Here is a 55525-nt window from a genome sequence, read left to right as displayed (position 1 = left end):
TAATTAATTTATCTGTTTCACTAAGATGTGTTTTCAGTATTTTCCTTTTTAGATTTAACAATTTTCCTTTCAGTATTTTCCTTTTTAGGTTTAACAATTACTTATAAAAATTTTTAGTATCTATGTTGTTTTAATCAACTGTACATTATATTTTATACCAAAAATTAGTTGTAATAACTCAATCCAGAAGAATTTCTAAAAAACTCTTAGAATCTTTGGTCACAGGAAATTATTTCAATTCCGATTTCTAAATATATATTTGTGGCAGAGAAGTATGATAAGGTGAGCGATAAAAAACTTGCAACCGTAAAAAATGCTGCATTAGCAAAAACAATTCTGTAGGGGGAATGGAATGAAAATATAGGCTCAAAGAGAAAAGGAACAACCTAAAATTTCCAACTGTTAAAGAGTAGGTTGTGGGTTTTGTTTTTTTGTTTTTAAATAGATGAGAGTATTAAATCACTGCTGTGTCTGGATTTCATAAGATGTACTTTAAAGGGTCATGGCAGTTTTATTTTAAAATGTAAATATTTACCAAATGCCAGAAATCACATCCCTCACAAGTCTTAAAACTTATGTGAAAAATATTAGATGTCAACTTAAAAATGTGCAAGATGGGATACATAATTTTTTAAAAATGGGGGAGGCGGCATACCTAGAGCAAAAGCCCTTTTGAACCCCAGCCTGAGGGCCCCTCCGGCCCCCTGCCTCCCACCTTCTCCTGGAGGGAAGGGTGGATGGAGGCCAAGATGGAGATGGCCCTGGTTGTGGCTCCCGGAGACTGCAGTGGGGGGGCGGGGAGCTGCTCTACATTTCCCTCCAGATTCCAGAACAGGAACGGGCCATGGCCTGCTGGGGGAGCTGGGCCTTTCCTTCACGCTGAATTTAAACTGCCTTCAGCTGGGGAGGAGGGGCAGCTATTGGCCTGGGCAAACGATAAGGGACAGACCTGCAGGCACAGGTGGAGAGGGAAAACCGGCCCCAGGCCAGGGTGAGAGCCTCTGCAAATGATGATGGACCCAGCCCAGCATCCTTGGCCCACAGCACACCTTCAAACCTGAGGGGAGGCCGCATTTCCACAGAGGCACAGTTTATTTCACAGACAGTGATGTTGTTTCTGAAGGGGAGGCTGAAGCCCAGGCTCAGGTGTGCGCTGAGGGATTAGTTCCAGTCACCTAAGACGTACTTTGGTTTCTGCTATTTCTACCCTACTCCTTCTCCCAGCCTGTCGTCCCCCAGGCGTCTCCTCCCCGTTCGTCCTACACCGTGTACCTGGTTGGTCTAAGCGTGTGTGGCTGCCCTGGCAACGTCTTCCTCCCCACCTGCCCCTCCCCAAGGCCCTGAATCGGTGGACTAGGCTGAGAAGAGGGCTCTCAGCAAAGGAGGCAGCATCCTTCCAAGGGTCCGAGGGGCAGGAGGATGGGGTGTAGGTGAGGCTTCTCTAAGTGAGAGTCCCTGGGACGAAGCCAGTGGAATGAATCTCTTACTCCAGCTGCTGTGCCTCCCTCCAACTGCAGAGGGCGCCACAGAACTTAGAGGCAGAAGGCAGGGGGTGGGACCAACCATCACCCGCCGCTGGTGGGAAGACCCTTGCCGTGAGTGGGGCAAAGGAGCCCCAGGTCTGTCATGAACTAGCTGTGTGACCTGGGGAGCCCCTCCCTGGCTCTGGGCCTCAGTTTCCTCATCTGTGAACAGGGAGACAGTGAGGATCCAGCCAGAGAGGCTGGTGTGGGCAACGCCTGAAGATCTGTGACCCACTCTCCCCCGGGGGTTCCCGTGACTTCTCGGCTCAGCTCCCTCTCGCACTGAGACTTGGGGTCCAGCTGGCCCTGGTTCCCGGGAGCCCCTCGTGCTGCTGCATAGCCTCCCTCCTGCCGGCCTGGAGAGCTGTCTCCCCCCTCCCTCTGTCCCCATCAGATCCTGCGCAGCCAGGAGAACCCAGAGAAAGGTGCTGGAGGAGGATGGGGAGGCCGCCCCGACGGTGGAGTGATGGGCGAGGTGAGGGTATGGAGGGCTCATACAGCGGCCGTCTGCTTGATGCTGTGGAAGCTGATCCGCGTGGGGGACGTGGGGATGGACACGGCCCGGGCCACGGGGACTCGGAGGGAGTGATGGTCCTGCCAGCGGTGCCACTTCTTCCTCACAGCCGAGCGCACCTGCGGGGGAGGAGGAGGCTCAACTGGGCCTGTGGAGGCCAATCCTGGGTCCCGGCCAGTCCTCTCCCCTGCTCCCTGCCCCTTGCAGGGCCATCAAGGGAGGCTGGGATGGCCCCCCCTGACTGCCACCCTCACATCCAGGGACCGGCTGTTTCCAAAAGCAGGGTCCTTCTCACCTCCTCTGCAGCCCTGACCTCCTCTACCTCCTGAAAGACCTGCATTGCTTACCACAGCACGCAGCTGAGATGGAGAGCTAGTCACTTCAAGACCTGACCGTCACTGGTGCTGTTCTATTCTCATTTGTATTGCAGTGGAAGAATTTTTTCTGCAAACTGGATCATGTCCCCCACATGCTAGCCTGGCACACGGTTGAACAGAATAACTGTTCCATAAGCATTCATTGTTTGCTTGCTTTAGTGGTTCCTTCTCTCCCTGCCCTCCAGCACATGCCGGTCTCCACTGTTGGACTTTCCTATCTGGGGTCTGCTTTAATTGACAGAGACCCAGGCATGCAGACCCCACCATTGCCCTGTGCACGGGCAGGTGAAGAGGACTCAGGATGGCACTGGCATTCGTCTGGGGTGTTTGGAAGCTCTCGGGCCCTGGGACGGTGTCTGCTCTTTGCCCCAGCACCCACTGTGTGTCCTCACCCGCCACAAGCCTGAGTGAACATCTCCCCCAAGTCCGCCGCGCTGGGATTCTGGGCCTTGTAAGCTAACCAAGCTTCACCAGAGCCTGGCTCCCTGGAGCCCACCCAAAGGCGTGTGGCCTTCTCTGCGGCGGTAGGGGACAGGAAGGGATGCGCTGGGGTCTTTCTGCTCCCTGGGTCCATAAAGGCCCGGATGCATGGCTCACACCTGACTTGCTCCTGGAAAGCGCACTCCTGTCATCACCTGTGTTCTGGCTTCCTTCTTCTGTGAGCCCCTGTGGCCTGGGCTCCTGCCCACCCAGCTCTCCGAGTGCAATGGGGAGAGTCAGTATATCGTTTCTGACCTGCAGAGTCAACCTTCTAAACTGGCTGGAGTCCCTCAGGCAGGATTCCTGTCTCCCCAAAGCTGGGTGGTTTCTCCACACTTCCCCTCCCTTCTCCAGAGCAGAGCTGAGCAGAGCCAGGGATGCCCAAAAGGCTGAGGGGCTCCCCTCAAACTTCCCTGGAGTGGGTTCTGAGGACAGGCCTCCCGGGCCTGGTGTCATACCTCTCCATTGAAGAAGCAGTAGAAGACAGACACAAAGAAACCCTGGGAAGGAAGAGGGAGAGGTCAGTGACCTGCTCAGGGAGCCACTCTGCCTGGGGGGTCGGGGGGTGGAGAGGGGACAGGATGACTGGGGGAACACTCTGACTCAGGACCCCGGAGGCTCAGAGCTGGGTAGGCACCCCCATCGTGGAGCAGGTGTACCGGGGTCCTCCACGAGTGACAGGCTGCCATGAGTCCTCAGAGCAGGGGCTGGGCCTGCAGGAGGTGCAGGCTAGGGTGACCCTGACCCAGTCGGGGGTGGGCCCGCCTGGGCCCTGGCGTGGGAGTGACGGGGCCAGGGCCTGGGTTCAGGGTGTGCACGTGCTTGTATTTCAGTGCATACGAACTGAACCATGCCAGCGAGGGCACGGGTGCCTGAGCACGCCAGGTCAGGGGCGCTCACTGTGGCCGCATCCCACTACGTGCCCCACCTGGAACGACTGCAGGAAGGAGTTGAAATAGATGAACACGATCTGTGACAGCTCGTCCTCCCCAGGGTTGACGAAGAAGAGCATGTAGGTGATGCCCAGAAGGGGCAAGAGAACCAGGGTGGCCTTCACCGCCTTCCTGGGGAGGGGGGGGAAGGGTGACAAGACCCATCTGAGCCCCTGAGGCAGGTGGGGCCTCACTCGCTGGCATTTCTTCTGGGAGCCTGAGCGAGGGCCCTGGGTGAGGACTCAGAGGGCCCTGCCCAGAGGCAGGGAAATGGCCCAGATGGCCTCCTCATTCCTCCCCTGCTGAGGGTCAAGGCACCCATCACTCACCTGTACTGGATCGTCTCCGATGTGGTGGATGCCCGTAACTTTGTCATTAGGATCCTGACGATGTTGAACAGAAATACAAAATTGATCTGGAGGGACAGGGGGCAGAGAGGGAAAAAGGAAGGACCACGAGGTGGGGATGAGCGGAGAGACAGCCGCCTCCCCTGGAACCCACTGAGAATCCACGTCCCACCCCACTCACCCCAGCACCTGCCTGGGGTCCCAAGGCCTCTGCGCCTCCCTCACCGGGGCAGGCAGGTACCCCACTTGCCGGGTCCCCTGTCACCTGAGGGCTCCAGAGCCTGCTTCTCCACACCCTGACCCGAGGGAGGAAAAGCAGCCTTGGAGGCAGTGCACAAGGGCGCAAAGGTCACTCCTTCCTGAGGCGCCTGGAGCTCTGCCCGGCCCGCCCCCGCTGCTGCTGCAGGGACCCCACTTGTCAACTGAGGGTCTCCCTGAGGCCCTTTGGACAGAGGACAGCCCTGCCCTGGTGGAGCAGACCCGGCCAGATGGAGTGATTAATAACTCACTTGCTGGGAGGAGTGATTAATCTCTCACCATTCATCCCCTGCACCCAGGAAATCTCTAGATTCTTCGCAGACACGCCTGAGGCAATGGAGATGAACAGGCTGCTGGGCTGACTCCAGCAGCTGGCTCCTGGAAGGGCCTCATTTATCTTCATTCTGGGCCTTCTCTCAGCATCGGAGCCTGCCGCTCCCAGCCTCTCCCCGGGAACTGCCCATGTGGCCTCCCGGGGCAGCCCTGTGCTGCATGGGGTCTCTGTGGGTGTGCAAGTGTCCTGTTAACCCGTGTCGGCTTGTCTGTGTGCCCGTGTGCTGCCCTCTCAGTGCTCCCCGTGGGTCTGTGCTCTGTGCTTGTGTGTTTGCCTTGGTGCGTTCCTGTGTGAGTGTGGACCTGGGGACACGGACACACCTGTCTCTCTCTTCATCCATCTCCAAGTGCGAGTAGACAGGAAAGTGAGTGTTGTATGCCTAACACCCTGGGGATCTCTCACAGGAGAGTACCCATGGGTCAGAAGGAGATACATATTAGCCCAGGGGTGTCTGCTGGCTCACGTGTGTGCACATGTCTGAGTATGTGCGTGTGTTTATGCACACACACACACACCCCTCCCAAGTACTGGTCCTGAGACTCCGTCATTTCTGGAGCCTCCTAAGTTCTGAGGCCTGGGGACACAGGCAGATATCACAGGACACACATCCCTGTGGCCTCTGGATCGCCCCTAAGCTTGAGGATGCTCTGGGGCCCTGGGGAGCTCCCTCCTCAGCCACGGCCTGCTGCTCCAGTGACCACAGCGGCACAGCCTGGTGAACCCAGGGTGAGGGGTGGTGGAAGCGTTCAGCCAGGGCTGCCCACGGCCTGCCGCACCTTGCCTCCTCTTAAGGCCTATCTAATTTCCAGCTCCTGGGTTTCTGGTCTATTCCCTTGGATCATGAGGTCACTTTAACACATAGACCGATCCTAATTTTCTCATACAAGTGATACAAAATACTTGACCTTTTCCAATTCTTCATGACTTCTGTGAGAATAGAGGTTGTTGGAGTCAAAATATATTCTCATTTCTTCTACATTTCCCTGCATTAAATCTTACTCACTAATCGTCCATAAACCCACTAACCAATTCACTCAGTTATCCACCCACTCTTATCCATCTATCCATCCACCCATTAATCCATCCATCCATCCAAATATTACTCAACCATCCATTCATTATTTTATCTACCCACCCACCCACTTATTTAATGTGTAACATCCATCCATCCATCTAAACATCTACTAAACATTCCATTCATCAGTTTATCTACCCACCCACCCACTCACCCACTCACTCAACAGGTAACGTACATACATCCACTAACCATCCAACCCCCCATCCATCTAGTCAACAAGCAATTGCTGAGCACCTCTGGGCTACAGGGCGCTGTTCCATGTGCTGAGGCAAGAGCAGGGACAGGGGCTGGTGTGGAGGGTCTGGGAGACAAGGCCTTATCCCCTCTGCTCACCCTAGGCAGGAGTTGGTCATGCTGCTCTCACCCCACCTCAGGCTGGTCTGTGCAGCCCCAAAGTCACTCTTTCCTTATGAGCTTGGTTCCCAGCCTCCCCCTTTACAGCATCTTCTCCACCTCACTTCACTGCAGGCACCCTCCTCCCTTCCCCAGGGAGCCGCTGACACCGCCCTCCCACCTGGTTTCCAAACCCTCCCTGTCTGCGCATGTGCAAAGGCGGGCAGGGAGGGAGGAAGGAGGACTGACATCTCTTCCTCCTTGGCTTCAGACACGGTTCCTCCTGTCCTTTAAACCCAGGCTGGGAGAGGTAAACCCAGCCCTTGGGGGTGTCCTCCGCTCCCCTCCAGCTCTGGGTACTGGGGTGCTGCCATCACATCTCAGCTCCCTCTCCCCACCTCTCCCAGCCTCAGCTTCCTGTAGCGCACATTCACCAAGTCCAGCGACATAGCTAGCCTGCTTGCCCACCTGGATCTGTGGAGCCTGGTGAGTCTCAAAGGCCCAAGTCCTGAGTCCTACTGCGTTCAGGGCCCTGGCTGGGCCGCAGAGAAAGCCCAGACAACTCACATCCCTGCTCACAAGGCCCCTGGACACCAGGGTTCTCCCACTAGAGTATGCACATCAAAGGCGCTTGTTCCAAATGCAGCTCTTGGACACACCCCAGAGATTCCCAGTGGCAGGTGGAGGCCCTGGGAGCTGCATTTGGAACAGGGGCAGCCGGGATATTGCTGGGGAAGACACCACCCGTGGAACAAAGAGCCAAGGCTTTCACCGGACAGACCTCATGTGCCACACATCATTCACCTGTAGCTGCAGGGGACAGTTCTCAGCTTGGGGCTTTCTCTGGTGCCAGGGGAGCTAGCTCAGCCTGAAAATGGGGAGAGGGGAGCTGGAAATGTGGGGATTCAAGGTCCCCAGGACAACCTCCACTGATGGGGCATGAAGCGTATGGGTAAGTAACCCAGCTTCCTGACTAGGGGTCAGTTCTGAGACTCTTCTACGTGTTGCCCCAGGGAAGCCTGCTCATCGCTTAACCTTTATTGGTTTCCTCCCTTCCTTGTCTTCTACTCCCACCCCTCGTTGTGTTTCCGGGGACCACATCCCACATGAACATCTGGCGCCAAGTCCTTGTCGCATGGCTCTAATTCCAGCTATTCCAATTGGCATCTGCGTGGCCTTGGGAAAATTACTTAATTAACCTTTCTGAGCTCTGCTTCCTTGTCCGTCCAGTGGGGATAGCCACGGAGCCTGTCTGGGAAGGTTGACACAGGTTCAAATACTCATGGAAAGCACTGAGCTCATGCCTTTCCCACGCCAACAACAGTGACAACAGCCTCCTGCAAACCCAGCCAGCCAACTCACTTCCCAGAACCCAGAAATGAGCACGGGTCTCTCAGACAGCTGTGGACCACTGGGGGAGGCCAGGGGTGGCAGGGTATCCAAAGGAAAGGATGGCGGGATCCAGTCTCAGCTCAGCTAGCTATTAGTGATGACCTTGGGCAGCTGTTTCATCTCCCAGGTTCTTAATCTGTGAAACGGGGAGCACCATCCCTACTTCCAGGCATCGAGGATGTGAGGATTGGAAGTAATAAAGACAGAGCTTCTGGAAGGGCTGAGCTTGGAACCTGGAAGCCCTGTCCATGCATATAGCTGGGTGTGGGCCGGGTCCAAAGGGAAAGACAAGCACGGGGCTCTTGGTGAGGGTGGAACCGAAGAAGGGGGCATGGAGAGGAGGCGGGAGTTGGGTATTGTCACTGGGCCTTCCAAGCCTGTCCCCCTTCTCTGTTCATTTCCTCACTGCTGTCCAACATCTTTGCAGAGGGGGCTCGCTTCCCACCCAAGCCAGCCTTCCTTGGCTGAGTCCCAGGCTCATCAGAAGCCCTCTCCCTCCAGGATGGGCTCTCAGCAGCTGGCAGGGAGGGGATGGGTCTCACGGGGTTTCCGTTCACACTGGTGGAGGGGGGAATCAGTGACTCATCGCATCTAGGACTCCAAGGACAATGATTCCCCCCTCTGACTGCTGACAAGGACTGGCTTCTATCTCTGAAATGAATGGAGCCCTGATGGTGGAATTTCAGGCAGTGGGTAAAAAAACCTTCCTAGTCATCTCCGGTTCATATACATCAAGGACACTCCAAAGATGGGGGGTCAAATGAATCCCTGAGGAAGTTACAAAAGGGAGGAGAGTAAGGAAATAAAAAGAGATAAAGAGTCATTGTCTCCATGGTAGACCAAAGAAACCCCCATTAGGCACCTGCTGTGTGCAAGAGCAGGGTCGTGCTCCCTCTCAAGCTTCCCACAGGGAGCAGGTGGCCCTTTAAGGAAGGTGGTACATACAGGAGCCTGAAATTAACAAGCCTGAAATAAGTCTTATGTAAGTGCCAATTTCTTATGGTGCTTTTTTGTATGTTTTTTTTTTTTTGTATGATATATAATGGGTTCGTTTTTCTTGCAGAATGCAGCCTCTACTTAAACTCTACCTTAATTAAAGCTTCTTGTGGTTTAGAGACAGGGCGGCAATTATACCCTAGATGTTAATACATTTGGCAAAGGGCGGGGAGCTGGATAAGGAATAATTGCTCATTACACTTCATTCGTCCCACTGCTCCAGGCTGGGGGCGGTGGGCTGGGCCCTGGAGGGGGTCGCTGCAGGTAGAAGGAGATGTAGGTCTGGGCTGAACAGAATCCCGTGGACCCTTCTCTTGCCACCAGCTGCCCCCTTGCCTGGCTTGTACCTGGCAAGGGGATGTCAGATGTCGGAGGCACTAGAAATCTGCCAGTCAGATTTTCTCCGCCCAGAGAAAGAACCTGAGGGCCAGAGAGGGGAGGGGGCTGCATCAGGGCATGGAGCGTGAGGAAGGGAGAGCCGGGAGCGGGATGCCAGGCAGCGGGGTAGTGCATACAGACTGCGTGCGGGGGGGCCGATCCAGACCCTGTCCCTCCCCAGCATCTCTGCTGGGTGGGTCCTCTGCTGTCCTCCTGGTGCCCAGCCCTGTCCCACTTCCCACTGAGGACCTACCAAGAGCACGAGGATGATGGGGCCCTGGTAGATGTAGTCCACCAGGTCGCCGGGCTCCTTGCCAAACCAGCACCTGCAAAGATGGAGTGGCTGTAAGTGGCCTGCTGAACCACAGCCCCGGGGACCACTGCAGCCTCGGGGCCAAGGTCCTCTGGCTTGACTCTTTCTGAGATCCAGTCTCCATGGCTGCTCCTTCCCCCGAAGCCTGGGTGGACAGCCGACCACCCTGGCTCATACCTGGGCTGCCTTTTGCCCTACATGGAGGGTCTGGTCTCCCCAGGCAGACTGAGGCAGGCCCTGGGTCTCCTTCTCCTCCTCCTTGCTCACTCACCCCATCCCAGGATGCTGGGCCCAGGGCTGGACATGCAGGAGGCTCATGAATGGAGAGCTGGGCTCCCCCTCGCTGGCCAGGGCCCAACCGCCTGTACCACCTGTTCCCGCATTGCTTGGAACCCGCCTATCCTCGTGCCAGGCACTCAGACGCACCAAGCAGCAGATGTGGAGGCGGGAACCTTCTCCTAGCCCGATCCCTGGCCTCATTCACCCAGGGAAGGAGGCTTGCTGCTATTAGAGGCTTGGTTATTCTTTGGGGATGCTGGGGGTGAAGAAGCTTCAGGGTCTGGGGGAAGGGCTGGCCCAGGACCCAGTCTGGCTCTGCCAGCAACTCCTACTGGACCTCAGAAAGGGCCCCAGAGACTTTAGGAAATTCTGTGTCTTCTGCAACTTCAGAGGTCAGCCAGTACACATTGCCTCAGGTAGGATTCTCCCCTGCAGCCTCCCAGCGCTGTTTTTTTTTTTCTTTGCTTGAACACCCCCTTTGATGGAAAGCTCACTACCTCTCAAAGCAGCCCTCTCACTCTTGGGCAGCTTTTATCGTTAGGAGCTCTTCCTAATGTTGGGCTCTTAGAACCCACGCCATTCCTGCCCCCTGCTCCCAAATCCCATCTGCTCTCTCCATCCTCAGAGACCCCTTGAATATTTGTATAGAGACTGACGTTCCTGTCCCCTCTTTTCTCAGCTGGTGGCACCCAACTTCCCCGCCGTTCCCTGGCTGACCTGCAGGCAGAATTGCCATCATCTGGGCTGAGGTTGAGTATTTCAAAGTCTCTAGTGCAGAGAGGGTCCCAGAGTGAAACACTGCACCCCAGGAAGAGACTGGGATGCCAGAATAAAACAAGCTTCCACTGGCCTGGCCCGGGCATCTGTGAGAGGCTCAATGCCACAGTTGGAGGTGCTCTGAGCTGAAAGCCTGGAGCCAGACTTGCCGCATCCAACTCCAGGAGGAGGCCTTACCAAAGGCTAAGCGGGTCGTGCATTGGGTGCTTAAAGGAACCACGATTCCTAACTCAATTCAACAAAGGTGACTTGACACCTATCACATGAGTACCTCTGGATGCCAAGGAAATTTTCTCAATTTAAGGACAATGGAAAAGTGAACTGTCCTGGCGTGGCTGCAATTCTTGCCCCGTGGCTGACCTGTCCTAACATCCCTCTGAGCCCCATGGCTGGCCTGTCCTTACTTACTGTTCATTCTCATAGTAGAGTTTGCCAATGGCCCAGGCAATGATGATGGGGCAGGGGACGCCTGAAAGAAGGACAGACACAGCTGCAGTGGACAGACAGATGGTCAGGAGCCCCTCTTGTAGAACACAGTGTGGGGGGGACCACAAAGGGCTAGGATCTTGTTTCCAATCATCTAATGGCAGGCCATCCATGACCTTGAGGGGCCCTGTCCCTAGACCCCTGCCCCCATCCCTCCCTCTCAGCCATTCCCTCCAAGCAGGTCAGAGAGATGAGGGGACAGCATGATTTTCTGAGATTTTTTTGATAGAGAAGTGGAACTGGCCAGCTTTTCTGTTGAAACCAGAGACAAAGGTCTTTGGATTGGCCATTCCAGGCAAGAAGAGGAAGGCTATTTGTGGACCGTCCTTTCAGAGGGACTATTTGCTTCTTCCTCTCCAGCATGGAGGGGAGTGGCTGCATCCTCGGACTGTCCTGGGGATGGTAGACAGGAATGTGGTCCCATCCTTGGACCCAAGATGAAGGGAGGTGACCCTGTCAGCAGTACCCTCTCCCCACTAGACCCTGCAGGTCCCCCCAGGACCCTCACACCATCCAATGAAGAGGAAGAGCCGCTTGCGCAGGCGATCGGTGGAGTAGGTCATGACGATGGCCGTGTGCAGGTAGCAGCCCTCCACGAACATCCAGAAGAAGTTAGTCACCACAAAGTAGTTGAAGCTGGTGGTGATGCAGCGGCACCAGACCTGCACGGGGCAGGCAGCAGTCAGTGGCTGCCTGGGGCCAAGGCCCAAGTGCACAGCTTGGGCGCTGATGGAGGGGAGGTCGTTTGAGTTGGGTCATGGACATGGCATTAAACGCCCTCGAATCTCATTCTGGGACGCTTCATCCTTTCTCTTTCACTTTTTCAGAAAGTGCCAGGCTCCCCTGGTACCAGGGGGTCTGACTTCTCCCCACTGTTTTCTAATCTCCTTTTTCATAAAAGAAAGAGGGAGTCTGGCTCTGAGTTTTCTGCAGGGAGAGGCTAGAATCGAACAGCACTGTCGTGTTTCACCGTCACTTTTTTTTGAGAGTCACCTTCAATTCACAGCGAGTCAGACTGGTTTCCATTTCGGGATGGACTATGAAATTTCATGTAGAAAAAAATTAGTGAGTCAATTAAAAGAAAATTGTTATTGAACTAGTATGGGGTCTGTGAAGGTGAGCTTTAGCGGTGGAGGTGATCCTCCCAAATCTCTGGGTTTAGGAGATTCTGGGCTTAGTGTGATCACAGCCATCTCTGGAGGGAGACTTCCTTACACCGGGACCTCTGGCAACTGGCCATACCTCTCTGAACCTCACTGTGCTGCAGAGAAAAGAATAATCCCACCTTGCAGGTTGGTTCAAGAAGATGGAGGTGGCAAAGGCAGGTGCCAAGAAATCAATGTTGGTGCCATTTGCCTTCTCAGCTGAGGGGAATTTGTCCCTGTCCCTCTGAGCAGGGCTACTACCCCTCCCTCAGGGGACAAGCCTGCCCAGAGCCACCGTGGGCCACGGCCAGGTCTGGCCTCAGGCCAGAGCTCTTCTCAGCTGATCCTACCTGGCCATCTTTCCCAGGGCACCCTCAGAGCTGAGGATGTGGGGATTGGTGGTTAGAGGAGCCCTGTGATGGGGAGCGGACTGTCCCCTTGGACAGCTCAGCGCCACTCTGTCCGGCTCTAACAGCCGGGCTGTCAGATAATCAATCAGCTGAGCTGATCACAGCCTCCGTGACTTTCCTCCATGGTCCCAGCCCTGATCTTGGGCCCCATGCGGCCATCTGTCTCCTCTGTTCTGAGAAAGTCCTGCTGAGGTGGAATGCGAAAGATCCCCTCCTCCCAATCTTGTTTTTTCTCCAAGTTAATGATGCCTTGTCAGTACAAGCCAACAATGGGCTGCAGGGCGCCCCAAACTGACTGAATTCCGTTGGTGCTGAGGCAGGGCTCAACATGGGGCCAAGTGAAGCGTCAAACCAGGCTGGGTGTGTGCTCAGGTCTAACCATCCAAAGACCATGTATTGAGCAGTCTCTAATGGTGGGCCAAAGAGCTCTGTGCACGGCTCCACTCTGGGCTCTGGTTTTATGACTTGGACACAGTACAACAGTGGTTGACACAAATCCACTGTGGGCAGCTAACGGGTTGGCCTGCTCAAGATCCTGGTGGCCCAGATGTAGAGGCATCATTACAGCGTCATCTAACCTCCCTGAGCCTCAGTTTCCATGTCTGTATAATGGGGGCGAAATCCCTACAGGTCTCTCATTGGAATGAATTGATCTAAAGCTCCATAGAGGTTAATTTCAGCCTCCTTTTCTCTAAGGAATCTTTGGGAGGTGCTGAAGTCACAAGATGGGGAGTGGAACAGGATAAACCAAAGTCTGGTGTCAGGTTTGTGCCGCTCCCCAGACCCCGGCCTGGAGCCCCATTCCCCCACCCCTGGCTCTGGAAGGACAATGATTGGGTGCAGGTGAGCTCAGGTTCGGGTCTGCACGCGAGGACTGGGCAAGAGAGATGGGGGCCCCTAGAGCCCAGAGCCCCCCAGGTCCGGCCCCAAACCTCTCCCCAGAGACCTCATTGCTCTCATGCACTTCATGGTCGATGAGCTGCAGCAGGAACCACATGACATTTCGCAGGATAAATGTGGTGATAAGGTTCCAGTGAATCACGTTCCGCAGACAGCGGATGCTCCTGTGGGAGGACCAGGTCAGGGGTCAGCCGGGACAGGCTGCACCTGGGCTCAGAGCTCAGTTGGGGCAGGGGTCAGGGGTCAGCTGGGCCTGCGCCCCCTGCCACCCCCTCCTCAGGCGAGGTAGAGGCTCAGCCTGGAGTGAAGGCAGGGCTGCACCAGGAGCCAAATTCCCATTCGTGGTGACCATGGTTGGGTCTCCCAGAGCTGGCTCCCTTTTTGCCTCCTGCATGCCTGCCAGCGGTCAGTGCCCAGGCACCTCCCTAAGCCCCTTTTGTCCGTTGGCTCCAGGGACCCCGGAGAGGAGCTGAAAATGGGAGAGGTGAAGGGGGGTGCCGTGGGAGGAGGGCAGAGAAAAAGCAGGGGCGGGGTGGACTCACCGCAGGGCCAGGAAAAGCAGGAAGGCAGCCACGAGGGCCGCCACAGACACGCAGTGGCCCAGGTAGTTGACAATGAGCGCGACGCGGTAGTGCAGGTCATACTTCCTCTGCTGGACAGACAGACAACGGACAGACAGAGGCCTGGGGCATGTGGAGGGTGGCCCAGGCACTCTAGCAATGGCCACCCTGTGCGTCCTGACCCTGGGGGCAGAAGAGGCTCCAAGGGTCACCACCACACCCGGCACCCAGAGCTCTCTCCTGTCGGCCCTGCGTGGCTCTTGGTATAAATGGCTGTGGTCAGGTGTCTCCTGTGCAATTGGAGGGCAGATTTGAACACAATGTATTCTGAGTTATGCCAGAGCTGTGGGTATGTAGATTCTATTTTCTTTTTAATTCTGGAGTGGGAGTTGCTACACCTGTGTTTCATCTCAGCTCACACCCTAATGGGCTGAGCTACTGAGGGTGCATTGATTTATATCTCTGGGACTCTGTTTTGATATCCGTACAATGGAGCCAACCCGTCCTCCTGTCTCAGAAGCAGCGACCTATGGCAGGTCTGGGGGTGCCTTGGGATCAGTCTGCCCCGGGTGCAGCAGTGAGGGGGTACCTTATCTGTAGACATTTTAAGAGCAATATTAAGACCAAATAAAATCAGTCCTCTTTTTACTATCACCACATGCTGGCAATTCTTAACAGAGGCAATGATAAAATACTCCTTCCTGCCAGGGCAGACTATCCCGCCACCCTATACCCACTTTGGTTTGCCACTGCTCAGAGGGGTTGTGAGATGAAGAGGTGAGGGCAGAGGGCAGGAGGGGACCTCTTTCTCTCCTTTATGACCCGTCCCACTTGTCACTCTTGTGGCCCTCACTGCAGACCCCCTTTGGCTCACATTTTGTAGAATCACTTTCTCAGGGCAGACAAGTGTTTTTCCTCTGAACTTGGACTTCTTTTGGGGAAAAGTTTCAGCCCCACTGGGGGCTGTAATGGGCAAAAGAGGAGAGGGATGGGGGTGGGATGTATCATTTGGGGTCAGGAATGAGGCGAAGCTTCAAGAGGAAGGAGGTTGGCACCGCAGATAACACGGAATCCAGCACCAGAGCAAGGGGGGCTGGTGAGGTCTGAGTGGGACCCAGCTTCCCGTGGGGACTGCCCTTCTGGGGGCTGCACTTGTTTCCATGTGGAGTCATAGAATCAGAATGCCAGATGGGGAAACTGAGGCCCAGAGGAGGAAGGAAGTCACACTGCCTGTTAGATGTTGGGGCAGTGGTTACAGGGTCATCCCCTTCTTGTGTCATGTGCCACCTTGCTGGTGTCCTCTGCCAGCTGAGCTCTCCTGAAGGTGGGCCTCCACGTCCCCTTCTCTACCCCACCACAATGTCACTGAGCACAGGGCAGGACATAGGGTGAGGGCAAGAGGTGCAAGAAAGGGGTGGGTGGGTGACACAGGACTGGTTCTGCCACCCTTGGCATCCTCTGTGCTCAATCTGAGTCCTACTACCTGTACAGGACCAGGGGTGAGGCAGGTGGGAGCCACTCACCTTATCATCCAAAATGGGCTCACACTGTGAGTAGTTGATCCGTGAGGCCCAGGTCCCATTCTCCAAGCACTCTCGGTAGGCATTCCCTACAAAAGATGCACCAAGAGGCGGGTCACTCCCCTCCTCAAGAACACTCCCTGGCTCCCTGGTGCCCACAGGATAAGGTCCCTATGTCTCAGCCTCTCTAGGCCGGGATACACGTCTGAACGTTCACGTGAAAGTCATTCATGTGAAAAGTGCACAAAAGCCTTACCACTCATGGTAGCTAAAAGGCATGATAAAACCCATTTTTGATACAATTTTTGACTAGCATTTTGTACACTTCCTTTAATTTTGTTTGAAACTGAACCCCACTGTGAGCCCTGGGATGTGGTTGAAGATTCACTGCTTTCAGCATGCCGAAGAGTTTCCATCCTAATCCCAATCATTTTATGCTCATGAGATCCATACTTTTCCCACCAGTATCGGCACTTCCACTTTCATCATAGTCACTATTTATACAGCAGGTGTTTGCCCTGTACCAGGTCCTCTTCTAACTGCTTTGTTTACACTCGTCCATTCAATCCTCAGGCAACCCCATGGAGTAGGTACTGAGATTAACCCATTTTACAGATGAGAAAACTGAGGCACAGGGAGATCAAGCAGCTTGCCAAGGATACAAAGATGAGAAGATCCAAACCCAGAAGGTCTGGCTTCAGGGTTTATGTTCCTAACCCCTAGGCTACTGAGTAGCGGTACAGGAATGACAGCAATATAGGAAAACAGGACTGTGCTGCTGACCTTGAGTTGCAGCTGCCTGGGAGACCACCATGTGATCTCTAAATGTTTGAGAACCTGGCTCTGTGTTAAAGTTGGAATGTGATGTGGGAAAAGACATTTCAGAGCATCAGTGTCTGATGTACTGAAGTGAGGGTTTTATTGAAGGGGGATGTACGAAGTTCAAGGAAGGCGCATATTTTCTTTAAATCCTAGCTTGACTGTCAAGATCTAGCTCCTAAGCCATGCTCTCCAGGTAGCCCACCATCACTTCCAGCCAGAGGAATGCCTAACACCTGATAACTCCAAAGCCCTCTGCCAGCCTCTGCTCTGCATTTCGCTGTCTTATGTACCCTACCACCCCCGCTTACTTACAAATTCTAAACGATCTATTGTTTGGGGATAATTTGTACCAGCGTTCTGCTCTCTGGCTAATGGGCAGTTGTTTGTGGATTTTTCTTTTGGGCTTACATTAGAATCACAATATAAAGCTAATTTTAAAAAAATAGCTCACAGAGCACAGAGTCACAGAGCTGAAGGGGGAACTTTAGATTGTTTTTGGAAGCAATGAGTTCTAAAATAATTAAGTTACTTTAAAAATCCACTTCCGCTGAGGTAACAGTGAGTTAAAAGCAATGGAGTTATGAAGGAGCACTTGCAGAAGAGCAGAAACAATGGGGGAGATTCTATTAGCCTAATTGTTTTTTTAATTTGGTGCTCTGAGCTTATAGATTTTTCAAATTCGGGATTTTTACTGGCCTATTCATGCCTCCTGGGCCTGTCACCTATCAGCGAGGCCTGCCTCTGGCAGGTCCCTGGCCCAAGTGTGAGTCAGTCAGGCCAATGCTGGTCTGACACCGACTCTGACCCCAATGTGAGGACACTAGCTCCTAGCCCCTGACCATGGCACCCAATTCCCCACTTGGGTTTTCTCCCTCTACAGGATTGTTTTACTACAGGTTGTATGTTAAGAGAAAGAAAGAAATGTTGTGTGTTAAGACAATTTGATGCATAGGGTCAGTGATGTTACTGAACTTAAGGACAGAGTATGGGGTGAAGCCAACGGGACCAATGTAAAGGCATTTTGGGAGGGTGGGTGATTTTGTAAAATGAACAGTCCCTCCCTGATGGGGATTTAGAGTCCTTCTCAACAGGCCTGTGTGAGGGGAGACAGACCCTGATCCTGGCTATGGTTCAAAGGGCAGAAAAATTTATCTTCTGTGAATGTGTTCCTAGATGTTATCTAGCTTTTCTGAAGTCAGTGCTAAGGTCCTTCCTCCAGGAAGGCCTCTTTGATTGCTTGCATCTCACGAGTCTCTTTCTCCTGAGCCTCCCAATGCCCCCAACCCTCTCAGTCCTGACAGCCTGAGCCCCACATTCCAGCCCTTGCTCATGACCTGGCCTCAGTTGTACAGGTGGGTGAGTCCGGTGTCTCAGATCAGTGTGGGGCTCCCTGAGGACAAGACCTCAGAATACTCATCTCCCAAGTATGATATCTTGTGGTGGTACTGACCATGGGGCGGGCTTGTGGAAAGGAGGGGGTCAGGATAGAGATGCTGCAGATCTGAGACCTTTCTGGTCCCTCACATCAATGCCCCTGGGGTACCAAACTCTGTGGATTCTGTCTCCTCTTTCTTTTTCCGGAGTCCATTCCTCTCCTGCCCACCCTTCCACCCACTCTCTAGTCACCTTGCACTGGCACAACACCCTCCTATCTTGCCTCCTGGCTTCATCTCTTACCCCCCTCGACTCTCTATCCTTTACCCCCACTGCCAGAGTGATCATGCTGATTTCTGAATAAAAGCCATCAGCAGCTTTTTATTGCTCTTGGGAATAAAGTCCAACTTTCTTGGTGTGCTATTCAAGGTCCTTGGCACCCGGGCCCCAGCCGAACTTTCCTGACCCATCTCTACCACTCCACATGGCAGTTGACATTTACACCAGCAGGCCTGGCACACACCGAGCTCCGTACTGAACCACCCCTTGAGACACCCTCTACTCATGGACACAGTCCTACAAACTCCTACTTATCTTTTAACCCCCAGCTCTAATGCCACCTCCTCCTGGAGGCTTCCCCAACACCCAAGGTATTAAGTAATCTCTTCTTTTTCCCTCTAAGCACCTCCTCTATGTCTTCCCATCTCTTGAAACATAGGTCTTCACACTCTATTGCCCTTGAACTACAGCCACACATCCATTTCATCTCACAGTCCAGTACACACACACACACACACACACACACACCGCTCACATGACTGAATCCAGTTTCACAAAGTGAAATTTATCTTGACCACAGCTATAATATTTTTCTATTACTTTCTAATGAATTATATTTATTCTATATACAAATACTAGTCACAACCCACTAAATTTACTTCACAACCCACTATCGTACAACATAGTTTGAAAAAGAAAAATCTCTTTTAGAGCATTTGCCGTAACTCACTATGAGTCTCATCTCTTTAGAATTGATCCTTCTTTTCTCTGTTACTGAACTTGAGCTCCCTGGGGACAGACAAGTAGGAAGAAACCATATTGGAGTCAACAGATCCCTCCTCAGGAGTGAGCCACTGAGTATACGTGGGCTGAATCAAAGTGACTCAGGTCTGTTGAAGCCTTGGAAAGCAGGGTCTGAGATGTGGAATGTAGTGGTGGGAGGGGGCTTCCCTCTGGGGGCCCAGCCATGCCTGGGAATGAGGCTCTGGCTATAGACACTGGGTACCAGGTGACTGGAAGAGAGATGTTCCCAGCACTTCGGGGGAGCTAGCTAATGAGGACACTGAGCCCTCAGGCACAGCCTTGGACAGGAGAAAGTAAGACAGGAAGAGTCCCCCTTGGGAACCACAGGAAGATGGGCACGGAGAGTCTGAGGGCAGATGGTCAGGCCAGAATTGTGGGGATGGATGTAGTGAGGTGGGTGCCTGTTACCACAGCAACACAGGTGCCTCCGCCGAAGATCGATGTCAATGGTGTGCAGTGTAGTCTGCCAGGGTCATTAGGGTCTGGATGATGCAGGCAAGGTCTTCTCTTCCAGAGCTCTGTGGTCTGGGAAGCCTGGACTCTATCCCTTGCAGCGTGCCAGGACTCTGCCCCGAGAGTGGCCCTGGCCTGTTGAAAGCCCTCATTACAATCTGCTCTGTCCCTTTCAGATGCTGACACTTTGACAAGAGCTTCTGATTTGGGCAGTCACCTGAGAGGTCCAGGAGCCTGGCTGGGAGAAGATGGAAGCCTAAATTCTAGCTGTAGTTTTGTCTCTGGCTGATTAAGTGACCTTGGCTAAGTCCCGTCCCTCTCGGCCTCATTTTCCCCACTCAGAAAAAGTAATGTAAACTGCTTCTCAGTGATGCTATTGGCATCTCAGGTGGGTCAAGTATTTGTTGTGTGGGACTTTTCAATCTGCTAACTGCCAGCAGTACCCTCAAGCCATTGTGACAACCGCAGACATCCATACAGCACTTTTAAGCGCTCCCGAGGTTGGCACTTCTATCTCTGATAGTCGAACTGGCAATATATGGGAGATGGGGACCATGAGGGACCATTTTTTGGTGGTGGTTATGAGGGGGAGAGTGCCAGAGACAGGTTGGGCATGGGGATGAGTGGCAATGTGGTGGAGGAGCAGCAATGTGGTCATTGGCTGTCGGGAAAGAAGATTACAAGAAGTGAGGGTGGGAGGGTGCTGACAGGTTGATGGGAAGGGCCAGAAGCAATATTTACTGAAGGGATGAGGTCATGTGCAGGAATGAAACTTTCAGCACCACGGACAGCAAAATGCTACCGCTGTCCACTTCCCACCATGAACGCAGGTGGGGGACCTTGGAGAGCGCCTAAGACTTGGCCCTCCCCGCGCTGCCCATTCAGCCCATAGCCCTGGACCCAGGCCAAGAAGGTCAAGATAATCCATGACCCTCTTCAATGCCCAGCTTCATTCCTAGTACCTCCAGGTGCTTCCATGATTGCTCCAGCCCCTGGAGGGTCAGCTGCTCACTTCTCTCAGCTCATGCTGGGTCAGTACTGTTCTCTCATTGATTTCTGTAAAGGGGTCATGCCTTCCCAGCTAGCTGAGGAGTAGGGGTGGCAAGGCCTAGGTCACCTCTGGCCCTTTCTTAAGGGCTACACAGAGCTGCGCACACAGGGGCTCAGGATGGACCGAGGTGGTGCTGTTGTCTAGGTTACCGGGGAACTCCAAATGAGAATGAGAGGCTCAGGATGGGCCAAGAGGATAGTTTGTCACCTTGGATGCCCAGGCTCTGCCAAGCTGCATGGCAAATGCAAAACTGTCCCACATGCAGGAGCATCTTGAGTCTCACACTCATGCCACGGGCAGGCTGAGCCCCGCTGCCACAACTGCTGACACTGTAAGTCCAACCCTTGTTGGGTAGGGGTGTCCATCTGAAACAGCAAACCTGTGGTCAGCACCCTCCAGATTCCAGGCAAGAAAGTAAATTGGGAACTGAGTCAGCAGGCATCTCCTTGGGAATTTAAGAGGGCGAGGCAACTTCTCCTTCATTTGGTCTAAAGAGGCCCAAAGAGGGAGACATGTCCAGGGTCACCAGCAATGAAGAGGCAGAAATAGATCTCTCTCCCCCAGGACACACTTTCTCATGGGAGATCCTGGAGTCAGTGTTTCTGGAAGGGAGAGGCTCTCCCTGCTACCCTGTGTTCCAGAAGATGTAGTCAGTTGTGCCACCTCTGCAGTGTCCTAGCCACTTAGTGCCTGGACCCACAGAGCAGAAAATGCCTAAAGGGCTAGATATGCCACCCTCAGTCCCCTTACTGCTTTCCCCTGCAGTTGGACTACTGCAGACCTAGCTATCTCCTTCCTGTCTGGCTTGGGACCTACACCTTAGGTCACTTTTCTTTTGTGGGAAAAATCTCTACTGCCTGGACTAGGCAGTGATACTGTGGGCATGACTAATTGCTTTTCACCTCCAGTTAAGAGACCATTTGGGGAAACACGGCACAGTCATGGTGCCAGTAGCACAGTCTCCCTGAGCTTCCCAAACAGTGTGCGTCTCCCTGAGTTAAGCTTGAACGTTTCCCGTCTTGATCTAATCACCGCACATTGGCGGGGGCAGCTGGTGATGCTCAGCCAAGCTCAGGACCAACCTGCCGGGTTGAGAGATTGGGAATCTGCTATCACCAACCCAGTCATCAGGCTGGGAAGGGTCTCCTCAGGGCCATCTGCTCGTGACATCTGGGATGAGAGAAGGGAACTTCTTTCCCATGTCTTCAGTATCGTGTGGACACTGCTCTCCAGACCCCCTTGTCCATTCTGCACCTCCCCAAACCCTCGGCTCTCTATTTCTGAAGGGTTTTTCACCCATGATGCCCCTCCGTCCTTGAGTAGGTGTGGCAGGGGTCAATGTCCACACTTACAGCAGACAGTGGGGAAACTGAGTCAGGGAGGCACAAAGCAGATTCATGGAGACCGCAGTGGGCCCACGAAAAAGGGAAGAGGTGTGAGTGGAATGCAGCTCACTGTGTGAGATCACTGGCCTCCCCAGGGAAGGGGCAAGTGGGAGGAGATGCCAACCCCTGCTCCAGCCCCTACTGCGCACGGCTCCCTCCTTCCAGCCCTGCCTAGCAACGCTCAACCAGCTCGTCGCCATGACGCCAGCCAGCGGAGGGAAGGAACCCGGCGGCAGAGGCTGCCGTGGGGTGCAGGATGCCAGGGGAAGGGGCCACGACAACCCACCCAGCTCACCGCCCACCATGTACAGAGAAACGGGGGCCCAAAGAGGAGAAAACCCTGCCCAAAGGTGAGACAAGCAGGATTAGAACTGGCTCCCAACCATCGTTTCTGGGAAGTGACGGGGGTGGGCGAGTGGGGCGGGCGGTGAAGACATCTCTGGCTGGCAGAGTCCTAAGTCCTCCTGTTAACACAGGGGTCTCTGGGGGCCAAGGGGCTGCTTCTCTCCAGAGGCCTTTGGGGATCAGACCCTCTTCGTGTAGACAGACCGCCCCCTCCCAAGACACCACCCAGAGACCACACAGTTTGGTGTCTCTCGGGGACAACAGAAGGCCACACGACCTCAGAAGGACAACCATCCTCGGTGGGAGTGGGACCCTCAAGGACCTGATCCCGGAGACACGACTGCTCCTCCTTCCAGACCCTAGGCCTCACTCTCCTCCCCTTGCTGACAATAGCCTAGCTGGGCAAGGGGAGCCCTAGTCAGCGCCGTCCCCTAGTCGTGACGGGGCCCCATGAGGTTAGGATGTTTTCTGTGTCCTTCACACAGATAAGGAAATTGAGACTTAGATGGGGTGGAGCTGCCCGGCACTCAGTGAGTGAATGGCGGCACAGCCAGGACTTAGGTGAGCTCTCCTGAAGCTGGGTCTGGGTTCTTCCTGCTATTCCTCGCCTCCAGCCCCACCCCTGCAGGAGCTGTGAAAGGAAATTCTGGCCAGACTCTGGGGCACCTGGTTTGAGGTGGGTGAACTGCATTTGCGGTCCTTTGGGGTGGTTCCTGAGAGTCACTGGGGGTGGCGATTTGCCCTGGGGGTTCCAGACCCTTCTGGGGTTGCCAGGGTGTTGGGGGGAGTGGGCAGGGAAGGATGCTGCAGCCTCTGACTCAACAGCAGGAGGGAGAGGAGGGGAAGGACAAAGTCAAAGTTCCCAGCCAATCCGGATTCAGATTTAGATGGTACATCCTGAACACCAAGCGGCATCCTTCCAGAGTACTCCAGTCCTGCATCATGACGCTATGCACAAGCAGCTGGGGCTCTAATGCTAGCAGAACCGAGGCCCACGCCCTGGCATTCAAGGCCTCCATGATCCGGCCCTATTCCCTCTCCACCTCTGTTCCCACTCTCCCTTCCACCTGACACATCACTCGCCCAATTTTTCAAGGCCCTGCTCCACAGCACTTCCTCCATGAAGTCTTCCCAACTTGCTTCTCCCTCTTTTTTGGAATCAACCTCCTCCCATGTACTCCTACAGCCTTGGCTGTGCTATTTCACTTAAGAGCAAATAGCAAAAAGTTCTCTTTAAGAATCTCTCTCTAACACAGGAGCCCCTGGAAGGCTGGGTCAGGTCTTATGCCTCATTGAAGAGCTTGTTGCTAGTGGAGAAAAAGCAACATACCCACAAACCCAATAAAAGGTGAACCTGGACAGGGAACGGGACATTAAGTGGAGGATTCCTGGGGAAGGGGCGAGGGAAAGCAGCGGGTGGCTGCATCTTTGGTCTTCCCTGAGATGAAGGGTCCTTAAGCAGAGGGACAGCTGAGATCCCACTGTTACACTTCTCAGCTGTCTGCGCCCCATGCACGCAGAGGTGGAAAAATGCTAGAGCGTGGGCTGAGAGCTCCTAGAGCCTGCTGAGGCTATTCAGGGCCCTGGCTTTCTGTGGGACCCTGGGCAAGTGTCTTTTCCTCTCTGGGCCAGTCATTTCCCAGCCTTAAGCAGCAGGGGTGGGGAGGGCTGAACTCAGCACAGAAGGCCTCACAGCTGGGAAGTTCTCAGGTGTCTGGATGGCCAGAGGGGCGTCCTTTCTGCTCTGTCTCTCTTTCCTCCTCCTTCCCTCAGGCAGACCCTCAGTGATGGTCATGCCTGTCCCACTTTCCCTCTCTCCCAGCAGGAGACAGTTCTTACACACAGGGTAACTGCTGACCCTTGGGCTTCAGGGGTCAGGGTGTGGTTGGGTCTCACTGGGGACTGGGAATGCAGACTTGAGTTCCTGGAGTCACAGCTTCTATTCCTCAACCCAGGGGGCCATCTACCTGGGACCCTCCCTGAGGCTACACCCCAGCACCAGGCCTGTCCTCAACACATGTAATGTCCCCACTGCTTCAAGACCTTCAAGAACCACTCCCACCCCCTCCAGGAAGCCTTCCAGGAATGCTCCAGTGCCCACCAAACCCATCTTTCCAATCCCTGATGGCTGATTTGTGTGAGCTTGGTCTTTAAGCAGCCTGGGGCTCTCTGAGGACAGGGCTCAGCCTTTCTCATCACCCTTGGCTCCTGAGCACAAGCAGGCAGACCCAGTGGGAAGACCCCTGTGGCTGGAGACCACCTAGTTTATGTGTTTCCATTTTAACACAACTAGGGCTTCAGAATGTCTCTAGACTGGGGTTCTGGGAAGTGGAGACCCCCAAGTCCTCCCCAAAGGGTTGGGTTAGGTGAGGCATCTCTTCCCCTGTCCTGGCAGATGCCTCAGTATTGATGGGCCTGCCATTCTCAGCAGGACATGGTCCTGTGAGCCTGAGGTCAAGGAGCCGAGGCTGAGCCGGGCTGGGCTTGGTGATTCCGCAGGAGGAAAATGACCCTGTCCACGAGGCTGCGGGACCCTCTTTGCAGCCACGAGGACCACAGGGACAGGCAAGAGGAGGTGCCTGAGTAGGGCAGATAGAATGAGGGATGGGAGGAGGGAGAGATAGAGGATTTGGGGAGAAGGGAGGGAGGGAGGGGGATGGAGAGAGGGGTAGGGGGAGGGAGAGAGAGAGAGAAAGGAAGGGAGCTGGAGAGGGAAGATGGAGGGACGGAGGGAGGGAAAGAGAATCACATATATAGAAAACAAGATAGAGAGACTGAGAAATACACAGAGACATACACACAGAAAGAGACAGCGAGAAAATGCACCCAGAGACAGAGATAGAACCACACCTAGAAATACAAACAGAGATAGAGCCATGGAGACAAACAGAGCAACACAGAGAGAGACACGCACATAGAGATGGGCACAGGAGTGGAATACAGGTGAGAGGTGGGAGGAAAATGGAATACAGTGCCCACCTCCGGCCAGACCACTGCTGGGCTAATCCACTTCCCTTCTCCCTACAGACAGGGAGACTGAGGCCCAGGAAGGGGGTGGGACTTGCCCCAGGTTCTACTGTGTATGGATATTATTATAGTTTTGGGTGGCCCAGAATTTGAACCTGATTCCCATATGGGCTCAGGGAAACCTGGGAGAGGCAGAGAACACCTCCTGCCATAGGGCTGAAATGCCAGGCCCTCACCTTCTAGGCTCCCTTGTAGCCAGAGCTGGAGTGTGGGACCCAAAGCTCCACACTCCCCCCACCTCAACAGATGCACTGGCCCCGAGGAAATCAGTGAGCTGGGGGCCCACAAAATGGAGATGGGCAGAAGGTTTCCTGGGGACCACTGCAGGAAGCTTAAGAACCCAAGGCAGTGATGACAGGAGGGCCATGGCCCATCTGGTGGCCAGGGCTCGTGGCGTTGTCAGGGCCCACTCAGGGAGAGTAGGAGTTCCCTCACTGGGCCAGCTCTGCCCTGAGTTCTTGGCTGGGGACCCCATTTCTGGTTCTGGTTCTCCGTTCCATCCAGTAATTCTATAAGCTCCCCAATAGCCTTTCAACAAATTCCTTCTCTGTTTAACCCATCAGATTTGCTTTCTCAGAGGCAGCAGAGCCTTAGTTAGAATCCTTGTTGTTATAAGCTGTGTGACTTTGGGAAAGTCACTTAACTTCCCTGTGCCTCAGTTTCCCCATGTGTAATATGAGGATAATACTATGTCTCTGTCATTGGGTGTGTGTAAAGATTAATGAGTTAAGACAGGTCAAATGACAGTACAGACACACAGAACCTGCGCCAGGTGGGGGAAAACACTGTAGGGGACTCGGACACGTGGACACTTAACTGGGTTCTGCCATGGACGAGCATGTGTGGCCTTGAACAAGTCTCTTCCCTTCCCTTGGCCATTGCTGCATCTGGAAACAGTCTCTGGATAAGAATAACAAGGCTCTGACCAAGTCTCCCACACTTGCTACCTGTAGCTGTTAGCTAACCACACAAGAACTCCTGAATACCTTGTCTCCAGACCAAGGCACTAGCCTGGGCTTCCTCATCCAGCCAATTGCGTTCTCCACATCTTCACTCAGATGTCCCTCCAGCTCCTCAGAGTCCACATATCCTCTACTGTGCTCAGCATTTTCCTAGTGTGGTCCCTGAATCCTCCCGCTTCCCTGTCTCATCCCAGTCTTGTCAGTTACAAATACATCCATGCCCTCTTCTGCTCTCGCAGCCTCCACTTGACCTGGGTCAGTCACAGTAGCCTCCTAACCCCTCCTTTTGCCACCAGAGACTCTTTGCCCCAAAGCTGAGCTCCTCTGCTCACAAGCTCCCCTAGGCTCCCTCCTGCACCAAAGGTGAAGTCCTCTGCAATACCGTGCGTCATCTGACCAGCATCCATCCATCTGGTTTCATCTGCTTCTTTCTCCTACTACCTGTGCTCCATATGACACTGGCCAGTCCCGAGGCACAAAGCACGGTCCTCATCTCTTCCCCTAGACTTACTATACTTTCACCTACTAAAATCCCACCTGTCCCTAGAAGTCCAGCTCAGAGGCTAAACCCTCCCTGATCCTCCAGGGTAAAGGCATGAGTCTTTTCCTGTCCCTCTAAGCTCTTCTCGCAAACTGTCTCTCATGGATGTGGTGCTGCCCGGTGGTTAAGAGTGATGGCTGAAGGAGCTGATTATAACCTTGAAAAAAGTGACTTCATGTCTCTGAGCCTCAGTTTTCTCATCTGCAATATGGGCATAAAAGCAGTACATATCTCAGGGGGCCTTAGGGAGGTGGGGATGATGGGATTATGTATGCAAAGCTCTCAGCGGTAGCTGGCACCTGGACCATGATCCACACTTGGTAGCTTTGTGGCCTATTCTCTGTGCTCAGCTGAGTGGACTAAAGTACACGAGGACTGTTGCCTAAGCTTCTGTCCCATGCGGGCAATGCCCGCCCTCTAAAACATGAGGCTTCAGCGGGGGTCTGGCTGTAGCATAACAAAATTAGGCAGGAAGAGGAGCCGGGACCCTTCCTCCTCTTCCGCCAGGCTTCTCATAGGAGCTTTTTCCCTCCCCGTGTCCTTCTTTCTCCAGGAAAGATCCCACTGAAAAGGCAAACAGAGCAGGAGGAAGCGGTGGCTAGGAGGCAGGGGAGGAGAGAAATCAATCACCCCATTGCCATTGCCATTAGCTACCTCGGCTCTTCCCACCTCAGCCGCCACACTAGTTAATGGCAATGCTGCTTCTGTCCCACATGCTTCTCCCGTTCGCCAGCAGTCAGAGTGCGGGCAGCACTTTGGTCCAAATGAAGAAAACTGTTCATTAGTACCACGGGCTAATTGGCACTACGTTTGCCAACCTCCGTGGCACCCTGACCTTTTTTCAGCTTCTCATTTGACGTGATGTGAGTGGTCTGGTACGTGCTGCGGCACCTCCTTTGGGAAGTCTTCTCGCCTCCCCTCCCCTCTTCCTCCTCATCCCATAGCCCCCTTGCACTCCCCAGTCAGGGCGTTTATCACTCTGTATCCCTTTTGTCTGTTGCAATTGTGAGTGGGGGCCTCAATGCCAGTGCAGTGGCTGGCACATAGTAGCTGTTTAATAAACTGTTTGAACATTATGCTCAGCTTGGCCATGGAGAAGAGATCCAGGCCCTGTCCTCGGGGACTCCAGGATGGTTGGGGAGAGAGGGGACAGCTCAGGCTGTAGGAACCAGAGCAGAGCTGCCTCAGGTCCACAGGCTGTGGGGTGGAGGGGCCGTATCACCTCACTTAGCACTTGGTCTCCGGGCTCAGACTGAGTCAGGGCCCCTGATCTCCACTGCCCCACCCCACACGGCTCACAAGATCCTAAAAATACAGTTTTATAATCTCAGGACTGGGAAGGAGCGTGGAAGCCATTCCTTCTGCTTGCACATCTCCTGGGTCAGGGACCTCACCTCCTCCCAGGGAGGTGTGTTTTAATCATGGATAGGAAGTGTGGTCAGATGACGCAGAACTCTTCCTCAGCAGCCCCACTACCTCTCTCACTCCCTTCCATTAGGAGCACCACTGCCATTGGACTCCAAGCACAGCTGTTCTCTGGGACACGAGAGCCCTCCGCTGGTGCAGACAGGGGAATGCCGCTCAGCCTCAGATGCAGATGCTACCGTCTAGCCCTCTAACCATCTCTCGGGGTGAAGGCCTGAGTTTGGACAGGCATGTGTGTGTGTGTGTGCGCACGAGTGAGGTGACAGGGGAGCTGTGCCACTATTCAGACACACATTCAGAGACAGGTTGCTATGATGTTTCCAGGATGAGGGGCTTCAGACAAACAGATGCCCTCCACTCTTGCCCAGCGTCTCAGAAGGCTCTTTGCTGGTGGGGCGGGGCTGGAGATGCAAGTGGCTGTTCAGGGTGGGTTAGTGATGCTGCATTCCACAGTCTCACAACACACTCCCACTTGGCTCCCATCAGACCTTCCACAGGGCATAGACTCAGGCACCCCCTCCCCTCCCAGAGCCCATCCGGAACAACCCCACCTGGATGCTGTGTGACTCCTGTAGCCTCTGCTGCCTTCCTCCCCAGAGTGTCAAGCCAGCCGGTGATTGGCCAGGAGGAAGGAGAGCACAGGCTGTTCTCCCAGGGAGTGGGGGTGGGCGGTCCTGATTCAGACACCATGCGTTACCTGGGTAGCAGGAGTAGTGCTGACCACCGCCCCGGACTCACAGCCCAGAGGGCCGGTCCGGGGACATTTGGGTAGAGAAGAGGCTACACCCCACACTCCGGCCCAGAAACGGCTACGCTTTGCATGTCCCCCAACACAAGCCTCACCCCATTTTTCCTGCCTCCTGCTCTCCTCCTCTCCCACAGTAGAGTCTGATCGTGGCACTCACCCTGGGGGTTGGGAACTTAGCCTATGCGCCCCACCCCTTCCCACCTCCCTGGGGAGATGGGGGGCGGAAATTGGCTAAACAAAGAGACGCCCTAATGGAGAAACTTCAGGCACCAAGAGTATATAATGTGGGAGAGAGGTTTGTCCTCAAAAGGAAGGAAGTACTTCCTTCTCTCCTTTCTGGGCTCTCAGCGCATTGGAGCACGGGAATCGTGGGCAAATCACCGCCTTACTGAGGTCTGAAGCTAACAGTGAGGTAGGGGCAGAGGGAGCGCCCACAGTATTATGTCTTTAACGCCGGCCGTAGGACGGTGCCACCGCCCTTAGGTCTTCGACGCTGGGTCCGGAGCCCTCGCTACCCCCTAAACCGCCCTCCTGGGAGGCGGGTGCTGAACCCGCGGCGGAGGGTCCGGGGGACACTCACGGGTCGTGTTGTACTTGACGCCGTTGAAGTACTCGGGGCACTGCCTCTCCACCAGAGCTCCGGCCGCGCTCCGGGGCCAGCACGTCCCGATCTGGTCCAAGGTCGTGTTGCAGTAGGAGTAGGGACCTGGCGACGGGAGACAGCAGAGCGGGGCTCAGAGGGGTTGCTGGGGGCGCGGAGCGCCGCAGGACGTAGGGCGCGAGGCGCTCGGAGCGCGGGGCCCTGGGGGCACCCAGCGCGCCAGGGAAGGAGCTCGCGCCGACCCGGTCCGCTCGCCTCCCGCCTACCCTCGGGGTCCAGGGGCAGCCCCCAGCCGTCCAAGAGCAGCTCTTCTGCCAGCTCCAGGCTGCAGTTGGCCTCCAGCAGGCTATGGAGCAATGCCGCGTCCATCGCGCCCCGGAGCCGCGCGCCGAGAGGGAGTGTGAGTGCGCGTCCGGCGTGGCTGCCAGGGGTTGGGTTCGAGAGTGAGCGGCCGAGAGAGCGCAGGGTCCTGGCCCTGCTCGCCCAGCCCGACCTTCCGGACAGCCTCCGGACGCTGCGCCGGATCGCCCGGAGCTGCCAAGTCGGGACCTTGGCGGAGAGGAGCTGCAGAGCGCACGGAGCTGCCGGTCCACCCGCTAGGTCGCGGCCAATGGCGGCACCAGGGGGCGGGGCCAGGCGGCTCCTCTCGCCCTGGCCCAGGCTCCCGCCGCCGGCCCACCAGCCCTGCCCTGGGTCCGCCTTCTCAGGCGCGGGCAAGGTCCGGGGGAGGGTGGCGGGAATGGAGAGTGTGGGCCTGGTGGGCGGAATGACCCGTCCGAGGATCGAGGCCCAGGGGTTGCATGGCGCAGCAAAGCGTGCCCGCCCGCCCGAGGAGCCAGAATTGGGTGGCTCGCCGCCTGACTTTCTCCTCCTTGAGGGAGGACACTGGAGGGGGCGACAGGGGGAGTGGCGAGTCCACGTGCAGATGTGCGCTCTAGAAAAGTCCCCTTGGCCTCTGGGAAGGAAGTGGATTGGAGGGGCTTCGAGGGAAGCAAGGGAGCCACTGAAGAGTCTAGTGAGATCAAATGGCCTGAATGGGTGCAGACCCGGACCAAGCCGTGGGGGCCGGGATGGAGAGGGACTTCGGGGAGTGCCAGCCCTGGTGAGGAGGAACTGGAGAGAGGAGTGGGTGGGTGGCTTCCAACAGGAGCCAGGAGGCAGGGGTAATGCTAGGTCTGCCGCTTGGGTGACTGGGGGCGGGGGTGGTGTTGCCATTTAATGACATGGAGAAGTCCAGGGGAGAATCTGGCTGAAATTATCTGGAGGATTTCAAACACCCGGGTCTTACTGCCCTGGGTTTCAGAGGGAATAAAGTGAGAAGTGAGACCCTCTCTTCCTCTTGGCTTGGGCAGGGCTGCCTGAAACTGGTTCCACACCTCTGTGTGTGTGTGTGTGTGTGTGTGTGTGTGTGTGCAGGAGAGATCAGACCCCATAGCAAGTGTGGAGGAGCTAAAAACCTTTATTTGGAATTTGCCTAGGCCCCTCAGGACTGCCTGCTCCACAATTCCCTGTGGTTCCACTCTGAGTGCCTAGGGCAGGCCCACTGCTCATGCCTGCTGAGTGGGGGGATCTGGGCTCAAGAGACAGGGCCTGGGGTGTTGTTCACCCCAACTCAGTCTCTACTCCCTCTGTCTCCGTCTCTACTCTCTATGCATTTTACCCCAATTCTCACCCTCTCTTCTGGGGCAGTTTCTCCATCAGTGACATGTTCTTAGAGGCCCCTCCCAGCCCTGACAATCTCTGGTTCTGAGTTATGAGATGCAAAGGCAGACGTACAAAGGAAGATGTACATGTGTGTGAACGTGTGTGTGAGTGTATGTGTTTCTGTCTTCAGAGGGCAGGGAGAGCTGGGACCCAGTCCCAGCTGGGCTGGAAGCCCCAGGGGAGCTAGACCTATCCCTTCTTGCCATCCTCCACTGGGAACAAAGCTGCCAGAGAAGGCTGAGACCACCCTGAGCCAGCATTATACCCTGAGCAGGGAGAGGAGAAGAGGCAGGCTGGGCTGCCTTTGTGTGCTCCAATCTCACCAGCCTCCATATTAATGCTGCTGTCACTGCCCAGGCAGAGTCGGAGAGCACTGAGACCAGGGCTGAGCACAGGAATCTCTCCAGGGCCAGCTGATTGGCAGGTACAAGGTGCAGACCAGCCAGCCAGGCTTTTGAATGGACAGAGCCCTTGGCTCAGCTCGGGCAGCTGCAGAGGCAGAGGTCCCTTAGTGTCCCTAATAACCAGTGCCAGGAGCAGGTGAGGATCAGTTGAGTCCCAACTCCAACCCTAGGCAGAGTCCTGTTGCCAGTCCCAGGCTGAGATTCGGCCATGGTCCCAGATTGAGCCCTGCCTCACAGGGTCCCACATAGGCTACAGTGTGGCCGGCAGGATCAGCCCATTTCTTCATTGGGAATTAGTCTCATTCATGCACAAAGGAGGGCTCTCCACACACTGATCCCAGCACAGGGGGAAAAGGAGAGATCAAGCTAAGTTGTTAACCTGTTCATCACCAGAGCCACAGCACAGGAAAAGCAGCTATCTCATGGGGTGGTGAGTGCCCCGTGACCATAGACCAAGGACTTATCGTCTCACACGAAGAATAGAAGGTTGGCCTGGGTGACCTGGACTGCTCTTAACTGGGACAGCACATGGGATATAGGTTCCTCTGGGAAGGGACCATTTCAGGGGCAGAGGCAAAGTTCATTCTGCGTCTTGACGGGACAGTCAGGGCCTGAGCACAGGCCCACAGACCTGGGGTTCCCTGGTTTCCAGGATGCAGGGCCATTTCGTCATGGAGTTTATTATCATAGGTATGACTGTCTGTTATTCTAGATGTGACAGAGAGGAAAATGAAAAAAGCAGCGGCTTTGGAACAAATTGATTTTACAGCTCAGTTTAGTGTCTGCAAATAGGTAAACGAGGAAGATATTGTAAAGAGCGAAAACTTCCCTCACTTAAATTAAATTCAACTACAATTAATAAAGTCTGGGACTTTTTGCTAGCCAAGGAAGCAGAGGTGGGTGGGAGGTCCCTGGGATGGAGGTGAGCTCCCAGGCCAGGCATTGGGGCAGCGGTATTTGGGACAGTCTGTGTGCCCCCAGGCTGGTGGGACAGGTTGCAAATAAGTTCAGGGAAGTGTGACAGGTGCTGGGGAAGATACATGGGTGTCATGAGCAGAGCGGGGGTGGGTCAGGTGCCTCTGGCCCACCTCTGATGTCAGCTGCAGTGGCAGTGGATGGTCCTCCAGCACACAGCTAACACCGGATAGGCGTGCACAGCACAATGGAAAGACACACAGTGTCTCGCACAGTCGCGTGTCTGCACAGCACACACACGTTCTCTCACTCATCCCACCACCCATCAAACGTCAGCTGGAAAACAGGATTTGAGGGGACAGAGTCTGCCTTTGCATGTCTGATGGGGCTGTGCTCTGTCAGGCTGAAGAGACAGGGAGTATGCAGGGCTGGGACAGGTTGTGGGGTTCACTGCAGTTACAGTGGGACTGCTGAGGACTCGGAGGCTTGGGAGAGGCCGGAAGGTGCCCCTCTCTTGCCCTGCAGCACTGGTGACAGTGCCCCCGGCCAGGCCAGATACTCCTTCCCCATCCTACCCCACTCCACGTTGGCACAGGGGAGATGGCCTGGTGTCTTCAGGTTGAGCCTTGGGATCAGGCTTCAGGCCCCTGGCAACCGTCCAACGCCACACTGTCATTTACAGATGGCCAAAGGGAGGCCCAGAGGAGGAAAAGGAACTTCCTCTCCAACAGCTCCCAGGCCTTCCTCATCTCCACAGCAGACTGGGCTCCTTGTCTCCTTCACTGGGGGAGGAAGTGATTTCTCTAAGACCGTGTGACTTCTTCTCACAAGAGTGGCTCCCCATTGCCCTCGGGACAGAGCCCAGCTCTTTAGCACTGCAAACAACATTCTTCATGATTGTCTATTCCCCATCCTCTCGCTCCTGCTCAACTTGAGATGCACTTTGGAACAACTCGCCATTCCCTGGGAACATTCTCTACCTCTGTACCTTCGCATGTGCCGTTCCCTCTGCCGGGAATGCCCTTACCGCTGTGCTCCAGTTAGCCTAGCCGACTCCCATTCACCCTTCTAATGTTCAGCTTAGCTCTCACCTCCTTTGTCTTGTCTGGGGTGGGTGGCCCTTCTCCATGCCTCCGTCTGCTGGGTGCTGGTTGACGTCACATCAAGGTTGTTGGTTTTTCTACTGTGACTCCCAGAGGGCAGGGCTGGTCATGTTCACTAAGCAGTCCCCAGCACCCATCAGAATGCTCCAGGCCTGTGCTCAGTGAGTCACCACTGAAAGAACAAATGCCCTGGCAGCAGCCCTGTCTCCCAGACCAAGGTTCTCTTCCCATTTGACCAGCCCTGGGTGGGTGGGTGGGTGAGTGGGTGTGTGGGGGTGTGTGGGGGTGTGTGTGTGTGTGTGTGTGTGTGTGTGTGTGTATTGCATTAGGGAGTTATTTCAAGGAATCCTTGATTCCATCTGGATCCTTATATTGCGTATGGACTGAAAAAATAATATGCCTTACAACTTACAGTATATGCTCTATTAGATTCCTCTGTGATGAATAAAACAGAAATAATCCACTTAAAGCCTGCCTTAAGTCTCTTGTGATTATGCATGTTTTTCCTTTATTTGGACCTCAGGGGCATGCATTTTAATTGATCAGAGTCTTTGATTCATGACCTCTTGTCATCATTAGCCCATATACGGCCCAACTTTATTTTATTTTAGTCTTTTCTTTTATGGAAGTTTGTATGTAGTAGCACACATAAGGAATCTATTGCCCAATCCAAAACTAGATCATTACCAATCACTTACAAATTTATCTATATACTCCTCCCTCAGAGGGAACATTCTTTTGAATGTTGTGTTTATCATTCCTTTGCTCTTAGTTTTTTCAGTTTTATCGCATGAATGTACGTCTAAACAATAGGTTGTTTGTTTCTACTTGTTTCTGAACTTTGTTAGTCAATATGCATTTTCTCAATCAGTGGACACCTAAAAGGAGATCCCTACCATGTGGGGACCTGAGAAACTATCCCTGAAGTCCGAGGGCATCCTAACAGCCTGCATGTCCCACCGCAGGGGCATGGTTAATGAAGGATGATGCGTTCCCACCGTGGCTGCTAGGCAGCACCACAGCAACGTGGTGGATGAATAATTAATGACACAGGGAAATGTTCACTCCGAACTACAAGAGGAAAAAGCAGGTTACAAAACTGTGGACACAGGATCATTCCAGTTTTGTGGAGAAAAGAAAAACAGAAAAAACATGAGGCTCTATGGTTTGATAAACTTCTGGCGGACGTAAACATTATAAAAAATTCCTGGGTTGTGGGATAATGAGTACTTATCGTCTTCTTCGGTTTTTAAAAATATTTTTTTCCAAATTAAATATATGTAATATGTATTCCATTTATAAACAGATGGATGATATTACAAGTCAAGCAGGGCAGAGCTCGTGTTTGGAGAGGCTGGGACTCTCCACTAGGCTCAGAGGTGGGGAGGATGCTTATCACCTGCCAGGGGTCACGGGGAAGGCGAGGGTCCATGCCATGCACTGGGCAAAGAGGGAGGGCAGGGAGAAGGTGGTGGATTTGCTGATGAACAAGTGTTGCCTCTGAGAGCAAAGAGTTCTGGCGAGGGGAGGGTGGGAGCTCTCCTGAAATGGGGGGCCTCCATTTTTTGCCCGATGGCTGCTTGACACGCTGGTGTAGCCATGGTCTCTCTTTCAACCTTCACAGTAAGCCTCTGAGGTCGACTTTGACCAATTGTTAACAGATGAGGAAACTGAGGCTCAGATGTTATAGGCTGAATAGTGTCCCCCAAATCCATATGTTGACGCCCCAATCCTTAATACATCAGAATTTGACTGTATTTGGAGATAGGTTCTTTAAAGAGGTCATTGCTTTAAAATGAGGTCATTAGGGTGGGCCCTAATCCAATGCGACGAGGGTCCTTGTAAAAAAAGGAGATTAGGACACAGACGCACGCAGGGGGAAGACCACGTGAAGACAAAGGGAGAAGACGGCCATCTACCAGCCAAGGAGAGAAGCCTCAGAAGGAACCAACTCTACTGACACCTTGGTCTTGTACTTTTAAGGTCCAGAATCATGAGAAAATAAATTTCTGTTGTTTAAGCTACCCAGTCTGTGGTATTTTACAGCAGCCCAAGCAAATTAATACAGATGGGTTGGCTGACTCGTCCAGGGTCACAAAGTTGTTAGGTGGAAGAGCTAGGGTCCAGACTTGGGTCTGTCTAACCCTAACACCTGAACTCTCGACCACTCCACTGTTAAGGAGGGCAGAAAACAAGGTTTTCCTCTTTATGCATGACTTGGGCTGCGTTTGGTGCTGGGTCCCAGTTCTGGCCAGCACCCTAGTCTCCTTGTGTTCCGGCAGTAGCTCCAGATCCCAAGGGCACCCAGAGCCCTCCTCCTTCCTTGCTGCTTCTGTGGATGCAGCCCTGAGAAGGCCAGGACACTGGGCGGGGACTTGGGGACATCTTTCCAGAGCCCGTTAAGGCCCGGGGCTCTTCTGAGTTAGCTCTGCAGTGGCTAACCCTGACTCTGAATCAGCCGCCAGGAAACTCTAAGGGGTCAGAACTCAGGGTCCCAGCTGCTACTTCACAGGTTCTTACCAGGAGGTAACATCTGTAGCCACGGCAAAGGGAGAATGTGTTTTACACCTTCTTGCTGGAGTTTGAGAGCAGCAAGGTACCCCCTCCTCAGGCACCTGAATGCCAGGCCAGCCAGCTTCCTTGGGTGTAGACGCAGGGAGCCGGGAGCTGGAGAAGGACTCCCGGCCAAGTTCTTCATCATCGGTGAAGGACCTGAGCCCCAGTGGGGAAGGGGCTGCCCAAGGACAGACACAAGGCCCGGGCCTGGAAGCCAGTCACCCTTCACCACCTGCTGAGCTGGGGCTGGCCTGGGAGAGCCTGCTTCTCCCCCAGGCCCTGGGCCCGCCCTCAGCTTCCGGGCTCTACCGCCGGTGGTGGCAGGGGGCTGGCATACCTGAGAGGTTGGTGAGGGTCGTGATTGCGTGGCAGTACTGTTCCAGTAGCATCCACACGGGCTGGTCTCTGGGTGCCTGGCTGGGCCCGGCCGCCTAGAGGACGGGAGAAATGAGGGTCAGGCCCTGGCTAGACAGTGACAGCACATGTCTGCCTGTCCCCCACCCCACCCCGCCTCGTCCTGTCACTCATCCCTTACCCTCTATTGTACAGAGGAGAAAACAGAGGAGGGAGATGCCCAAGGCCACACAGCAGAACAGCAGCCTGGCCAGACCTGGAACCCTGAAAAGGCCTTAGAAGTGGTCTAGTGCATCTTGGCTCCCAAGGGAAGACTAATGCTCTGTCCATCCCTTGGCCCCCAAAGGTGTCTTCTTCCGGATGGGATGTGCCCTGTGTCCTTCTGTCACCAAAGCTGGGGTGGGGGTGTCCGCCAGCCCTTCGTTTCCCCAGCAAACATTTGTACTGTGCCTACTGTGTGTCAGGCCCTGGCTGGGGGACACGGTGTCCTCAGGGTAGTCCCAGGCCAGGTAGGGAGCCCCTAGACTTGGAAGGTGCAGAAAAGAGGGGAGAAGAGTGGATGATTTGACTTTGTTTCCCTGTCACACACGTAAACAGGCAGTTACAAATGTTAACACATGGGACTCCTAACTTGGACTTGGGAAGACAGGGGAGGCTTCCTGGAAGAGGTGGCACTTTGGGGGCAACCAGACGGATGAGTAGGGGAAAAGGAAGGAACCACTGTGCCAATGTGAGCACTTGCCAGGGAACAAACGTGATTGTTGCAACAACGGCAATTCCATCCAAAAGACAGAAACCATCTAGGATCCCATCTCCTGAAAAAATCATGAGGGAGTGCTGGATGTAGAGGGACAAAGTAGATGTGGTTATCTCTGCCCTTCAGGGGACCATCTTCTGGAGGGAAAGATGGATGGGTAATCAACTTGTTACAGTGTCTACAATTTGCTGAGAAGGAATAAGGTAGCATCACAGAGGAGGTCATGCTGATGTGGGCTTTGAAGGTTGAGTAGGAGTTTGCCCAGCTGATAAAGGTGGGGCCAGGAAAGGCATCCTAGATAGAGAGCAAAACACGTGCAAAGGCAGAGAGGCTGGAAAGTGCATGGTGTGAAACTGAACAAAAGCAATGCCGTCTAAAATTCTAACCCTTGTCTCCCATTCTTTCCAAGACCACCACTTCTCTTACCTTGTGGCCAGTGCGTGCGCGCACTTGTGCATGTGTATGCAAGGTGACTTTTGCACGTCCCCCCAACACTGATATTCCTGATCCTGGGATTCTGGAAGGCACTGCCCCACTAGTGGGCAGCCCCTCCCCTTTCTCCTGCCTGTCAGATATTTCCATCCTGGCAGCTGGGTCAATGTTTGCCCCAGGATGTCCCCAGGACCAGAGCCCAACAGCCCTCAAACATCACGTTCCCCACGTCGGGCTCAGTCCATTTCCTGTGCTGGGGCTGGAGGCTGCATGCTCTGCCTCACCACGCCGGCCTGGAGCTCCTAATTAATGACCCCGCTCGGTCAGGTGGGAGAGCCGAGGACGGCACAGCCACCACTTACAGGCACTCACTGCACCTGGGTTCTGCCAACTGTCTCCACAGGGCTGGAGGCAGGAGGAAGCGCTGGGAAGCAGAGGTGCTGTGTGTGAGATTAGTGTGTGTGCAAGGGGTATGTGTGCGGGCTGTGTATATGTCTGTGTGGGGTGTGTGGTTGTGTGTGTGAGTAGTATGTGTATAGTGCGTGTAGTGTGTGTGCGTCTGGCTGCTGTGAGGGGCTTCCTGAGCCCTCAGCCGGGAGCTCTGGCCGCTCGGCCTGCAGGACTGACACTGGGGGCCATGGTCTTGCTGTTCACATACCCCAGGGCTGCCAGGAGCTCCCCAGCATCGGCTTCTCGGGCATCATGAAGGCCTGGCTGTCCAGGGAGCCACCTGCCAGGGGTGAGGTGGGCTGGGGAGGGGACACTCTGGGTCCTGGGAGTGTTCTGATGCCCCACCCTCAGCTGGGTCAGGGGAGAGTGTGGGCCCTAAGCCTAAGCCATCTCCCGTTCCCATCCCCCTTCTCTTCGTTTGAGAAGCAGCTAGTACGCTCTCTCTGGGGGCAGGGGGGAGGGCTGAGTTCCCAGTGAGCCAGGAGCCTCTGGAAGTCACGGGAGAGGCAATGCTCAGTGCAGAGGCATGTGGTGTTGATGGTGGGCTCTGACCAACCAGATTCTGCATCTTAGATGCAAGCTCCTCTTCTCAAAGCCCCCAGTGGCCACACTGTGACCCCATCACTCAGGCATCTCATGTTCAACTTTGGGAGGGTCTGAACACCTGGCTCTGAGCTCGTGGACAGGGGCGGGCGGGCATCCTCCGCCAGGACTCAGGCACTGTGGGGCTGTCCTTGTATCAGTCGCTGCCATCTGAGGCCGTGGCTGAGTCTCCTTGCTGAGCAAAGCAGGGGGCACTGGCTGCCGTGCTCAGTATTGATGTGTGCTGTTCAAGCCTGGGCAAAATGGGCGAGCAGATCAGAAGTGGTTTTGGAATAATTCCCAAGTCTGGGCTCCGTCTCCAACTCCTTCTCCACTGGTCGAATAAGCTGGCAAAGCCAAAGATGTTCATTCTCTTCAAGGGGGTTGGTTGGGTGGATCTGACTCAGTTCAAACCTGCAACATACCCTGGAGGTGCCCATTTTGGACAGAGCCGCTGCTGCTAATGGTGGTGGGTGGGTGGGGGAGGGGCGGGCAGGGAGGAGGAAGGAGAGGCCGGTGCCGTCAGCGAGCCCACAGCGGGCCAGGGAAAGCAGAGACACAGCCATGAATAATTATCCCCAAGGCCTGGGTGATGAGCTCTCAGAGGCAGCAGACTGCAGACATGCCCATCCACGTTCAGAGCTCTAGGGATGTTGCTTCTCAGCTCTGTGGCCTTGGCCAAGTTACTTCACTTTTTTGAGCCTTGGCCTCCGCCTTTACAATGCGGATAATACAAACCCCATAGGGCTTTGGTGTGCGTTAAACAAATTACTGACTGTCAAGAGCTGGTACATAGAAGACACGTGTTACCTGGTGGCTCTTGTCAAGGACTTTAGGAGGGGTACAGTTAGGGAGCTCAGCAATGGGGGGGTTCAAAGCGCATTTGGGGGAGTCCCGCAGCCCAGTTCAAGCCCTTCTCCTCTAGAAAAGCCTCTTAGAAACCCCATATTCTGCCTTCCAAGCTCTGCAGCCAGCGTGGCTCCCCTTCTCAGCCCTCAGCACCCCTCCCGTGTACAGTGGCCCCTGAAGACGCACCTGCACCTCCCTCACCGGGCTCACTGCTCAGCAGTGCTCAGTGGATGCTGGGTGAGAAAACTGCGCATGGAAGCTGAGTCCAAGAGGACGGAAGGACTTGGTCCAAGGTAGGATGAAGGGTAATAGGAGCAGAAAGAAATTCCAGGGGCAGGAGCTGAGCGAGCAAAGGCTCGGAGGCAGGGAAGCACAGGGCCTGCTCAGGAAGCAGCAAGCCTCTGGTTTGGGGATGCTATTAAGAGGACAGAGGGTGGGAAAGAGGCTTCTTGGATGTGAAGTCAGCATTTACTCTGTGCTAGACACAGCTCTAAATGCTTCAGGGCAGCCCATTTAATCCTCACAACAGCCTCTGAGGTGGCTGTGAATGACCCCATTTTACAGGTCAGGAAACTGAGGCCCAGAGAAGCGAAGTCACCTCCCAAGGCCACACAGCGGGTAAGGGGCTGAGGCAGGACTGTTCAGACAGTCTGGTAGGTTACAAGTTGGTCAGATATACACTGAAGAGCTGGTCCTGTGTGAGGGGGTGAAAGCCTGTGATCCGCAGATGCTAGGAGGACCCCAGCTCCAAAAAAGGGTGAGTCAGAAGCAGCTCTCACCAGTGGAGTAGGGGCCTGTGGGCAGAGAGCTAGGTCATGGGAGGAGGGGAGGGAGACCCAGCCAGCCCGGCAGGGCCTTGCTCAAGGGAGACAAGAAGTCTGGCTTCTAGAATTGACTCTGAGCCACCTGAAGACCCCATTATCTCTCTTTTGTGGGGGACACCTTGGACTTCTGTACTGATCAGCTCTTGGCTGTCATAGGGGCAGAGAGCTGCCCCCCCCACTCAGCCCCGCCCCATGAGGCTACAGGCTGCTGGAGCTCAGGGCCCACATCTGTCTGCTTCACATCTGGGTCCCCAGTTCCCAGTCCAGAGCCTGGCATGTAGCAGGTGCTCAATAAATGTTTGTTTGGATGAGACCATGGCCCCCTCAGCCAGGGAGAGCTGCACCCCTACCCCCAATTCTGGGAACTCAGTTCTGGGCTCTTCCTGCTTGTCAGGTAGCCTTCTTTCTGAATTTTCCCTTTGAGGACGGCCCGGGTCCAGCCGCTGTGTGCCTGGAGTTGGAAGCCCTCCCTTATACAGGGCAAGGGAGAGGCCCTGGCAGGGGAGCCAAGATAAGAGAGCCAGCTGCTCTTCCTCCACCTCGGGCCCAGTCCAGGCAGAACCTGGGGCCCAGGCGCCAGGCAGGCCTCAAAGGTGCCACCTCCCTGGAGCCGGGGGTCTGGCCCAGCCTCGTGCTCCCTCCTGGCTTGGCGACAAAGCTTCCTCTAAATTTAGCTGCTGGTCTAAGCCTGGGAGAGTTGGGACCACAGGTCCTGCGGCCAGGCTGCCAGTAACTGGACAGGAACGGGGTGAGCTCCCTCCCTGCCTTCTCCCTCTCCGCCCAAGGTCAGAGAGGACTCCTCTGGAGGGGGAGGGTTCCTCCCCAGTGTTTTCTTTCATTCACTGGTCTCACTGAGCCTGAGCCAGGAACAGAGGAAAGAGAAACTCATGCCCTACCCCGGGGAAGGAGGAAGAGATGGGGACACTGAAGACAGGGTATGGGGAGGGGGGAAGGAGGGGGAGGAGAAAGGGGAGAGACGGCAGGATGGAGAAAGGAGAGGAGGAGGAGGAGTAGAGGGGGGAGGAGGGGCAGAAGAGAGGGAGGAAAGGTGGGGGGACGGGGCGTGAGGAGGCAGAGTCTGGGCCCTGAGCAGACACAGGGGAGACAGTACTGGAGCTGCGGCTGGCTGAGGCAGAGGGTGAGGGACTGGCAGTCAGATGAAGGAAGTAGGTAATTGTTTTCTGGAGTATCCGAGCAGGCTTCCTGGAAGGGGAGACTTTTTAGATGCTCAGTTCTAACTTATTAGCTGCCGGGACCTTGACTGAGGGCCCCAAGAGCCCGCAGCAGCTTTCCATAGGGCTCTCCGTACCCTGAGTGTTCCAGCAGGTCCCTCTTTCTAAGATGCCCCACTCTCCCATCTAGTCTGAATCCAGCCACCAACTTGCCTGGAGAAACTTCCAGGTCTTTCCTCGGCATGTGTTCTCTCTCATCTCTGAAAGCCTGTGACTCCCTCTAGCCTCTGTCCCTCTTCTCTGACCTGTGCCAAGCCCTGGGTCCTGCATACAGTTGTCTGAGGGAGCAAGGGGGGAGGGAAGGCAGGAGCTGGCCTGCAAGAAGTCCTGTAACAGGTCACTAGGCCTAAAATTATCTCCTTAATGATCAACTCATCTAATATCCAGTTTGCCTAAAAGTCACCTCTTTCTGATTTGTTTTGGCATCTGAGTGTCTTACACTTTCGTGAAGGGAAGGGAATATGGAGTCAGGCTGCCTGGTTTGAATCCTGGCCCTGCTACTACCAGATGAGTGACCTTGGGCACACGACCTTGCCTTAGCTTCTTCATCTGTCAAATGGGGATATTGATGGTCTTATGCCCTAGGGTGGTTGTGAAGCTTAAAACAGGTAATGTGTGTCAGAGCTTAGAACAGTACCAAGCATGTGGTAAGTCCTGTGTAGATACTAAACAGAATAAACAAAATAAGCTTATTGGATAATATATCCCTCCCTCTGGCAGATTTGAAATGATATCTTAAAAAATTAGAATTTTGAGTGAAGTGACTTACGACTGACTGAGGAGGCCTAAAAATGCTTAAAATTAAATAAAGTAGAAAATGACAGCTAAGAGAATACAGAATAGTCCCGTAATTCATAAAGTGCTGCAAATCTGAGACTTACTAGGAATACGAAATTAAATAGGCAGACAAACTGGTTTTTAAAAAAAATACTAAAACATCAACAAAATGGCAAAAACAGAGAGACTAAATTAGCTGATTAGGTTAGAAAACACTCAGAGAGTAGTTGAACTTGGGGGAAGAGTTATTAGATGAATTAGCTTCTGGTAAATGGCCCTTGAGTCCCCTGCCCCCAACCCTCCACAGACCCCGGGTGTGTGTGCAGGGCCCTGGCCTTGGTCTTGGGGAGAGCTGTGCAGGTTAGGGAGGGTCCAGGCTTCTGGAATTTGGTCCTTCCCTCTTTGTTGAGCCTTCTCAGGACAGACAGCCCCACCAGAAGCATGAACCTGGGGCAAGAGACCACAGAAGTGCTGTCCTAAGGCCCTGGCGGGAAGCACCTTGTTGCTCAAAGGTCCGACAGGTTGGACCCAGACAAGACTTCTTGGGGTCTTCACAGAGGGGGAGGCAAGGTTAGAATCAAGGGGTTTGGAATCCAGCAGCCATATTTCTTAGCCTTACTCAACCTGCATTTCCGTCTGTAAATAACTGTCCCAACCTTCCCAGTGTTTTAGTAAAGGGCTTAGCATGGCTCCCGGTGCCCAAGAAGCCTGCATGATTTCAGCACTGCTTCCCAAAGTAGCTTCTCAAAGGCCTCGAGGGGCAACTGGTAGCAGCAGGGTCAAGGCTTGGCTCCTCCAGGCTCTTGCAGTGTGGGCTGACCCAGGCTGTCCTCCCCACTCAACCACCAGCTGGAATTTTCACAATTGCACTTTAGATCAGGCCCCTCCCCAGCTTAGCGAGCCCTGAGCTCCCTGTGCCCTTGGGATAGAAATCAGATCCCACCAGGACCCACCATGCCCCCTGGAGCCTCACACCATCTCTTCTCAGGGTTGGGACTCTGGAGCCTTCCTCCCAGCTTGCTCTTCCCTCAGCCCCCCTCTAGGACCACCCCATCTCCATCCCTGCCATCCTGCCCACCTCCCGCCAGACTTCCTCCCAATCCTGGCAGAGGCTCTTATACCTGCCCACACTTGTTCTCAGTTCCCATGACCAGAGTTTGTACATACACACTTAATTCTTAGCCGTTGTTTTCTTCGGCCAGAGGCTTCTTTAGGTTATCAACTTCATAGGGCAGGGGCCATGGGCTGGTGTTTTCACCCTTATGTCTTTACCATGCATGATCCTCCTTAAATACTGGTTGCATCAAGTATTATTGAATAAATGAGAGGGCTGGAGGCCAGACCCTCCTGGATCGCCTTCCTTCCCCACCACCCGCTCCAGGTCACTTACTCTCTTTTCATAGAGAGCAGAAATCTCAGAATAGTTGGACGAGGACCCAGAAATAAATCCCATTACCACGAAGACCCAAAGCAAGGAAGCCTGTGCTTTGGGGCTAGAGAGACCATGGTCCTCTGTAGCTGGTTACGTGCTGAGTAACTTTGGGTGAGTAACTAGTCTCTAGTCTTGGGCCATCCGGGGAGCTAGGGGCAGGGCCTGGGTTGACTCTAAGGGGAGAGCAGACTGTTGCCTCGGAGGTTGCCAGTTCTGACGTCCCCGGGACCCAGGGTACCCTCCCACAGACCCCTCAACCTGGCCGGGCTCTGCGGCAGCAACCAGAAACCCTCTCCGTCTAACCAGCTTGGGCGGCTGGCATCATGGCCCCCAGAGGGGGACGGCTGAGGGGCCACCCTGGCCCTAACACCAACTGTCTTGAAGGCACCTAACCCCGGAACAAGTGCCAGGGGGCAAAAAGAGCTCAGAGCCCAAGACCTTGGGAGTGGGAGGTGGGGAGGAGGGGGTGGTAGTGAACCCACTCGACAGCCTCCACCCATCCCTGCAATGTCGTTAAAAGGACCTGGCAGGTCTAGGGGCCATCTGCCCATCGGGGCACTGACCACACCTCAGCATGGTGCCCACTCCTCTCCTCCACCTGACCAGACCCCCTGGGAGGGCAGGGCCCCTAGTGCCTTCATCTCTGCTTACTCTGTGCCAGGCACGGTGCTCAGAGCTTTATCTGTACTATCTCAACTATTCCTCATGACAACCCTATTCAGTAAGCACCAAAATCATCCTCATTTTACCCAGGAGGAAACTGAGGCTGGGGAAATTTGAGTAGCCTGTCCAAAGTCACACACTAAGCAGCAAAGCAGGGATTTGATCAGGTCTGTCTGCAAAGCCACTTTGCCACAGACAGTGGACACTCACTACCTATCTGTTGAATGAGTGTTGAATGAAGGAGTCCTCTGTGTACATATGGGGATGGGGCCAGGCCTCCTGACCTCCAGCCTGGCTCTGTCCCTTGCACTGCAAGGCCTCTGAAGCCTTTTAGTGTCGTGGCTCTTCATGAAAAGTGTGGCCTAGGACAGGTCACCCTCCCTCTCCGAGCGTCAGTTTCTCCATCTGTAAAATGGGGAGAGGGTAAGAGGTAGATTCCTCCCACATCTGTTTCTGGAAATCACCCCCTCCTAGCCTCACCCCCACTTCTTCAGCTCTTTCTGTACAGCTCCTCTCCATCCCGTCACCCTCGGCTCCTACCTGCAGACCCTGACTCTGGCCAGTGGGCACACCCACAGCTTTGAGAAACCCCTGGCAAGGCTGGTTCCTCCAAGTGCCCCCTCTGCCCCATTGCTCATTTGATACTGAGGGCTGCCTGGTTTCAGGCACTGAGACAAGTGTGGGAACCGGGCTGCAGGAGATGGGGGACAGCTTTCTGGGGGTCCCTTGTGGGGAAGGGCCAGAACTGGGATGGGGTGAGGAAGGGACTTGAGGCTCCTGCAGGGGAGACGGAGCGGGATCTATGCGGGAGGTGACAGTTCTGACGTCCCCGTCTGACGTCTGACAGGGGACAGGAAATTTCTGGACCCGAAGAAGGGCATGTCCTAGACACTAGGGCGTCCCCCGGAATGCTCTGCTCATCCACAAGGGCTTCCAGGTCCCATCCTAGCTGGTGTGAAGAGTTTCATCTCCCCTCCACTTGTCCCCTCATCCAGGGAGGACATCTCCATCCCATCACCGGACACAGGGATCCCCAACCCCATCCCGGCTACCAAGCCCTAAGACCTCCTCCATCCAACTCCTAACAGGGCTAAGTGAAACCGAGCCCAGTAACTGAGCACTGAGACCCCCTACCGCCTCGCAGTCAGGAGAGCACGGAGCTCCAGCTCCCGGCGCCTCGACCCTGCGAACAGATCCCCCCGCTACCGCGCCTCCCCGCCCGCCACCACTCCCCGCACTTACTCTGAGCAGCGGCGGCAGGAGGCAGAGAAGGCAGAGGAGCGGGTGCGGGGCGTGGAGAAGGCGCGGGGGTCCCGCGGGACCCCCCATGCCCTCAGCGGCTGCGGACCCGAGCGCACCTCAGAGCACAGCGGTCCCGCCCTCCCCCGCCCTCCCCCGCCCCAGGCTAGAGCTGTGTGGGCCCCTCCCTCCCCAACGCACCAGGCGGCCAAGGTATGGCCCTGCGCACGGGAAGAGGGGGTATTCTCCCCCCTCCACGCTCCGCAGTGACACCGCCCCACGGCCCGCCCCCTCCAGGTTATTTATAGCGGTGCTGGGCAGCAACTTCTGCCCAGGCAGCCGGAGAGACCAGACTCTGCTTCCAGTCTGCAGAGAAGGGGTTAATGCCTTTTACCAGCCTGCCACCTTTGCCAGGGCTGTAGCTACCCACGCTGGGGAGAGAGGAATTGAGAAAGGGAGGCGGGGGTCCTTGTGGTTTTGGCCAGAGCACAGAGTGGGCTGGGCGGATCTCATCCCCACCAGGCTTCCCAGCCCTGCTGGCATCTTCTAGTTGTCTGGGGAGCTTTTTTACCACACACCTCTGCCCACTGGGACAATCGAAATTTGAACGTGGAGGCCAGATTAAATAATAGTTCTGTGTCAGTGTTCAACTTCTCGATTTTGATAACTGCCCTTTCCATAGGTAAGAGAAAATTCTTGTTCTTAGGGAGTAATATTTAGGGCTAAGGGGATACCATATCTCTAACTTATTTTCAAAGGGTTCAGAAATACACACACACATACACACACAAATACACATATAGAGAGAAAGAGAACAATAAAACAAATGAGGTAAAATGTAAATAATTGGTAAATGTGGGCAAAGAGTATGTGGGTATACTTTGGATCATTCTTCCAACTTTTCTGTAAATTTGAAATAAAATGCTAAAAAAATATATTCAACAACAACAACAACAAAGGAACAATGACAACAAATGCAGCAATGCCGGACCCCACCCAGAGCTTCTGATGATACAGGCTGGGGCAGGGCCCAGACATTGATATGTTTTAGTAAATTTCACAGGGATCCTGATATCAGGCAGGGTTGAGCAGTGCTGGTCTCAGATGCGGACAGGTCCAGCCTAGGGCTGGGTCAGAGCTCAGGAGGTGAGAATTCTGGGAACCACTGAAGAAGGCTGTGGAACTGTTCTAACAGGTGGGCCTGGTGCACAGCGTTTAAAAGCTTAAGCAGCAATTCCAATGTTATTAGGATCTGAGGGGAAAGCATTTGAGGAATGTGATTAGTGAGGCACTGAGCTTTTCCTGTAGGGTGCAGATGAGGTGGGTACAGCCCAAGTTCAAGAAACTTAGACACTCTGTTTACTCTGGTCTCTGCCTGGGATACTTTTCTGTCCCTCAGTTCTTCTCCACCTGCTTCCTCCAGGCAGCCCTTCCTGACTGTACCAGCTCCCACACTGGCCTGCCCTGAAATCTCAGGGCCTAAATCTGAGCCCCTGATTCTCCTCGATGTGGACTGTTCTCTTATGGCCCCTTGGATGAGGCTGGCCTCCACGCAGCTTGGTTGGGAGGCAGGGGAGGCACTTCTTTTTATTTGTTCCTCCCTTTCTCCTCTGTTGCACAGAGCCTAGCTCCAATGGTGCAGGGGCATTTTTACAGGGAGATCAAAGGAAGTGTTGACCAGATCTCCCCATTCATCTGAAGGTGACAGGGTAGAAACCCCTGAGACAGGATATGGCTTTCCTGGACCCAGTCAGATGGCCTTGATCAGAGAGGGCTCCTGGTAGGAGATAACCACTCAGTCAGACTTTGATTGAAGGGTGGGTAGCCTCAGAGCTGATGGGTCATCATGAGGTTCAATAGTTCTTTTCAGCACGTGTTACTGGAGCATCTCCATCACAATGGGTGCTGTTAAGCAGAGAGCAGAGGCTCCGACCTTGAGGCCAGCCTCATTGCCTGTGAAGAGAGTGCCAGCAGAGGGGAGGTGTGTGGACCCTGTGAGATCTGGGCCTGAATAACTGTGATGGGAGCTGTCCGATAGTACAAGGTACGGGACAGCTCAGGGAATGGTGGGGGGGGTTCTCTGGGGGAAAGGCACTACAGGAGCTCCTTGAATGATTTAAACAGATGGAGAAGGGAGAGATCTTTCCTCCAGATGGAGGAGTTGGGGAGAACAGGAGCAAGGAGCTGGGCAAGCACAGCTGACTGGGCTGGGTGTCTAGCTGGGGTGGGGACAGTGTAGGGTCAGGCAGTGAAGGACAGGCTGTAAGGAAGCTAGATCTGCTCTAGTTCTAGGAGGGTCTACAGAGCAGGCACATGGGCGCTTGGTCCTGATTCCTCCCTGGTAGGACATTCTGTGTGCGCTTCCCTGGCTTTCCTTGTGTTTCCAAACGGTGCCCTCCTCCAACCTGGAAAGTTCATAGGAGGGCATCTCTTGGACAACTAGAGCTGCATTTTGCACCAAGGTAGGGATTGATCCCCAGGAACCCAGGGGTTTACATCTTCCAACCCCCAAGGGTATGCTTTGCCATTGACTGGCTAGTGCTCTTTTGCCTGGAGGTGAACCAACCCCAGATGTAATTAACTTGGGGCTCCCAGGCATCTCAATGCTGTGGGTTTTCTTTCCCTTTTCTGTCCTGCTTTGCCCCTTCTCTTACCAGTCCCTCCTGGGAGCACCTCCCTTATGAGTGCTGTGTGGGAATTCTCATCTCACCTCTGGGAGTCTAAGGGAGCCTAGAAGGTTAGGAGAGTCTGGACTTGGCCCTCCTAAATGTAATGGGTTAAAAACAAACAGCAACAACAATAAGAAACATACAAAAACTTTTGAGCCCCTAAACTGTCCTCTGGACAGCTTTTCTCTGCTTTCAGAGACTGCTGGTGGCAGAAGAAACCCTGCCAGCAGCTATGATCTGGACAAGGCTAATACAAATTGTCATTTATAAGCTTTCTCTTCCTAAGGGCAGACTGGAGCAGAGGAGCCTTTTTATTTATGAAAATGCCTTTATGGCCCTTTTTGGTATGAAAGGCAAACTGAGGATGGTCTAGAAAGGGAGATGGGTGGTTTGCTTTGTAAAATAAAGCAGTGGAAATTCTGAATTTAGCCTAGTTTGGCATCTAAGTCAGTGAAGGGGTAGAAGGGCTGGGATCTGGGCTGAGGGTTGTCCCAGGGACTTGGAGAGAAAGGGGGGACAAAGACTGCTGGGTCTGAGGAGGGATAGGCTGGAGGGGCTTCCCAGAGGTGTTAATAGTCAGTGAACATTAGTGATGGGGCTGTAATTATTCTCTGCTAACCCCCATCTTCAGAAATAGGCCATCCTACATGACAGCCTGTGCCAGTGGCGCTTGGGGAATGAGGACGGGTGCCTGTGCGTGGATAGAGCTGGAGAGGGGTCAGCAGCTGCAGGAGGGAAGGGTGCTGGACATTGTTTTGTCCAGAATGGCCCTGTCCTTCTGAGCAATGCTCCATCCTCTGCTCCAGTGTTTCTCAACATTTTTTCTTTATAATCATCCCTCCACCCAAAAGGAGCCTTTTTTATATTATTTTCCTAATTGCCCTCCCCCCTATGAAATTTTAATACCACAGACATATTGTATATCTATTTATGTACTGTGGTTCTTTGGAGGGCCATAAACCCTTATAATATCTAAGATTGTTTTGCCTTCCAAGTACCACTTTTTGCCTCCTTGGGGGCAAGATTCTCCTCCCTCCCTGCCCCCACCCTCCCCAGTGCACGTTCTAATTCAGCCACGTGATTGGATTGGCCTATGCAATCAACCAGGCTGGACAAAGGAGAGGGCCTCACCCTACTGAGCACAGTTGGTTGGTACAGGAGTGGATGGCTGATCTGAACTGACTCAATCAGAGCCCTTCCCTGGGATTTTTAAACTTTGCATCAAAGAGAAAGACTATTCCTCTTTTGGAGAAACTGACAGGTGCAAAGCACAGCCGTTGACTTGGCTGTTGACTGTTGTCTGGGGAAAGCCAAGCTGAAGGAAAGGGGAGCAGAGAAAAGAGGAGGGGAGAGGGTCCATGCCTGAGCTAGTTTGAAGTGTATTTCTGTTGCTTACCACCCAAGGAATTCTGATCAACACAGAAGGATCAAGAATTGAACAGGAGTAGAATTTAGAGTAAAAGGTGACCAGGAAAGTGGAGGACACCCCATGTCTGGGAACCAGAGCTGTTGGGGAGAGCCCGACTTTCTGTAAGTCTAATGGGCTGGAACAGTCAGGTCATTGTGTGTGGTTATGAAAGGAAAGGGTGACTTTGGAGGACTGGGGTTCTTAGGGACACAGGCTGCATGTGTCTCTGAGTGGAAGAGGGACAGGGTTGGATTTGCAATCTAGAATGCTTGCTTGGGCGGCAGGGTGTTCTTGCGTTAGAGCCACAAGTCTGAAGTTAAGGAGAAAGCAAAGTGGCTGGTGCAGCAGCCCGGGCAAGAGATAAGATGGCATCTCAGTCCAGAGTCTGAAGGAAAGGCAGGGGCTGCACCACGCAGGGGACATTGGCCAGACTCCCTGTCCCGCCTGGCAGGGCCATCACATGGACCCCATCTCTCATTTGGGACTGAGACTGCTCAGACCCATTGCCACAGCAGATGAGGGGGAATGCCCCCTTTACGGCCAGATGACATCTTGTCCCCCAGGTTTATGATGCTATCTCCTTATTTTAGCTGTGGTCACACCCATTTAGCCCCAGACTGCAAAGTATGCTTTTGCGATGCAATTTCAGAACACAATTTTATAGCATTGCTGAAAGAATAGGCATTGATTTTGCTCATTTTTAATTTTTATTTTTTCTGTTGGTTCTGTGGGATATTACTCTGATCTCTCTCTCTCTCTCTCTCTCTTTTTTTTTTTTTTTTTCCTCCCAAATTCTAGTTCAGGGTGGTCAGATCCAAGTATGAGTTATGATCAGCTCTGTTGTCACTTGGCTCCAAAGAAAAACAAGTCATCATGTTTGATTAATAGGGATTAAGTCAGCTCTGGCAGTTTTTACCTGCTCATCAAGGAGCCTTGAACTTTGTGCCTGGAGAACAGCTGTGGGGCTTGTATTTTCCGGAACCGCTCGGGCTCCGGGGCTGAGTGGCACTTGGGGCCTGGCTCCTGGTTGTCGTGTCTGTGGTTTCACAGCTGCCCCCTGTCTCCTGTGTAGGCTCCTCCCGGGGGCAGATGCCACGGGCCGAGCTGGGCAGAAACCCACGGAGGGGATCCCGAGGGTGGTGCCGGCCGGGCCGCCGCTGTCCCCTGGGAAGGGGTCTGGTCTATGGTGTCCGTCCTGCTCCAGTGCCTCCTGGATGACACATCTCTCTCTACCTTTTCTCCTCAGTTGCTGTACCTGTCAAGTGAAATAATAACACCTACCGTGGAGGGTCATTGTGAGGACTGGAGGAGAACACCTCTTCCTGGAAATGCGAGGGAATATTAATCATTGTCACTCTGTTTCTTCCCATTCAAAGTCAACAAACATTGAGGACTCATTATGTGCAAGATCCTGTGCAAGGCGTGACTGTGGGTGCCTAGCACGGAGTAGGTTCCTAACAAATGTTTGTCGAATGGACAAAGGAATGGGGATGACCACGGGAAGCTTGGAGTAAGAGGCTTGGACAGAGGGCTTTGAGAAGGCCCTGACACAACGGGCAGACTCTGAATGTTTCCACCCAAGTCTGCCTTTCCTGCACTCCTGTAAGAGCACTAGGCAGGAAGGCAGAGGACAGTCAATAAGAATTCAATCGTTATTGAGCACCTATCAAGTGCAGGGTGCAGGGAGAGAAGACACAGAGGCTGTCCCAGCATGGTGGCAGGGACAGACCAGTAATCAGACAAGGGCTGTGAGGGCCAGTGAGTATGGACTCACCAATACCACCCAGCCCCCGGGGTGGCAGAGGATGAGCAGAGCTCACCTGTGTGATGGTGGAGGTGTGGAGGCCAGTGGAGGGGCGGTCAAGGTGCAGGGAGGGTCTCCCAGAGTGAGTGAGAAAGAGACAGGCTCGGGGACCGCCGGGAGGCTGTCGGCGTGGAGTCAGTCATGGATGGGCGGTGGGGCCACTGAGGTGAGGCTGAGCAGTGGCCAGAGCCCCGGCCAGGGGGCATGTGGGCTGGGTAAGGCAGGCACTGGCGGAACTGGTGACATGGTCACATTGGCACTGTAGAAAGAACAGAGTGGATGGTGGCTTGGCTGGGACATGCCCCAAAGGCAGGAGACAAGTCGGGTGGCACTAAGGATAGGAAGGGGTGGTGGCCTGAGTTCTGGTCCTGATGCTGCTCTGCAGAGAACATTGGAGCTGGAAGGAACCTTAACAGCCACTCCGTTCCCATCCCCACTTTACAGGTGACAGCAGGCCCAGTGAGGGCCCTGCAGGAAGGCTGCCCCTTGACTGTACCACCGGCCCGGCCCCTCCCCACCTCTGCCTGCAGAGTGAGATGAGCCCACATCACAAGTCCCTTCCTTTTCTCCTGGGCCAGGCTGCTTCTGCTGCGGGGTAGCTTGTGGGTCGGTCCCCCAGAGGGCAGGAGCCCGAGGCATAGCTTAATAAAAGGTGGGTGGTCTGTGAGGTTGATGGGGCCTGGCTTCAGCCCTTTGCTGCCAAAAGTCAGGCCCAGTGGCTAGGTAGCTTGGGAGTATCTGACTGAACTTGCCCCAAGCCTGCATTGGGAGGAAGGGTCCAGTCCTTCTGCGGGACTTACCGGCTGTCTGCCCTTGGCCAAAAGCTTCACCCTCTGAGCCTCAGGCTTCTCATCTGCCAAGTGAGGATAAGGCTGTCTCTGTGGTTGGGGTGACTTACATGACCCCCAGGTCATGGAAGAGTCTGGAGAAGTTCAGATTCCCAGGGGGCTGGTCTCCCTGTCGGGGTCCCTGGTCTCTGTTTGGCCACTCTCCACACTGGGGGTTGATGGCCTTCCGGGCAGACACTCTGATAACTTCCTGGCCCAGTGGGGGGTGGCAGTTCTGCTTTGCTCCCTCGGCCAGAGCCAGCTGATCAGTGATGTGGGCTAAAATCCACTTCCTTCCACCCTGATCTCCTTTTCGCCACCGTCCTCAGCTGTGCCTGGAACAAGACAAGGCCCTGAAAACAACAAATTAGGGGACTTGGAGGTTATGACCGCTAAAGACTTGCACCTGCTAATTCACCCCCTTTCACCTTCCCAAGATACACAGAAAATCATCAGCAGTGCCAAAGGCTAGACATAAGCCAGAAACAAGGAGACATTTAATCCAAGCTCTAAGAAAGTCCTGAAACAGGACGCCGGCCACTCTGGGCCCTGCTTTCCTGCCAATATGCCTGTGTCCCAACTGTGGGAGGGCTGCTCTCCCCTAGGCCTCTCCCACCCATAGCGTTTTCCATGTGACAACAGCTGTCCTTTGAGATTTAGCTCAAGTTGCTGTAAGCACATTATCCCGCATCCCGGGGGAGCTTCAGTGACCTCTCCGGGCGGTCATGTATTCCAGGGAGCTCATGTTCTCATGGTCATCTCTGGTCAGAGTCCCAGCTTTTGCTGGCCTCTTGTCCTGCCCTTGTCTCTTCTGTCTGGCTCGCACAGACCCACACGTGCATTTCCCCTGAGCCCCTGACCACAGAGCGGGGTGCGGCTACCCCGGCTACGTGGAGGCTCGGCAGTGAGACCCTTCTTCCTCCTGCTGCACCAAGACCCTTCTGCTCCTGCTGGCTGCGCGTGGATCTGCTGCCTTGAACCTCACGCCTGCCAGGCGCCAGCCCCACTAGCCCCTGCCTGGGGACAGAGGCTATGCAGGGCCCAGCGAATTGCCTGCTGGGTAGTCGGGAGGGAGAACCGTCCTCGTTAGAGGCCCCGCAGCAGGGTGCTTCTGGGTGTGTGTAGTGGGACAGCGTCTGTTGTGGATGAGTGTGCCCTCTGGCCACCAGAGAGGCGGGTTCGAGACCGTTCAAATGATTGCCAGCGTGACGCATTCAGACCACTCTTTCCCTCCAGCCTCTGGCCTGCTGTGACCCGCCCTCACGGGTCTCAGAGCTGCTCTGCCATTTGGCTTTGCCTGTGTTCGTCACGGTTTTCGAGACAAACGGAACCAGTAGGATATGTATACATAAAAAGAGATTCATTTTAAGGAATTGGCTTGCGCAGCTGTGGGAGGGCGGCAAGGCTGAAGTCCATAGGTGAGCTGGCAGGTTGGACATTCAGGTGAGAGTTTGTATTGCAGTCTTGAGTCTGAAATCTGCAGGGCAGGGCAGGCAGGCTGGGAATTCAGGCAGGGTCTCCATGTGGGAGTCTTGAGGCCGAATTCCTTCATCTTTGGGGAAACGTCAACTTCCCCTGATTGGACGAGGACCACGCATACTAGGAAGGTAATCTGTTTTACTCAAAGCCTACTGGTTTAAATGATTTAAAATCTAAAAGACACCTTCATAGCAACATCTCAGTGGGTGTTTGAGCAAGCAACCGGGCACCATAGCTTAGCCAACTTGACACATAACATTAACCGTGGCACAGCCCTACACCTGTCTATTTTGTGGGCCTGGATGTCTGAACCCCAAGTGTGGGCTTGATTTTGAGATTTTCTGGGAGTCTCCTGGTTCACACGTAAACACCCAATGCTACTAGTTGGGCTAAAAGGAGGGGTGCCCAACTCCCTCTAGTGGGTATCACAGAAGCTTGGGCATCTAATATGTCTGTATGAGAGGACAGAACCATTTGTTAGACACGGATAACTCTGGGTCACAGATAACTCACAGCTAATCATGGGTCAATGATTTCTTACTTTTTCCTTTGTGCTTTTCGGTATTTTCCAAAACTTTACAAGGGTATATATTCCTTTTTAATATTAAGAAAAAATGCATTTTAAAATGTAGGAATTACTTATGGCTTGTTCTGGGGGTTGAGAAGGGGTTTCCCTCAGCCCCGCAGGTTGGGTGGGTGAGTCTGGGCATTTAAGGAAGGCTGCTGTGGAGGAGACCACAGGGATCCTGACCCCTGGGCAAGAGCCTACCCCCATTGCACTGAACAGGCTCATGGTTTGCGGATCTAGTTGAAGACTTGGGGGCTGAAGGCTGCAGGGGGAGTGAGGGCCCTGGGTTAATTCAGGGCCTGGAGTCTGGGGTACCTGCTTGCCCCCCACATAGAAGCTCCTAGGGAGTGGTGAGTGAGGGGATACTGAGAGAGCTGATTTTGGGTCAGATGGGGACAAAGTGCAGAAATCAAACCCCAGCCAGGATTTGTAGTCTTGGCAGGAGTCAGAGAAGAGGTCAGCCCCTCTAAGACTGCTGGAGGCCATGCTCTGTAGACAGCTTGCAGGTGAGCTGTGACCAGCGTTTCACCCCAGATTGTCTTCTCAGCAACCTTGACCCCTGTGGTCACTTGGTACGACTTAGTCCTTCCCCGATCCCTTGTGTGGGCCCAGCCCTGTGTCAGCCTTCCTCAGGGAGGATGGGAAGAGGTGACCCAGGCTGATCCAGGGGGATGAGTCGCAGGTGGGAGGAGAAGCAGAGGAAAAATCCAGCCCCCATTCTCGGTAGGCTGACTCCTCCACAGTCAAGGAACAGCCCAGGCTGGGGTAGAGGAGGCTGCGAGCATGTTGAGGAGGGGTGGAGGCCATGGGCGCTGGAACAGTCTGGGAAGGAGAGGAGATGGGAACCCGAGGATGGATACACTTAGACGGTGGAGGGAGGAAGGAAAAGAAAGTCATTCCTGTTGCTTTGTGTTCAGGGAAGCTCATCACACTGTTCTTATAAGGAAGCATATTTCATGAGGAAGTGAAATCCCACACTTGAACCCTTGACTTCTGCATTTCCAAATAGTGGGCTTTGTGAGTTACCAAGAATTATAATAATAACAGCTGATGCATACGTATTTTGAACATAACGTAAATACCATCACAGGTGGTCCCAAAAATTGATTCTAATCTGTTTGCATGTACAGTATGGACTTATAGAATCCTCGCAGAACCTTACTGTTGTCTGTGTTTTAGGGATGAAGAAACTGAAGCACAGAGAGATTCATTAACGGGCCCGTGGTCACAGAGCCAATAGGTGGTGGCCCCGGGAGTCGAACCCAAGCAATGTGGGTCAGGAGGCCATGCTCTTCGCCACCATGCTAAGGTGTCTTTCTTCAGGAAGGGCCACCTAAGGTCTACAGGT

General features: G+C 54.2%; 1 protein-coding gene and 1 long non-coding RNA gene across 5 annotated transcripts; both read right to left on the bottom strand.

Moving 5' to 3' along the window:
• Positions 1-548: 548 nt before the first annotated feature.
• On the bottom strand, positions 549-45566 carry CRHR2 (corticotropin releasing hormone receptor 2). 4 transcript variants are annotated; one of them, XM_007175250.2, is made up of 13 exons: positions 45426-45566; positions 36169-36262; positions 29129-29254; positions 15336-15421; positions 13795-13904; positions 13299-13416; positions 11306-11459; positions 10720-10780; positions 9196-9268; positions 4156-4241; positions 3823-3958; positions 3353-3394; positions 549-2156 (listed from the first exon to the last, which is right to left on the bottom strand). In XM_007175250.2, exons 1-13 carry the CDS (start codon positions 45510-45512, stop codon positions 2016-2018), a joined length of 1314 nt encoding a protein of 437 aa, XP_007175312.2. In that variant the 5' UTR covers positions 45513-45566; the 3' UTR covers positions 549-2015. The 4 variants fall into 4 exon arrangements, with proteins under 4 accessions (XP_007175312.2, XP_007175314.1, XP_007175315.1 ...); XM_007175252.3 differs by lacking the exons at positions 36169-36262; positions 45426-45566 and adding an exon at positions 29416-29656; XM_007175253.3 differs by lacking the exons at positions 36169-36262; positions 45426-45566 and adding an exon at positions 29416-29656 and having other exon boundaries at positions 13795-13901.
• Positions 45567-50292: 4726 nt separating this feature from the next.
• Positions 50293-52414, bottom strand: LOC103019557 (uncharacterized). The gene is made up of 3 exons (XR_450407.2): positions 52104-52414; positions 51320-51562; positions 50293-50821 (listed from the first exon to the last, which is right to left on the bottom strand). It is a non-coding gene; the product is annotated as an uncharacterized LOC103019557 (long non-coding RNA).
• Positions 52415-55525: the final 3111 nt, after the last annotated feature.

The sequence above is a fragment of the Balaenoptera acutorostrata genome, chromosome 7 (assembly GCF_949987535.1).
Source record: "Balaenoptera acutorostrata chromosome 7, mBalAcu1.1, whole genome shotgun sequence".
Classification (NCBI taxonomy): Eukaryota; Metazoa; Chordata; class Mammalia; order Artiodactyla; family Balaenopteridae; genus Balaenoptera; species Balaenoptera acutorostrata.
Note: the sequence above shows the minus strand (reverse complement) of the source record. Positions and strands in the feature narration are given on the sequence as shown.

Coding starts and splice junctions, on each gene's coding strand:
- CRHR2 (XM_007175250.2), bottom strand. CDS start 45,512: ATGGGGGGTCCCGCGGGACCCCCGCGCCTTCTCCACGCCCCGCACCCG. Junction 9,269..10,719: donor CTCTACTATGAGAATGAACA/GTAAGTAAGGAC, acceptor CCATCTTTGCAG/GTGCTGGTTTGGCAAGGAGC. Junction 2,157..3,352: donor ACTGCTTCTTCAATGGAGAG/GTATGACACCAG, acceptor CCTCCCCCGCAG/GTGCGCTCGGCTGTGAGGAA.